The following is a 70,916-nucleotide window of genomic DNA, read 5'->3' on the forward strand; positions in this document are numbered from 1 at the left end:
TAGGAAGTTGTAGATTTAGAAACTTAGGGAACTGACGAGTTGGGAGCTGGAAAATTGGGAAACTATGGAATTCAAGAGTTGGGAATTGGAAATTTGGAAAACAGGGAATTGGGAAATTAGATAATTGAAGAGTTGGTAATTGGGAAATTAGGGAATAGAAGAGTTGGGAGTTGAGTGTTGGAAATTTAGAAAATTAGGGAAATCTGGTAATGAGGGAAATGGAAAATTAGAGAGTTGAAGAGGTGGGAGTTGGAAATTTGGGAAATTAGGGAAATTAAGGAACTGGGAAATTAGACAATTAGATTCAAGAGTTGGCAGTTGGGAACTTGGGGGTCTCAAGAACTGAGGAATTAGAGATTTGGAGAATTGAAGAGTTTAAAATTGGGAAATTTCTTAATTGATGCAAAAGTTAAAAAAATTCAAAATCCTTTATTTAATTCAAAAGAGAATCAATCACAGCTTATAGAAAATCTAAGGTGCAGCTTCCATATGCTGCAGTTTCCCATTAACTATCATAACGCATTCCACAAATTGCAATATTTTGCGTGTACACTGTTCGAGCATACGCTTGAAACTGCTATGTACCATAACATGTGACACCCTGAGTGGCACTTGTTAATCGTTGATCACAGACGCATCAGTTATTGAATATGTCTCGCACCGTACGCGTGGAATTGTGCAATCTGGCGTTAGGGTCACGTGAAAGTGGACATGCGCAACAATGCCACTTGTTAAAGCGTGCCATTTCACTTCAACCGCCCTACTTAGGGGGTGTCTTTTTTCCTGCGCTGTTTGACTCGATGGTTCTGTATAGCCATTGTCACAACTCGATGCCAGAATCCTGATTTTTTTTTTTAGCAATTCATTCGTATATAGATACAATCAATTCATCTCGAACAATTATAATATTTGAAGTCAAGACTTTCTAAAACTTTGAATTTTTTGGAACACTGAAGAAGCTTCATGAATTTGATTATCGTAATTAAAGGGCGGCAACACAGGTACAAAAAATCGATTTTTTTTAAATTGAAACTCTATCCTTTCCAGAATATGCTCCTAAAGTATTAAGGGGAATTCATTTAAATAACGCAGTTACAGCGTTTTTGTTTTAATCGCATCAAAGGACTTCGAAATTCCAAAAATCTTGATGCCTCTAAAATTCGTGAAGGTTTCAAAGAATTTGAAACTTTTGACGTCTCAAAAATCTAGAGGTTTTGATAATCTTGAACACTCGATGATCGTAAAATTCTCGAATCTTGAAGCTTCTGAGATTTTAAAAGATTTTGAACATTTTAAATATTTCTTTTAGCACCGAAGACCCTTCGAATATTTCATAAATCATAAATTACACGTATAAAAATATTGAAAATAAATTCGTGCACCTTCCATACACTGTATAAATTAAGAATCATAATTAAGTTAAATTTTTTTCATCTAACACTGTATGACTCACGTATACACAGCAGCTTTTAGGTTCTATATATAATATTACTACCCTTGTTATTTATCCTCAAAGGGAAAGGGGCCACTGACAATGTTCCAAGTTAAATTGCTGCCGGAACGGGGCAACTATTAAACCGAAAGCTTGCTCGTTATTTGTCTTTAACCGTCACGCACGCATTATGCAAAGTTCTCAAGTCGCAGATGGTTAATATTCACGAGGTAGCGATAATTCATTACAGGCAACGAGAATGGATCCGACGTCCTCGTCAATCTCGATTAAATTCATAAATAGGCTAGGAAATTAGTAGTCGCGATTGAGTTCCCTGCTTAGTTATTAATTAATGAGGCGTGTCACAATCGGCTGGGCCCTTTACGCTGCTGGTATTTTGTCACTGCGCTGTTAATGTCCCTTAATCCGTGGTGACAACCCTCGTGAAATATCACGAATGCAACGGAACAGTTATTAATGTTTTAAAAAGTGTAAAATAAACTTCTGAGGAATAGAATTTGCGGAGACACTGTAGTTTTAACATTCAATCACAGAATTCCCTCGTCGAGACTTATTAAATAAATCAATTAAAATCATTGCGTCAAATTATTCCTAATATCTCTATAAAGTCTCTTTCAAACTTTCCAAATCGACACAGTGACTCAAAAATCTACATTTTTAGAGTAATGATAATATTTTTTAACGGGTATTACGAATTATTCGAATCTCAAATTCGAATTTTCGGATGATTGTATCTAAAATTGGAATTCTCTGGTATTTGAATCTCAAATTCGAATTTTCTGGTATTTGAATCTCAAATTCTTATTCTCTGGTATTTGAACTATTCAAATTCTCTGGTATTTGAAATATTCGAATTCTCTGGTATTTGAATTAATCGAATTCTCTGGTATTTGAATCATTCGAATTCTCTGCTATTTGAATTATTTGAATTATTCGAATTCTCTGCTATTTGAATTATTCGAATTCTCTGGTATTTGAATTATTCGAATTCTCTGCTATTTGAATTATTCGAATTCTCTGGTATTTGAATTATTCGAATTCTCTGCTATTTGAATTATTCGAATTCTCTGGTATTTGAATTATTCGAATTTTCTGCTATTTGAATTATTCGAATTCTCTGGTATTTGAATTATTCGAATTCTCTACTATGTGAATTATTCGAATTCCCTGGTATTTGAATTATTCGAATTCTCTGCTATTTGAATTATTCGAATTCTCTGGTATTTGAATTATTCGAATTCTCTGGTATTTGAATTATTCGAATTCTCTGCTATTTGAATTATTCGAATTCTCTGCTATTTGAATTATTCGAATTCTCTGCTATTTGAATTATTCGAATTCTCTGGTATTTGAATTATTCGAATTCTCTGCTATTTGAATATTCTAAGTATTCAGCCCTAGTACTTACACTTTGAATACTTTCAATATCTCGGTACACTGAACGTAATTTTTTAAAACTTTATAAGTGAATATCATATCACACATAAATATGCGTTTCTCAGGAGCAGGTACTGATTCCACTACGCTTTAAAATGTGTATTTTAATAAACCAGCCTTCATTTTCAGAGAGGATACATATTTAAACACATGCCAACGATTCGTTTATAGTCCGTTCAATAGTTTTTAAGGGTGCACTTTACTCACTCCCATCCGATGTCCTCATACTCGCATTACCTACATACGCAAATATCTTCCAAAACGATACAAATCGCTAGTTGAGAGCTGCAAAGGACGCCATTGTTCTCCAGCCTCTAGTCGTCACACTCGAGGAATCGATAATCCAGTTTCCAGAAGTCACCATTGCAGGCGTCGACGGTACTGACAGGGTCTAACCGATGTTGATTAAGCTCCTCGCGAAATTAGTAGCCGTTAATCCCGCAGCCCACTTATTAATTAACAGAACGTTTCATCGACCATTCGCGCTGCGTCGGACCGAGCACGCGTTAATTTGAAGGCCCATAACTTCTCGAACAAAGATACAGCTCTCCGAACGCCCACTAGCTCGACTGATTTGCTTTTCCATCCAATGGGATGGAAATTCCAGCTAATGAGCAGTGTCCAAAATGCTTCTGCTTCTTTTCGCTTCTGAAGAAAAAATACTGAAATTTCTCAGAAGTTTTGTTTCGATATAAGACACTGTTCATCCCCTCCAAGTAGGAAGGTCCCCTTGGAACGAGCTGCAGCCTTCAAAGCGAGGAGCCCATAGCTGATGTTGATAATAAAAATCGAAACGCACGGTGACTGAGTCATCTACTATTTAAATAAAAATTAACATTTTTAACAAATTATTACTGTACCTAAATTTTCTGTCCCTACATTTTAGGATCGCTGGTTAATTCGACATTTATCATAAGTCTCGGGGCTCCTAAGAGTCTGGGTTAGGCCTGGGTTAGGTCTGCCTAAGGGCAATGGCGAACTGGTGGGGGTGTCAGCTTGCCCGTTGGCAAGTGGGCCTTGTGGGCCCCGGGTAGAGAGAATATATAATACGATAAAATTCACATAGATTTATTTCACAGAAATTTTAATTGTAGCTACATTTTCGCCACTTATGTATTTTTTCCAAATTCGTAGTTGTTGGTGGACACCCTTTCTCCTGGCAACCAATATTTTTAAACCCAGTTCGCTACTGCCTAAGGGAATGTTAATTCCGATCAACCAGCCACCTGAATCATTTCTCCTAGAGCTACCTGTTTATTGAAGACGGGCGTGCTTATTTTGCCCACAGCAAGTAGGCGCAACATCCTTCCCAGCTGGCTTAATTATTAAGTTTTCGCGATGGATTAACTTGTCTTCCCCAATAACGCAGACAATCCTTAAACGAGGAGCTGACTGAGAACCCTCATACCTTGCACCGTCCTGTAGCGTGAAAATTAGCCAATTCACGTTCCAGAAAATGGGGTGTTTATCACATAAACGTCGTTCATCCGACGACGTAGTAATGCAGTCCATTTCGCGTTCGGACGGAACGATTCACTCGTTTAAAGCAACAAGTGCCTGCCACCGTCGACGAAGGAGCCTCCTTCCGTCGAAGCGACGGCTCGCGTTTCACCGACATCGCAGCGAAAACTTGAGCGACATTTCGAAAGGGGACAAACAGGAGGTTCCCTGCAACTCGATCTCCAGGAGGAAAAAATCCCTCTTACCGGATAAAAATCCATCCCCCTTGCTTGCAAGCTCCGCCAATTAATCCCTCACAAATAGAGCCCACTTAGCGATCGCACCAAGTGCAAGTGCACCTGTTCCGTTTAAAAAAAAAAAAAAATTTGTAAACTTTAAATTCCTTTCTGTCTTCACTCTTTCCCGAAAAGACCTTTTCGTCATCGAGGAATCAACGTAATTGATGATCCAGCGCCGCTCCCCTCGGCCGCCTCGTTAGCTGCACGCTAATTGGCGAATTCGTGCGATCGATGATTAAAAATTCGAACGGTCGCGCCGCTCGACGCTGCGGCTTTTAATTAAATTTCGCGCGGGACTGTAGTTGCGGGTGGTTAATTAAGGCGCTTCGCGATGGAATACGCGCCACGGAGCGTGACGCTCACCTTCGGCTTCACCTTCTTTCTCCTTTCCCAGCGGCCTTGATGGCCAGCGTAAGGACGACGCTGCAGGGTGTAAAACGCCCACGCCGCGGTAATGACGCGATCGGGGACGATCGTCCAGGTGGCCGTTGTTGATATTAACGTTCGCTGCCCGTTGACGACAACAGGAAACGCTGTCCGGGGGGGGCTGGAATGCCGTAAGACGGCTCTGATGACGCTGTAGCCTCCTCGCGCGACACCGTTTTCGTGACCGCGTGGGATACTTTAGCGTAGTTGCTCATCATCAACGGCTGAAGTAATAGGGGGATGTGTACGTGACCTAATTTCGTTTATATTGGACGGAAGGTAAGCGACGCTCACGAAATTCCTGATTCTATACGCTTCGACGAGTGGAGATTTGTTTGAAAAATAAAGATAAAAGCTGGCGCGATGTTTGCGGCGATGTCGAAAATCGAGGTTGAACGGATTTATTTATTCGGAGATGCTCCGTTTCAACAATGTTCTTGATTGTTGATGAAGTAATTCAGTTTATTGTATTTATTTCAGTTTATTATACAACGGTTTTAGGATGGGTTAGGTCTGGGTTAGGTTGCTTTCTCAAGTAAGACTACGCTCTTTTGTTCTAGACGCTTCCTCTCACATACTCACATACGCATCTACTCCTTTCGCTTTCACGCCGGCAACACCAGGTACTAAAAACACTACTTCCATAGATTACTAACTCAACTATTATTAGAGGTTACAAATTGCAGTAGACGAACATAACCAAGCGAGTGTTTCGAGATTATCTATCTATTCCGCTCCATAACGCAAATTACTGTCGTGCTTCTTTCTCCTACGTCTTCCTCATTTTTATAATTCTCCTTCTCCTGAAACCCGCGCACTCCCTACTCTCCTCTCATTCAAACGTGCCTGTAAATCTTTCCATCTCCACCGTCAAGTTTAACGCGCCTCTCAGCCATATATAATCTCTGGCCCAGTTCAGTTCTCAGTTTTTTAGTTTCTCAGTTTTTCAGTCTCCGGTTTATCAGTATCACATATGTCTGCAGATTCGAGCGCTAGTGTTGGGTTAATTTTAGGCCTAGGTTAAGTCTTACTTACTAATGTAAGGTTAGGATGCAAAACAGTCTTACGACTGAACCTCGCCTTCGTACTATTTCTTTCTTTTCCTTCTTAATCCTATTTTTGTATTGTGCAATAAAGACACTTAACAATAATAATTTTGTTAACACTTCAGTGGTTATGTGACAGCAACATTCGACGACATCGACACTGGTGCAACACAGTATTATTATTATTATTATTATTCAAAGAAGTTCACTGTGCTAATAAAGTATTAATCATGCAGAAGTGATCATTTTAACACTTCAGCTGGCATCGACGTGTTTCCACGTCGAGGGACTTGCACCTTGTGCACAGATTTGGTGTGCTTCGATTTTTTTCTGGAAAGCATCGAAAGTAATGACTGAGAGTGCCCGAGTGTTTACCTGGAAAACAAACCAAGCAGTTCCCTTTCCACGCTCGCATTAGTACAAGACTCTTCCGGCAGAGGTGACTTAACCCTTTCGCTACGGCGTACATTTCCGCGAAAGTGCTTTTTCCTAATTTTTTTTTTTTTAAACTACTAGAGATGCTGACTAAAGTCGACGTTAGGATCGGCAGCTCGTTCCGTGATGCCGGATATATGCGGCGCTCGTACTCACAGGTCGTCGCGTGGATGCCGGATATATCCGACGCTCGGAGCGAAAGGGTTAAAGGGGCATTTCTAAAAATCTTGCGTCCCTCAAAGCGTTAACGCACCACGGATCATTTGTCCGCGCGTCCAAGAAAATAACGCCCATTTGCGTATAATTTTACTTAACGGGCAAACGTGTGCTTTTCATTCCAGTAGAGCAAGTCCGCGGAACATTCCACTCTGAGCTACCGTTTCTGATATTTCCTTTTTCGCCCTCGCATTGTTAATTCCCGGGGATTAACAAAAGGCGCTCGCCGCGCGTTCATAACGCTTCCCGCTGCGTGTTTTGCAAAGTAACAGACGCTGTTTAAATTCCCGTAGAAAAGCTCCGTGCACTTTTCGGTTTAACTCCCCGTTAAGGAAACTCGCTCCCCCGCCGCGTCTCATTAACGAAAAGCACCGCGACGTTCCATTATGAATTTATCGAGGGAAGTTAATTAACCTCCCATGGCGCGAATTAAAACAAACGGATATATGCTGCACCGCGATAATTCAACGGAGATTTTCGCTGGAACATGCAGCTTTCACGAGCCAGCGTGACGTGAATTACGAGGGCGGTTGGAATTTTTATGACACGGTGAATTTGGAATTTCAATGGAATTTACAACCCTCGGGGAACGATTTTCAGTCGGACATCCAAAGAAATGCCCTTTAACTGGGGATATTTTAAACGCGACACTGTGCGTCGCCCGGAATGTGAAAACATATAAAAATTGGAGAGAACATGAATTTCTGTGGCATAGCTCTGTGTGCACTCCCATAATATAGACTTTTCAGTTTACCCACTTTTACATATTTAGAGGTTAAGAAGAAGCTTTCGTTATTTTTCACCATTACGAAGTTGGCACTTACGATTTTAGCTCTATCTTGCGGTAGCCCTACCAGTTAAAATAAATTATTCCAGTACTTATAACTTTCACCACTGTATTCCGAATGGAACTCACACCCTTCCCCACTAAAAAGTTTTTCTATTTTTTTGCACTTTTTGGTACATCGTTTACCATTTCACTTCCTCAATTGTTCCATATAAAGGTTTTATACAGTGGATGATCAAATTATTAGAGCCACCTGCATAAATTGACGATTTTACTAATTTTTTTTTTATGAAGTATTGATGTCTGCAAATTACAAATATGCACTTAGCAACGATGATTTTATTTCTACAGAAACATAAACATATTTTTCGTACTGTGACTCTAACAATTTAATCACCCAGTATGCACAGTACTGGACATATTTATAGCATCACTCTTTCATGTAAGAGGCATACAGTGAATCGTCTCCAGTTAATTTTTGCCAAGCTACACAATTTTGCAATAATATTTTCCTAGTATTAGCAATAAGGGAGGTATAAGTGTCAATGTGTTTATTGGAGTGATGCAATCAATTTTTCCAATACTGTATAGGGGACAATGAAGGAAATCAAGAAGAAAATTGGAATCCACGAATTAGAACAAGTTCCATTACGTAAGAAGCATTAAGCTCTGGGCACACATATCACTTCCGTGACGGTTCAGTGGCGTCAGTGCCAGTGTTAGTAGCTGACAAATGAAAAGCGATGAAATATCCTGCCCCAAGATATTTTATTTAAAGTGACATATCACCATCGTAATTATAGTAACAGACAAAAAATATTTTTTAGTTTTTAGTGCATTTTTTATCAAATTAAATAAAATCGTTTAACTTAAAGTTGTTTAGGGTGTTTAAAGACGCCACTGAACCGTTGCGAAACTAATATGTGTGCGTAGACCTTTAAGGCTGCATCACTACGAATCACTGACAAGAAAACGCCCCTACCCAAAAATTCTGATTTCAATGAAACTTCGTGTAAATGTAGAGTGGTGTATGCGAGGGCATTGTTTTACCGCAGAAATATACACTGGAGGGATGAAATCAACCCGTGGTTAATATTTTCCTCGTTTTTTAAAGCAACTTTATTGTTCATTGTGTATTGTGGTAGAGCATAAAAACTCAACAATTCTCATATTTAAAGTTTTGTTCTATTTCGCACCGATAAAAAGTTGCAGTAAAAAAACAAAAAACCGCAATAACTTTAAGGGCTGAGTTCACCCCTCCAGTGTGTATTTCTCTACATTCAAACGCAGTTCCATTAAAATCAGTGCTTTCTGTCAACGTTTCCTTGTGAAGCCCTTTAATTGCCCAATACGTAAAAAAAGTTTATCATTAAACCTACTCTCCACAGAGTCCCTAAGAAGTACGCGCATAAGGACTTGATCCTAAGTTTCGTCATACACTTTCTCCCCCAATAGAAGCCGGGAGAGTAGCCTTCGGTATCCTACACGATCATCGTGACACCCACGTTCGTACATATCTCTTCCATCAAACCTACCCGCGGCTTGTTCATCGACCAGCCCCATGGAGACCCATTCCGCGCAGGCATCGCGATTGTATCGTCCGCAGAATTATTCAGAAATCCCGGCAGACATCCCAGGCGATGCAGCGCGTTCCTATATAGCTTTAAAAAAAAAGCATCGAAAGTTACAAGGCTCCGTGTGCGGGTGCGTGTGGGATTCGATGCGGAACGGAAGCGGGTGCGATGCAAGGGGTGAACGGGGCCAGGGTAGCCAGCGCGGGGCGAGGGGATGGTTCGGCGGTAGAAGGCAGGGGTGGAAAACGCCGGCTCGCCGGCGGTGGGATGGTGGATGCGCGGCTGGCGATACCGGGTGGCCGTCGCCGCGCAGCGTGGGAGGTAGTTCTGGTGAGGGCGCCAGCCAGCTCACTCGCTAAACTAACCCACCGTCCCAACCCTTCGATCCTCCAATCCCTCGACCTTCGGCCAGCAAAGCAACATCCTCGGCCGCCACCTCCTTTCACCGACGTTCCGTTCGTGGTCGCTGTTTTTCGAGAGCCTGTCGGCTCTCTCTGTCGCTCTCACTCGCTCTCTCTCGCCGAACCCCTTGGTCGTAACTCGCGTCAGCCGACGGAAGGCAGCCGTTCCCCCGTGCGAGCATGCGGCAGTACGCGGTGGTCGGAAGGGAACGCAGCTCGGTGTAAGTGCACGACGACCGGAGGCCCATCGAACGAAGACACCGAGACAGAGGCAGTTAAGCCGCCATCCCACTGACGCGGCGGCTCGAGCGCGGCAGGGACGTCGTCAGCTGGATGACAAGCTGAACAGCGGCGATGCTGAACGAGCGCCCGCACCGTCGTGCGTTCGCGTGATTCGGGGGAAGGCAGCCCCGCTTAACTGGCCCCACTGGTGGTGGGCCGAGCACTGACCGGCGAAGTGCACGTGAGGAAGAGCCAGCCCGTGGACCCGCGGTGCGAATGCAGCCGGCTTAGTTCGCGGACAGAGTAGCCTCGGCTGGATAACAGGAGGCAGACGAAGCAGGGGCATCCCGAGGAGGAAGAGCATGTGCGACGCGCCGCAGAGGGTTTGAGCGGCAAGGAAGAAGGTTAACTGGTGTCGTATCACATGAGAAAGGTCCCACGGTGGGAGTGAAGAGAAACGCAAAGGTTTCGCAGCACGCAGATCGCAGAAGCAAGTATTTCGCACACACTAGTATCCACCGACTATGCACACACCGCCACGCGCGCAATGCTCTGCAACCGCACTCCTCTTACGATTATTCTTCCTCTATGTACACGCATAAGGTAATTGCCCCAGTTGTCGATCAGTTAGTAGGAGGTCGAAATATTTGCAATGAAAAAATTGATGTAAATGGACAAAAATAACTTTATTTCTTTTAGCAGTTAATTTTTACATTAATATAGATAATAGCAAAGCAAAAAATTAGGTTCTATATATATTTAAATGTGGAATAATTTCCACATAATAATTATAATTAATTGAGAATAAAAATGTTGATGCCCCAGATGTCGATCACTAAATTACGGTCGGAACTAGTTGTCGATCAAGAAAAAAGAGGTTATGAAGAAAACTTAAAGTACGAAAACGGGTAAAAAATCCTTCCAAAAATATATAAATAATTTCTCATTAAATTATCTTATAAATTTTAATAATTCAGTATTTATTAATTACGTAAGTACAACAAAAATATAATTTTTTATAAAATACTTGTATGAACATACAAAACATGTTCAGCACATAAACTTATATTTAAATTTACTAATAAATACTAGTAATAACCTTAATGCTTAATTTCCTTCTTTTTGTTCATTCTTTTTTAAAGGTTGTTTAATATTATTTTGAACACCTTTAATGGCTTTTTTTCTGCAATAAAATTTTGTTTCTTTTGTCCCAAGTGTTCTTTCAGCTGTAAATCTTCCTGATTTTTTTGTTTTAAGTTTTTTATTTGTTCACCTAATATTTCTATTTCCTCAGGCGTTCCTTTTTTTTTTTATTGAATTACCAATAATTTTTCTTTGTCTTTATTTTCTTTCAGTCTTAATTCTAATTCTTTAAATTGTACTGTTATTTTATTTTTTTCGGATCTTATTTTCTTCAAATTCTCTTGACATTCCTGTTTCATTTTAGCATTGACCGTTCTTTGTTTCTGCAGTGCTACTTTTTTAATCTCCCTCTATTCTTTCTCGTCTAAATTTTTTGTGTGCCATGCTCTCTATTCAGCACCAGTTGCAACAAACGGAAGTCTTTCCTTACACTTTCTCTTTTTTTATCCTGTATTTTCTTTTTCGACATAAAAAGACAGTCATGGAAAAACTGAATGTGCGGAAAAAGCTGTTAATCAAATAATATTATTCAGTTACTGTAAATGTGCATTAACATTTTTAATAATTTTACACTTGAACAAGTTAACATACTGTTGGCATTAATATCAGAATGTGCCTATAGCTTAGTAAAGGAAGCTAGAAAATTGTAATTAATTAATTATTTACATTTCAACAACAAACAAAAGTAAAATTCGTTTCTTACTATTAACATTAGGTGCAATGTTTTCATCACCATAAGTTGCACAGTCTTTCTGTACAGTCCTTGGATACATGATAATATTATTATATTCTTCATATTCTAGTTTATAATATTCACCTACACTATTACTATTATTAATACTAGACTTATTTACTATACTTAAACCTATAGGTAGTTCGTTATTGAAATGTGTATCACTTTGAAAACGAAGATCCTGTACAGATTTAAGTATTCAAAATTAAATGTTTTAAAATATAGTATTTAATAGTATTTATATGTATAAAAATAACATTCACATTCAGCTTATGAATATTTTTTACAAGAAATTAACTTGATGTTTACTTGTTTCATATTTAATTTCTTAATTTCAAGAATGTTCATCACCTTTTCAGAACTGCTACTTTTTTCCCTCTTATTAACACTCAAATTGAGTTTAAAGTTATTGTTCCCAAGTAAATCATTATTATTAGATGTTTCTGATAATATTGCATTATCTTTGATACTAGTCTTATCAGATGGTATTCCAGTATTGCTATTTTCATTAATCAAACTTTCCGTATGCAAATCATCTTCAAGAATAACTGGGCTTGTAATTAAATTATTCTCAAGAAGTTTCTTACTAATTGCAATAGGTTCGGAAGACTTTATTAAATTATTTTCATCTACTGTGAATTGATTAATTAGCATACAATCATCTGTTGTTTTAGCAAAATTTTCATTATTTGAAATTGTAGCAATGTTTTGCAGTTCATTTATAAATTCACTGTCACTCACTGAAGCTTCATCAATTATTATGCTATTGTTATTCAGTTCATTGCTTGAGTTACATTTCATAACTTTGTCAGTGGTAAAATCTGTGTATAATTCTCTTTCAACAACACCTGTTTCTGATATACTTCCATCTGAAATTGACTGTCTATAAGAGGATTTTTATTTTTATTAATATTGCTTTGTTCCATTGGACTTGCAGCAAGGTTCATTTTACATTTTAACCAGAAATTAAAGAATTCTTTATACTCAATTGATCCAGTCCATGTATTGGTATCATAGCTTTTCTGAAACTCTTGTAAAATTGAAGATTCAATGTTTCACTCAATAAAATTTAGACATTCTTGGTGTGTGGCATCATAAGCTGTTTGATTAGTTACACTACTTTCTTCTGGAGCATTTAATGTCTCAACATTTTTAATTAATTCACTATAATTTATTAAATCTGCAGAAAGTGAATAAAGTCCACAGCTTTTAAAACAAGGTTGTAAATTTTTATTAGTATCCAAGGAATCTATAGCTGTTTTAAGTACACTTGCAAAACGAATCGTTGTTAATGCTTCTCCATTGTTTTCCAGTCACCAATTACGAACTGCTTCTCTGTACACTGTTTTAAGTGGATGGAAAAATGCGACATCCATGGGTTGCATTATATGTGTTGCATTAGGGAATAGAGCAATAAAAGCTCTATTTGATGGGCACAACAAAAATCACTTAACTCCGTGGTTAAATGAGAGCTGTGCCCATCTACACAAAGTATAATTGGAAACTCAATACCACTTTTCACACACCACTGATAAAAAGTGTTCACAATATACATATATAAAATGTCTCACTGTTCATCCAACCTGTTTCACTCTTCCCAATAACAAATTCATTTGGGAAATTCTTTGCTACCAAAGACGAAATTCTTTCATAGCTGTATACCTCCATAAAAGGAGGTAACTGTCCAGCAGCATTCCCAGCAATTAAGGCTGTATAACATTCTTTATCATTGTTGCAGACAGCATAAACTGCTTTTTCACCTTGGCGTACTAATACTTTCTTTGCTTTCGGCGATAATAAAGAACCAGATTCGTCCAAATTAAAAATTCTTTCTGGATTAATACCCATCAGATTTTTAGAAGCTAACTTTTTTACTTCTGTATACCAACTCCTTAAAGCTTTCTCTGTTACACTGGCTTTTCTATTAGTTAGGTTTTGCGACATTCTTTCTAACAATTCAGGATGTCTTTTTAAAAAAAGATTCATTCCAGCGTCTTCCCGGTCTTCCATTTGTGAATGGTGTGCTCCTCTTTGTTTTAACAACAATTCTCTGAACAGTGTCTATTAGATGCTCCTTGGTTATCGGTAACCCGCGTTTACTTAGTTTAAAAGTCCAATCCACTAATTGCTTTTCTTCTATATTACTAATAATGCTACTTGGTCCTGGCTTTACATGTAATGGATAAGCTCCTTTGACTCTAGACTGCAGAGTTGCATAAGGGACTTTATACGAGCAGCTTACAGACCGCATTGATTTGCCTTTTTTAACTTCCTGCACAGCTTTCTGCATGTCAGGAACATTATATTTTCTACTTCTTGAAATCTTGTTCTTAAAATAGCAATACTCCATGTTTTATTAATAGAAGTATTATTCGTTAAAAAATGTGCAAAAGTCAATGATCGAGAAATAGGTTACGTACGAAAAACGTGTACCAGTTTCCGATCACTTAATTAAAATGTTAAAACTTATTTAATTATATCTTACCTTCCTTTATTTAGCCATGGTAGATCCCCCCAAAAAAATTTATCTTCATCAGGCACACAAAAATGTACAAAACTCGTTCGAAACCCGTGTTTCATCAACCAGTGCTGTTAGCTCTATGGTTAAGAAAGTCTCTTGTTTGCACACGGAACAGAGTCTGACTACTACATTTATTTTTTTCATGGTTGGAATTATTACCACTTTTTAAAACTTATGATAATAATTCATATACAATTTTACATTTAAAAAACGTCATTTTTATTATAAAAATATTGTTAAAAATGCTATAAAATCGTAATATTTGTGAAAATGATCGAGAACTGGGACTTGATCGACAACTGGGGCAATTACCTTACTCTCTGTTCTCACGCTCTGCCTGTGTGTCGTGTCACACTCTCTGTCACCATTCTCTGTCTAACTCGCTCGCTACTGTCTCTGTCTCACCACTCCCCCCTCTCTCTCTCTCTCTCTTTCCCTATGTATATTATCGACGTTGTACACTGTCTCGTCGGCTCGTCCGACTAGACGACGGCTCGCACACCTATCCCGACCGCCGACCACGTCGGCAATCGGCTAATAATTAACTTGTTCCCTACCCCGCGGGAGCACGGTTTTGCACATTTTCGAGCACCTGTTGATCTCTCGTCCTACCGCAGCCACTTTTCCGCACTCTTAAAGTCGTTTGGGAAGCCTGTTGTCACCGTTGCACGCCGCGTCACCGCACGTAGAACCGCCTGAGCAGGCCACGCACCAGCTTCGCCTCTTGAACGCCACCGGAATCGGGGGGAAGACGAAGGCGGGCGTCGCTACGGCAGTAAGTCCCCTGGGCCTAGCGCCCTCAGCGACCGGAAGCGCCCCCTCGCGCCTGGAAACGCCAGCATCGGGAGGACTTGGCTGCACGGAGCGTGCCGAGAATGCTGCGAGGATCGGGAAGCATCGATGGACAGCCGTGGGCACGAGCGATCGTGGCGCGCGCGGGGAGAAGAGAAGGGCACGATGGTAAGCGAGGGACCAGTTGGCCGAGGAGAGAAGCGACTCGATCGCGAGCACGTAATCATGGCCGATCGATCCAGTTTCATTGTTGCACTGTCCAGCACCTTGAAAGCATCCACGATGCACCGGCACCGCCTCCGATCACATACCTCGGGACACACGTCCGCGCGCTGACCCGGGAACGCGCGCGCTATTCTTTACTAACGGCCTGATTTCAGGACAGATAGATCCCGTCGAATCCCCCCTCTCTATTGCTAAGAGGAAACGAGCGAGACGCGGTCGAAATGCGAGGCTAGGCCAGATTCCCGCGGGAGCCACCACTGTCTAACCGACGCGTGCCCCTTTCCCCCTCGCCGGCAGGAAGAAAGTCAGACGTTCCGCGGGCAAGAGGATGTAAAGCGGCTGGGCACGTCCGAGGAACGTTTCCCATGTGACGGAACCCCTACAGTATCGATTGATCGCCGGTCATCACTCATCGCCCGAGGTTTCTTCCCTTAGTCGCGCCATCCAACTCCTCCCGACGAACTCGTCCTCAGCTCCCTCGCCCCAGTTATCTAACGAAAAGTCGGCCTAAACCAAAGAGTTGTGCCTTTCGACTGGCAGCGGAAGACCCGCGAGCTGTACGTGTGCCATTAGAGGGAACGTAGAGAAGTGGAGAAGGATCTGAGGGGCTAGCCTTCTGGTTGCAGCTCGACTCGGTATACGATGGCGGTGTGCATGTTTTGGCTACTGACGTACGTGGGCCAGGGCCTGGACCTGGCCGTGGCCAATCGTCCCGTGATCACCATGCAGGGCGCACAGGAGCAGGACTATCGCCACGGGAGCGGCATCAGGAAGAAGAGCGAGCTGAGCTCGATAGGCAGTAACCTGTTGCACCTAAGGATATATCCTCCCGAGTCCTCTCACCGGGACGACCTGTCCAACTGGCTGTTGCTGAACGACGAGCCGCGTATCTCCTCGTGGACCTCCGCCGGCATATTGATCGACGACATGATCAGGGAGCCCAGGGAGCTGCAGACGGTCTTCTTTGCCCTGTCGCCGACGATGCTGAACCTCCTCTATTCGGATTACGCGGCGGCGCCGCCGCTCGGCGATCAGCTCCACCACGAGGACCAGCCCAGCCACGTCGGCCAGCGGGGCGGCAAGAAGCTCAGGCTGGACTGCCGGCACTCGAGGAGGAACACCCTCAGCCTGCCCATCAGGGTTTGCGACGACCAGGCCACCGGCAGGAAGACGATCCTACAGGAATCCCGACAATCCAGCTACGACGACCTGTTGGAGCAGAAGCTCAGCACTGCTGCGAACATGAAGACTGACCTGCCGCGGGAGTACCAGAGCCAGCCCGGCTTCGTGTCGAGGCCGTTCCTGCTGGAGGCGGGCAAGCTGCCCAGGAAGAGGAGCCAAGTGCCGGTCAGGCGACGCTCCATCGACCACTCCGGGGAGCCTACGCCGCATCAGGCTCAACCGCCGCTGTCCCACGGGGCCGGCATCAGCGTCGCTCCTCAACTCATGCTCAGATCTACCAGGGGCACCGTAGAGTACGACGTGCCGCAGATCGGTGAGTGAACTTGGGTGTTGTCGCTCACGGGCGGGTGGGATTCGCCGGACTGGGGCGGTGTCCGATTGATTGTCTCGGCAAAGAAGCGGAGTTGAGGGCGGGGACGACCGGAGTCCAAGAATTTTCCGGGGATAAGTTGGGGGATGTTTGGGGTGCGGGTAAATTGTAGGTAGGAAGTTTAGGGACTCGTGGAACTCGGCGTGGGGAACAGGGAAGTCTTAACTCTGACAAGGAGTCTCTATCTAGATTGGCGAGTGAAAGTTGAATGGAGTCTCGGTGGAAAGATGTTGGAGCTGTTTGATCGACCCGAGTTTGGGTTAATGCTTAGTGAGTGGGTAGACAGAGTGGGGCGAAAAATTTAGATAGATTATGGGATTATTAGGGCTTAATAGTTCGAAGGTAGCTGCTCTAGCGTGATTCTTCATCTTTTTGCTGAAAGATTCATCTCGTTGCTACGAGCTCGGTGGAAAACTGTGCTCGACAATATTCACCGAGCTCATCATTTCCCAATCTGATGTTCCACAAATAAATAAGTGGGAGTGGGCTGCCACTCGTTTAGAACAGTTGGGGAAGTGCTAAAATTGGGGTAGATTAATCGATGCTTCGCTAGAATATACACAAGTGCAATTACGTACGTTGGAAATGAAGGCCACAGGCGGTTTGGGCGTTTTCTAGTAAATTCATCTGGTTTCTAATCATTGGTGAATTCGAAGCCTTTACTTTACATTTATTAGCTGCATTCCATGTGCAAAATGGACCACAGGTAAAGGAGACCTGCGTCACTATTCGCAGAGTTACCCGAGGCGAAACGTAATTCCATCGCACCCCAGAACCCAAATCACCATTCCGTCTCACCTCGCGGACCCCCGTCTGCTAAATTACGAAAGCATTAGGAGCACCTCCCAAAAACTAATTCCTAAGCTCGCGTTTCATCTATTCAGCGAGTTATTCCGACTGTTTCGTCGTCCATGCCCGTCGTTGCAATCCTTCTCATTTCGAACCCTCTGCTGCGGGACAGCTTACTTCAAAGCCGCATACTCATCGCTGAAAGCAACTCGGCGAATTCGCTGAAATTTTCAAAGACTTCGGGAACCTTTGCCGCTCGACGAATGTCTTGCCGAAAGTTTGATAGCATTCCGCCGTAATCAGGGTTGTTACAAATGTATGAGGAGCCAGCTGACGCAACGCTGAATCACTTTCTGAGCGATAGAACCTCCTCTGTTCGAGAAACTCTCGAATACACTGGGGAGGGTAATAGAATGGACTTGCCACCTTGAACGCGAAACGCGAAATTTATCACTGGCATAAAAACTAGAAGAACTCGAAGGACAGTCGGACAAATGATGAGGAATTCTTCCATCAACACCTCGGAGGCCAATTTTCACCGACACCTTATCACCGCGAAAAAAAACTCCTAACAGACATTTTCAATAACTCGTCTCCAGAATTTAGGAACGTCATTTTGCACCCCCCATTCAAAAGGTACCCTTCTTAAAATATTATATTTAAAAAAAAAACACTCTCCCTCTCGCCATTATAATTTATATTCAATGAAATCGGAAATTTCCGCTAAATTGCCGCCGTTTCTCTCGTGAGCGATGGGAATACCCTCGGCTGCTGGCCTCCGAGGATCGTCACATGACAGCGGCTGTTGTTTATGAAGAGGCAAGCGTTGGTGGTAATTAGCGTCGAATTTTTTGCTCATTAGCAAGTATCGATCTTCGGGCGCCGCGATACTCGACCACCCTCCCCCGTACTTTTTTAATGACTTTTATCGCGATGGCACACCCCCCTGGGTCAGATGCCTGGGCGGATTACGGCGAGGCGACAATTTAAGAGCGGCTTCCGTTTCAACGTTGCACCACCGCGACACCCTTCTTCCGTGAACGCGGAGGGGGGGTCGGAGAGTTGCGCAGGGGGGCACGAGGGATGATAAACGTCGGCTATCGGGGTCGCGCCGGATGAACGTTGCTCGAGTGACCTTTCCAGGGGGTTGGTGTTGGCCGATGAGAATCGGTCCGCCGAGTTCCGCTTGGTTAATATTTAACCAGCGGAGGGCGAACCAAGTATCGTTAATTAAGTAATAATAGACTCGTCTCTTCCCATTCTTCTCTATTTCCCAATAATTTATTCTACTGCTCGATCTCCCCTTTACCCGTGCGACGACCGAAATATCGATACCGAGAACCACACGACGCGTGAGAACCCCTCGGCGCAGAGCGGCACGCGGTTAATTACAGTAATTAATCGCACGATAGAAAGGCGGTTGTTTCATTGCGAGCCCCGCGTCGTACTATTTGCTCCGGTATTTTATTCGTACTCGCTCGGGGGTGGTTTTTGGGGTAGTAGACTCTTGAGCGGTGGATCTTTTTTATTTTAATTTTGCAGTGGATCGTGATTATAAAATATGTTTGCCTTAATTTTATTGTAAAATAGTGATGCAGTAGCGTTAGTGTTCTGTGATAGGAAAATACTATTGTAGCACTGCAATATTGCTGCGTTATAGTCCTCCTATAATCGGATTAGCGTAAAGGTCATGCTGTATCACTGTACATAGGGTGTACTAAGGAGTTAGGCCACCTTTCACGAAGCAAAGTTATAGTCGTTTTCAGCCATTTTTTAAGGAAGATAGTGAAATAAATGGAAAATTCAATAATAGACGTTTTCCACAATATTCAATCTCACGGCTATACTGTTTAACCTGGGACAAAAAAAAACAAAAAGTTTTATTTTCTACTTGCCTAAGACTGAAGAAGTTCATATGGATAACCATGAACATTCATTTCTGTCGAAATGGTGAACATGCGGAGAAAAAGTGCCTTTTTTGTTTTTTTTTTAAATTGTCAATTGCAAAAAATATGTTCCAAATATCGCAAAATGGCAAATTACCGAAAATAACTACAACTTTGTTTCGCCCAAGGTGACCTAACCCCTTAAGGGGAGATTCTCGCGTAACAGCCCCCGAAATTTATGAATTTAAAAAAAAAAAACTATTGTTAATATTGCATTAAACTCTTTTAGGATATAAGGAGGCATCTTTAAACTTGTAGAATTTTTTTTATGTCGATCCTTCTCATTATTTATTAATTATTGTGGAATCGTGTTAACCTCTTCAACGATGTTGGCGTCAGGTGTACCATCCGTCACAATCATCTGATTGAAAAAAGAAGAAAATTTTCTTAAAGTTAAATAATTTACGCTGGGACTGGACTTAAAATTGTAATTTTTATTTATAATACTTTTTTCGTCGATTTAAAGAATAATATGAAAATTTTGTCTTTCAAACGCTATAGCTCTTGCAATTTTTCATTTTTTTTTTAAGAAACTTCTATTTTTTTTTTGCAATCAGATGACTGTGATAGGTGCTATACACCCCCCCCCCCCCCAACAGAAGTTACATCGTCGAAGAGGTGAGCAAGATTCCACAATAATTAATAAATAATAAGAAGTGCAAGTTTAAAGATGCCTATATCCCAAAGAAGTTTAATCCAATATGACCAACAATTTTAAAAAAAAATCTTAAATATCAGTTACTTTTGGGGCTGTTAGACGAGAACCCCCCCTGAATAGCCATTTTATATTAGCTGAGCCGACTGTCCTAGCCTTCACCTAATACAAATATCAGAATAGTTGTAAAACGTGTTACTACTGTATTAATATATTCCCTTAATTTCGATTTTCTGGGCACCTCAATTCCAAGAAGTGTATTAAACCGTATACTCCGCGAGAGTGTGCCACGTAAACGCTGGAATTCCTGCGGAGTAAATCGCCCAACCCCCAAGACGACAACCGCAGACGCCATAATCGCCTGGAGTAATCTAAGCAATGGCAATTATCCGGCTTATTGTTATCAACAGGTTATGTTCGCACCTGTTGCGGCTCACACATGATTGTGGTTCCTTGTATTACCTCGAGATACCAATGTCTGATCCGACTTCCCCCATTCAGAAATCGACACCGAGCAAAGTGGGAAACGTGCCGTTTCGCGTTCGGGGATGAACTTAAACGATTTCTGCGGCCTAGAGAAAGTTTGCGGACCTCCACGCTCAATTTTCCACATTGTTCTCCATTTCAATTTTCTCCCTGACTCCTCTCGCTTTGTCGCCCATCTATCGCGCCGAACGCGCAGCAATTACGCAATTATCGAGCTGAAAATCGAAACCGCCCCGCTCAATGGAACTTCAGAGTTGCCTTTTTCCTTAATGGGAATGTAAAGGGATTTGCGTGAACAAGAGGATCGTTATTCGTCCTCGAAGCAATGGAGCTTGTTCTCCCCCCGCTCGCGGGAATTTCAACCCTGTTGGTTGTGAAAGTTTGTCCATTGGAAAAGCTCCTGGCGGGGGAAAGGAAGCCCAGAGCTCTTGTCGGAAGTCCGTGCTTGGATTCGTAAAGGTCACAGGTTGAGAGCTGCTGGTATAAATTATTCCGCAAATATTCCATCGTCCTCGTTCCCCGTTAGACCGTATCCTGGTCGAATTACCGCTAATCTTTCCTAAGTTCCTTGCGCGGCACGTCTGTTGTTAGGAAATATCCCTAACGCGAGGAAGTTGCCCAGAAAGGAGGATGCGCTAGAATGGTTTGCTCCCCTTCCGCCGTTATCGCACTCGACACTATTGTGTTCCTATGGTTCGCTCCGAGGGCGAGAGGAACTCGCGTTACACGGCTTTAATCGCCATCAAGGATGCTTGACACCGACAATCCGCGGAGGACTTTATCCAGGACGGAGCGGGGAGGCAATGGGGCAGCAGTAATTTAAATAAAAAATCGCCTTCTCTCCTCGACCCATAAAGGATCGGTACTCCCCCTCCGGAACCTAATGAATGCTCCTCGTCCCCCGCCCTACTCTTTATCCATCTACCGTCCCCTGCTTCACCCAACCCCTTTCCACATACCTCCTTTCGGATAAGAGGATTAATAAATTCAATGGTGAAGTAATTCGACGGCCGTAGGAGAAGACGGAAATCCTCTGTCGATTCGTTACGAATGGACACGTATGTACATATAGGCGCGTGGACACAGAGGGAGGATGTGGCGAACTGATGCAACACGCTGGGGGTCGTTGGAAATAGTCGCGTATTGTCACTGCTGGGGAGATGACAAGGTTTGAAATTTTGTAGCTTCTGAATCCTGACGGTATGATCGCAGAATTCTACGACTACAGGAATTCTAGCATAACTGAATTCCATGGCTATCAAATTATATAGTCACTGAATTCCATGGCCGCTGAATTTTATGGGCACTGAATTCCATGGCCACAGAATTTGATGGTCACTGCATTCCATGGCCACAGAATTTTATTGCCACCGAATTCTATTACCGCTGAATCCTATGACCACAGAATTCTATGATCACTGAATTCCATGGCCACCAAATTATATGGTCACTGAATTCCATGGCCACAGAATTTGATGGCCACAGAATTTTATGATCAGTGAATTTTATGACCACCGAATTCTACGAGCAGAGAATTCCATGACCACAGAATTCTATAATCAGAGAATTCCATGGCTACCGAATTCTATGATCAGTGCATTCCATGGCCACAGAATTATATTAGCAGAGAATTCCATGGCCACCGAATTCTGTGATCAATGAATTCCATGACCACAGGATTCTATGATCACTGAATTCCATGGCCACTGAATTTTATGGTCACTGAATTCCATGGCCACAGAATTCTCTGATCACTGCATTCCATGACCACAGAATTCTATGATCAGCGAATTGTATGACCACCGAATTCTACGATCAGTGAATTCCATGGCCACAGAATTCTATAATCAGTGTATTCCATGACCACCGAATTCTATAATCAGTGAATTCCATGACCACCGAATTATATGGTCACCGAATTCTGTGATCAATGAATTCCATGGCCAGAATTCTCTGATTACTGAATTCCATGACCACCAAATTCTACGATCAATGAATTACATGACCACAGGATCCTGTGATCACTGAATTCCATGACCACTGAATTCTATAATCAGTGAATTCCATGACCACTGAATTCTATAATCAGTGAATTCCATGACCACCGAATTATATGATCAGTGAATTCCATGGCCAAAATTCTATAATCAGTGAATTCCATGACCACCGAATTATATGGTCACCGAATTCTATGATCAATGAATTCCATGGCCAGAATTCTCTGATTACTGAATTCCATGACCACCAAATTCTACGATCAATGAATTACATGACCACAGGATCCTGTGATCACTGAATTCCATGACCACTGAATTCTATAATCAGTGAATTCCATGACCACCGAATTATATGATCAGTGAATTCCATGGCCAAAATTCTATGGCCACCGAATTTCATGACCACAGAAATCGACAAGTGCCGTAATCTGCACAGAATAATTTTTATACATAATTCTAAAGTAACATAGTATCTCTCCACGTTGTACGATATAAATGTGGAATATTTCTCGATACTGGATACACCAAAAGCGATATGTAGCGACTTTCCACAGAATAATTTTTATACATAATTCTAAAGTATAATCTCTCTAGATACTGGATACTGATATTGGATAGCATTTCATTCACTTTCAATGGATTCATTAACCAGCTTGTTTACTATTAACACCCTGTCGTTACCGCACAGGCACAGGTGTGTACTGCAAAGCACATACCACAAATCGATGAAAAGGAAACATTAACGCGAGCCTTGAATACTTTTCCGACACCGTTGAATTTCATACGATGCGCCCTTTAAAACTGCAACCTTACAGGGAATTTCGCGGAAGGAGACGTTAGTAATCCTTTGGGGTTGCGTCGATGTTGCATAAAAATAGTAGCGATCAATAGTGCGGGCAATGTAATAGGAAAATTATATGGAAAGGGGCAGAAGTAATATTAAAATAAAAAAAAAATGGAAACCCAGATATCCATTGAATAACACAAAATGAAACAATGATGCAATCCAAAAACCAAATGAAATATCAAAATAATAATAAAGGGAGAATAACAAAAAAATAGCAAAAGGTGATAGAATAGCCAGAAACCAAAAGAAATTAATAAAAATATCCAAATAAATAAATTATATTGCATTCGAACACTAGAAAACTAGGGTACCATCGAAGTAACTTAACAAAATGAAGAAGAATAATTGCGACAAAGAATTTATAGAAATTGTAAAAAAAACAACCCCCTAATTTGTCCATTTCCCTTTCCTTTTCAGAATGCCCGATATCAGAGGACGGTATGGAGAGGTTTGCATGTCCCACTGCAGATAGACTCGGTAGACACCACTGCATCGATGATCACGCCTTGTGCGATGGTTTCATAGACTGCCCTACAGGCGAGGACGAGGACAGGCAAGCCTGCATGTTTTACAAAACTGTAAGTCTTTAATCAATCGCCCCGTCACAATCTCTATCACAAACAAGTCAATCAGCAGCATCCTAGAATCAGCTGCAATTTTTATGCGACAGCCCCTCCTTATTCCGTGGGCTTGAAAAGTGAACCGCGGATCTGATTTCAAAGACACGCGCACGTCAACACATTACCGGGTCATTATTTCCTTTTATGCCTTCTGATAGGGCAGACTCGGGAGAAACGTAAAGCGGAACGAATGTAACGACTGTTATAATACAAATGCCGATCCATAGAATATGATATGAGGCATTGAGAGGAATAATTGAGTTATTAGGAATAATGTATTCCAATAGGCTGTACTAATCATATAAAATAGGAAATTTTTTTTTTTTCAATGTCGGTTAGGCCGTTTTTATCGAAAATAGTATTTAAAAGCATCTTATCTAGTAATTGGTATTTTTTAAATTAAATTAGATGCGTTGATACAAAGGGGTGCAGGGTCCAAAGTAACAAATTACTTATTTTAAAGGAACTTAAATGAATTTTATTATTATTTTTTGTAATTATTATTTTAAAAAATTTGTGTAATATGCATTTCAAGTTTTTCGCTTTGATTATGTTGTCCAGTAATCAATGTTTGACGTCGAGTAGGAAAGTTCTGAAAATTTTACAAAATTTAAAAGTTACAAACTCAAAAAGAGAAAAATTGTTACGCTTGCCCCTGGTCTCCCCTGCACTTGGTTCTGAAACTTTTCTGCTTTCAGAAAGTAGAGCATCTCTTCTTACAAATTATTTTCACGGTATCTCTTTGTTTTTACTGCTTTTAATAAACAGATTTTAATTAACTTCACACAGGAACTTTGTCCCTTCCACTTATCACTTTTGCTCAGTAATTTACATTTTAATTCCTCTTCAAATTTCTCGCTGAATTACAAAGCGAAGCCTGCTTCTATAGTTCTTTACTTTTCCTGCCTATTAATTACACAGTTAATTACAGTCTCCTTTTTTTTCCCACGCTTAACTACTTAATATTTAATCGCCTTTACTTTGCGCCCTTCGTTTTACGTTAGAATCCTTGGTGCACTTAAAAACTTAGGTCGGGCCTGTGTTAAGGCACTGTGTTTTACGTTACATCGGCCGTGCATTCTTTCGATTTCATACTAGAATTTCTAGCATGCTTGTAATCCTGTGCTGTCTTACAAGGGATGTTCGGCAACCAAAATTCCGGAAAAAAATTGAAACTTTGCGGGAATGTAGTTCAAGCGGTGCTGATAACGTAGCCCCTTTTCGTTTCGGCAATGAAACGGCCCTAGGGGTGAAAACACCCCCTCGAAGATATTCTGAGGCTTCATATTATCGAGAAAATGTTTAGTTAAAAGTTTTATTATTTTTGATATCTTATAATATGGTGATAAAGAATTTATTTGTTTATGTATATGTATATATATTGAAAAATCGGCATATATATATATACATATACACACACATATGTATAACTATCGAAATAAATTAGATTTTTTCAAATTTATTTCCACTATATATATATATATATATATATATATATATATATATATATATATACACATAAACAAATAAATTCTTTATCACCATATTATAAGATATCAAAAATAATAAAACTTTTAACAAAACATTTTCTCGATAATATGAAGCCTCAGAATATCTTCGAGGGGGTGTTTTCACCCCTATATATATATATATGCCGATTTTTCAAAACCTTCGAAACTTTCAAAATAAATTAGATTTTTTCAAAATTTATTTCCACTACCCTTTCTTCGACAACTGTACGGTACCTTTGAATTTCAAGTTTTTTTGAATTTTCGCGTTGCCGAGCATCCCTAGTTAGATTAATTACCCGCGGTATGCATTATATTTCCCAGCTGATTAGAGACTCTCCTCTTTCTCCATCTAATTACACTTCCCACCCGGCATTGATCAATCGCCCTCCATTACTCTTCTCATCTTCTTCTCATCGTCCCTTTCAGACCTCTTGGTCTGGAAGGCAGGCATTGTCGCGGGTTACATTAAAAACCGAGCAACATTCAGTTCCCGTCGCGCCGGCTTGCCAAATAATCGCTACTCTTCAGCCACCCCGCCAGCAGACGCCCAATCCCACCCCGAGAAAGGCTCGATTCACGCGCTGGCGTCACGCGGAACTCTGAAAAAGCCTCGTCTCCTTAATTCCCCCCCCCCTGGAAGAGGGCTATCCTCTGCACGAAAATAGCGCAACGGAGACGCGAGCCACGGGGGCGAAGCAGGGAGGGGGGGGGAGGGGGTGAAAAAACAATTCTTCTTGCGGTTTCCACGAGAAACTCTCGTGAACGCCAGGCGGGGGAGGAGAAGGAGGAAAAGGTAGACGAGTGGATGAAAGAGAGATTACAGCTTCCTCGCGTCTCGAGGAGACAGATACGCCTCGCTTTTCGGAGGCTCTGCTTGGAGGGGGGAGGATCGAGGAAGGGGGATGAGACGTTGTTCAGAGGCTACGAAAAACTAGAGAAAGAATCGACCAGAGGGAAATCCGAACCCACCCCCTCTTCCCCTGGCACGCGCATTTATCATCCTTCGTATCCGTGCGAAGAGTTGACCTTTCTCTCCTGCCCCCCTTTTTGAAATCGATAGCCGCTTCTTTTCCTTTTCCACCTGGGCGATCAGCCACTCGAACCACCTACCTATACTGTTGCTCGCGCTCGGAATCGTCCGCCATTCCCCCTCATGCATCTGCTCTTTGTACAACACGCTGCGCACGTCAAACGAAACACGCTTGCGAACAGTGTAGTGGCATTCTGTGTTTTTTCTTGTTACACCGCGTACCGCAACGGTACCTGCTGAATTCTGCGCAACGATAGCAGAAAGGTAGAGTATCCATTGGTAAAATCGGGGAGGAACTGTGAATTGCATATTCCGTAAAAGTGGATCATTTTCGCGAAGCGTCTGAGAAGCGATGGGTTAAGCCACGCCCCCACGTGCAACTTACGTCGGCTGAAAAAACTGTGTGCACTGCGGTCCGTGGGTACCCGGCCTAAATTCAAAGTCAACCTTTATTCTATATTTCTAGATATTTCTTTCGTGAAGAATAAATTAACGTACTTCCGTTTGTACCGCCAGAAATGAAACACCTTGTGCAGTAGGAGCAGTGCTTGTAACCACAATGGCGCTTAGTATCTGCACAGATTTTTAAGGCGAAAGGAAAGGGGCGCGTAGTGTAGATGGGAGAGGGAGGCAAACAGAAATTACGGCGTCAGGGCCTTAAGCCGGCGCCACATTTGCGTTTTGTCCGCGCGGACAAATGTGGCGCCGGCTTAAGGCTAATTGAAGGCCCCAGTTCCTATGCCACACCGTTCACAAGTGGGAACGTGGCTTAAGACTATACTTTGCCGCCTAATGCGCTCGGAAATTGATCCTTTAGTAATAGCTTCGAGCGCCATCTGCATTGGACGTTGCACGCGTGGGGCCGCGGCTTTAATCTGTGCAGCGCGCAGAAGGAAATGGATGTTCTCTCTGTTTCAGACGAAAGCTCACCTTGACGTTTTGGCAGATGCCATTTTGCGATGGGCAAGAGGACGCTAATTCCTTTGTTGACGATGAACCTCTGACCTATGCATAAAATCATAAGTCTGACGAGTTTACTTCTTTATACATTCACCTATACATATATATATATATATATATATAACATACTCCCACGTATGTGTACATGTACTATTACCCGGCCGAAAGAAGATCCCCAAGAGGCGGGCTCGGGCAATACAGTCCGTCGCTATGACGATTGGTCGAATCACCTATTTGGGCACATTTTTAAAGACGCGGCACACGTATTTTGGTTATTGGCTGAAGTAGGCACATACATTGTCGCACCGCGCGACGAAGAGAGCGAACAAAACACATCGAGATCGGGTGGAATAGAGCGATCTGACCGACGAGCGCCAAAGCAATAGCGTAGACATCTCAGACGGTTAACCATTAATATATAATAACATAAAAATTTCCTTATTTTTCACAATATATTCAGGAAAGTATTATCATTGGTTTGGTTAGATTTTTCTGATTAAAATAAGCCCAAACGCAATGTTGCACAGATTGTTTGAAAAATAAGGAAATTTTTATGTTATTATATATTAATGGTTAACCGTCTGAGATGCCTACGCTATTGCTTTGACGCTTGTCGGTCAGATCGCTCTATTCCACTCGATCTCGATGGGTTTTGTTCGCTCTCTTCGTCGCGCGGTGCGACAATGTATGTGCCTACTTCAGCCAATAAGCAAAATACGTGTGCCGCGTCATTAAAAGTGTGCTCAAATAGGTGATTCGACAAATCGTCATAGCGACGGACTGTATCGCCCGAGCCCGCCTCTTGGGGATCTTCTTTCGGCCGGGTAATAGTACACACACTATCGTGTACCAGCACACATACAGAGGGTTTTCGTTTCATCGCTAGCGAGCAGTTTTCTCGCACGCCACCGATTGCGCGAGAGGGGCGCAGGGGGAGGGGCGGACTCCTGGATTTTTGCGAGGAATGTGGTCGAGTTTCGGGATTTTTTAATAGACTTTGAGGTGCATCAGAGTTAATAAAATTGGAGTTTTATTGGAAGAAATTGAGAATTTAAACTCAAGGTCTGAATGGGTTTACGAGCTTGCGATCCTTTTTGAATTTTTTCAAATTTCGTGCTCGAGACCTCCTTTAGATATGCTCAAAATCCTTTGGATTCCTAGAATCCTAAACTCATGATGTCCTCGGATCTTCGGAAGCGTACGATAAGGTTTGCGCGCTGAGAAAGTTTAAATTTAAAATATCCTACTTTTTCTGAGGAATTTTAAGTTCGATATCTCGTATAAATTTCGCAGACTTTCAATTTCGAGCTGAGAATAAACCCGCATGTTCTGCGCATGTCAGCCAGCAGTGCTGTTCAGAATTCGCGAACACTGCAGAACTGAGTAATTGCTGATAATTTCCGGGCCAAGTGCTCTAAACGGCCCTGATAGTCCGCGACTCCCTAGTAGCGCCTAAAATCACCTCGAATCGCCGGATTCCTCGCCAAGGAGGAGCCGCGACTTCTTCCTCTTCAGCCTAACCCTCGAGCAACGGCGGCTCGCAAGGAGAAGACTCGCTGGCGAAAAGACGGACACCCTGCTCGTATTCTTCCCGTTCTCCCGCATCGTCTATTTTGCAAAGAGTTGTCCCTTTCTCCCGCGTAACCGTATACACATAGAAAGACGAGAAGATGATAGCGGATTATAGAGAGATGTTCACGTTGAAATCAAACTCAGGGGAATGTAATGATGAATCGTCTCTCGAGCAGCATTCAGCCCAAAAAGCGACCGATCCGCGCGCGATTTTCCAAAGGGCGCGGATCGATCCTGACGCGAGCTGAGTCCAACGCGCTCCCTGCTGGCCACCCACACTGTTTAAAGAGCAAAAACCACTAAATGGCCTCGCGCTTAAAGGGGAAACGAGAAGCAATCGCGAGGATGCGCATCATTCGGTTGAGCCAAGTGTGCCGCTTGAGCTGTGACATTAAACTGAAGTTCAGAAAGCTCACTCCCAAGATCCCTAGTAGCATTTATTGTTGGCATTTTGATGGCCAACTGATTCCCAACTTGGGGATACTGTGGGCCAACCAGAAATGCTACTGGGGATCGAGTCTCCTCTCGAAGGTAACAAAAGACCCGGCACGGGAAAGAGGAAGGGGAATAATTAAGCGGAAATTAAAATTAACTGACAATCAGTCGAACGCCTGTGGATTGAATGCACTTAGGGTCTACCTAGGGAGTATGATCGATTCTTTGGCTCTAGATTAAGCTGAGAGATGGACGATCGGTATCGCTGCTACCTGGCACTGATCTCCTACGTTAGATTCGCGTTTAACCCCAATAGAGGAAGGTTCACTCGCGAGGTACCCGGTCAATCAAGAAGAAGGGGATCCGTGAAGAATCTGAATCCCAGCATTCCCCTAACCCAGCCAGAATCGATCTCAGTATCTATGTCCACCCAGCACGGAGCGCGTTGGACGAGCGTCCCCGTCACGGTAACCAGGTATCCTCATGTTAAAGTACAAATTAAGGGTGTCCGAGGTTTCAAAACAGGGAAGCGTTTAGCGGTTAACGTTCGTAAGGAGGCGGTGCTCGAAGCCAGAGAAATGGCGGCGATCTCGATCCCCGGCATCAGTTCTGCGGACGTCACCGGCGCCGTCATCGCGGCGGCGAACTCTGCAAGCAAAGAGGAGAAGATGGAAACAATCGAGCGATTCCCGCGAGAATTAACTCACCTTCGACGACTTTATTTTCGTACGACACAAGAGAGCGATACTACCGCAGACTTCGAAGACTGAGAAAACGATAAAAACCCCCCCTCGTTTTCGGTTGGCCCGGGAGCCGGCCCGACCGTTCCCGGTGGATCGAGGGCCGGCCCTGCTTTCCCCCTTCGCTCAACTCCGGCCGATCGTGCCCGAGTTTAAGTCACGAAGGTGGACGGCGAAACGTCCCCGGGCTCGACGAGCCAACGAACGGAAAACGAGCGATCCAAGACGGAAATTGGCTGAATACCCCATCCCACTCCCCCTAATCTTCTTGGTCATCGTACCAAGGTTTTTCTCCTGCTGGATCGTCGCGTTCCTGGATCCCTGTTCTTCTCTGTTCCCGTTTCTCCGCCCTCGTTAAAGTCAATATTAGCTTAGCGGTAAATATTTGACAGTGACTCTCTCAAGCGATACCTCCCTCTTCTGCAAATTGCTCGGAACGAAGCGGAAAGGCGAACCGCGCGCGTCCGTGTGTGCGTGTATGCTTGCACTGTGGCCGAGGGGAGGAGAGCTTCCTTTCGGAGCTGTTACGTCTCTCGTTCTTTCGCGCGAGATTTCCGAGCCGCGAGTTTCTTGGGACGGCCGACCTTGCAGTGGGCTCGAGCTAGGGATATTTGGACTACATGAATTTTCGGCTCTCGAAGTTGTTTCCTCTTTTGTTCTGATCGATCGATGTTCCGCGGCTCTTCTGTCCTCTTATTTGCTTCGTTGTAACGAAGCACTTGTGCGATCCCTGTCTTTAAGCCTCGTTCTCATTAGTCAAGCTACTTGACTTCGAGTTTGTCTTTAGTAGTCATCTAAAATGTTCACATATCTCCGTCAAAGGACGTGGTCTTCTTCGTTATTTCATAAAATGTCAAGCTTCTCATATACTTCTAAGAATTTAGAAATCTTGTCACTACGCCACCTATTCTTAGTCTTTGTTTTATGATTATAACCTCACTTTTCCAAAACAATTGGCAGTCAAGTTACTTCAAGTGACTTAAATAGTTCACACTATTCAAGCTGTATTTCGAAGCAAGTAAAAGTTGAAAGACTCTTTACCTCGCTTGAAGCTTTAAAGAAACTTTAAAGGATATGTCAAGTCAAGAGAATCACATTGGTAATGTAGTTTCAAGCGACTTGAAACGAGTAACTTGACTAATGAGAACGAGGCTTTAAGTATTGTCAGAGACCTTTTACTTCTTGCAAAGGAACATCGCATTTCCGTGTGAACTTCCAAGCACTTACTTGTCCCTAAAACAAAGCGACATGTATAGTGGCACACGCCCACAAAATTCGGAGCCCACGAGCGTTGAAAGAGCGCCCATCGAGCCCCATTACACGGTCACGGAAAAGCTCGGGAATCGAAGGAACTCGGTATCGAACGGTGTCGAACGATCGACCAAGGTGCAAGCACGGACAATCAATCGATCGGAATGCTCTGTCGACGATCGATACGTCTCCGAGCGTGAGACAGCCGCGTTTGCCTGTAAAGGTCCGTTTTCACGTGACAGTAAATCGTGACTTTTAGGCCGGTTACGCACTGTCGACAGACCTTTCTCGTTCGCCGCCAACTCTGTGCGTAAGAAATCATATATTTCCGTGTAACTCGTGGTCGTCTGTGACTTGACAGTGCGTAACGGTGCTTATGCGGTCATAACACTAAAGGCGGTATACTCAGTCGCTACTTATTAAGCAAATGCTTAAGCATGCGGCATCCTCCACTAACCTAGTAGCTAGTAAAGGATGCCGAATGCTTAAGCATTTGCTTAAGAATAAGTAGCGACCGAGAATACCGTCCCATATGTCAAGACTCTTGTTACCGTGAAAACTAGATGTCGCTATGTCGTAACATTGATTCAGGCTGTCACACAGTGCCGCGACAGCGAAAGCCCCGAGTTTCCATGTGACGTGAAAACGGACCTTAAGTCCCGAAAACGCGCAGCCTTCAAACTCTTGCTGGAGTACTCGTTTACGTCGAGATAGACTGTAAGGCTCTACGATTAAAACTACAAAGCTCTAAGATTAACGAGAACCGTCGCTAGATATACATAATAAATCTTTCCTAGCGATGGAACGGAGAGGAGAACCACTTGGCGCAGAGACACCGACGAGGCTCAACTACGCAATACACGTGTACATTGTATGTGTGTGTGTGCGCGCGCGTGTGTTAAGGCGTGCATGCCAGCGTGTATGTGTGTGCATGTATGTAATGAGAGACGAGGAAGGAAGAGATACACTTGCGAACACGTCAAGCGAGACTAATCTCCTCCCCCCCCCACCCCCTTTTTTGCAAAGGTACATAAATTCAGTATTACAGCGTCCCCACTTAGATGGAACGCATTGTAAGTGTTTCGTTTTTCTTTCGAGAGACTTGTGCTGCCTGGGATCCGATGCCCGCGCACCTCTCTTCCCCCTCCAACTCCCCCCTCTCTCCCTCTGAAGCCTTCGAAAGAATGTGACTATATAGTTCGAGGACTCGCGAACTACTATCGTTTCCAGCGACTCAAGTGCCAGATCCGTTCGTAGACGCTTTTCCGTTGGTAGTTTGACGTAATTCGACGAAGAGGAGCCATGGTAGTGGACGAGTTTGTTTAATCGAATCATCTGAAAACAGGGTTGTAGCTTTCACCCTCCGCGACCCATTCAAGTGCACGTTTAACCTGTTTCTTTTAGTAGCCTCGAGTGTCCTCGCGTTCAAATCCCTTTCCCTTAGCCCCGTTCGATCCCCAGCCTGCCCGTGGTGCTTTGATACTCTGGATATTATTTATTGATACGTATCCCTTTACCTTTTCTTTCCGCCCTCATTTCCAAGTCTCCTCTTCTTCGGCGTCCCTCGAGGAACTGGGTCACGGAGGGCTGGGGCGAACTGAACATATCAGAATCTACATATTTTTCATCAGAACAGAATATTTTTAATATTCAGATCGGAAACACTTCCTGTCGCTCAGCGGTTGTTGCCCCTGGCAAGTCTCAATCGGCACGCATGCGATAATTGTTGCTTCACCGTGCGACGCTTTCAACCAATTGCGATTGTTAACGCTTCACCGGCCCGCGCGGCCGATTCTGTTCTATGTGATTTCTCGAACTCGGGGCTCGCCGGCCCAGCTCGGCACGGCGACTACTTTCACATTAACGTTTCTTTCCTCGGTCATCCCTGCCGGTGAGTCGTAGTGAAATTGTAATCCGAGACCGCGCATGGGAGCATTCCATCGATTTCTATTCGCTGAACGGCACCTTTCTGTTGGGCGATCGAATATGTTGGCTGGCAACTATGAGTTTGTAAATATATGACAGTTATGTTCTATCGGCGCAATGTGGTATTAAGCAAGATGTAACCGTTTATTGGAAGTAAAACACTTTTTCTGAAAGAGCCACGATGTCTTTCCATTCAACGTCCACGAACATCGGTGCCACCAATCGTTTCACCCTAATGCGGAGTTTGTAAAGTTACACGGACAAGGAATTTCGGGTCAGATTCACCCAACAACATATATGTGCAAGAAATGAGAACACAAAAATAAAACCCAGTTTATTTAATTATTACGGTTTAATATTTTAAGAACTCGTTAAATTTCTAAAATAATAACAATTAAAGAAATAATTTAAAAAATTATGACATGAGTTTTTTTTTTAAAAGATAGAAGGATTAGTTTGCTAAGTAACGTGTTTCGTAGTTTTGAAAATAAAATGGAATTGGTCGGAATAGCTAAAAAATAGTAAAGGTAACTTTTTAAACTTTTTTTTGTGAGCCCGAAATGAAAATTCAAAAAACCCGTTTGTGGATTTCGGTAATTTCGTAATTTTCGATCTTATTCTGCAATCTTTAAGCGTTTATAGCTCAGAATAGCGTTAACCGATTTTGATGAAATTTTAGGCATGTGTACCGACAACTTACTTCAACCTACAAACGGATTTTTTGAATTGTCATTACAGGCTTACAAAAAAAAATTAACAAAACGACCTTTATTATTTTTGCTATTCCGACCAATTGCATTGTTTTTAAAAACGACGAAACACGTCACTTAGCAAACTAATCCTGCTAGCTTCTAAAAAAAAACTCATGTCGTTAGGACCAATTCTAAAAAAAGTATGCGATTTTAAAAAGTGTGCAAATACTTTTTTTATCCACTGTAAATTATAATTTATAAATGTATAACCTTAAAAACGTGCTCAGCAGGCCCAGCAAGCTTCCCAGCCAATTACTGGTTGTAATGAATTTCTAACCTGCTAACATTTGACCAGTCGGTCATTTACTAGCAGAACGCTTCTGTTTTCAATACCAAAGAATGACCCACAGAAAGTTTAAAACAATGAATATTTATAATTATTTTTACTATACATAAAATTAATTTTAATAATTAATGAGATTTTCTTCTCGTTGTCGTTTAGTTTATAAATAAAAGCAATAAATATTTCTAGCACAATACATAATTTTCGAGTTCACGTATTTACTGCCTTCTTATTAAAAATTTGGCGATTCTTGTTTGAGTGGCTACAGGACAAATTGTTGAAATACTTTTAATAAGAATTGTACTTATTAATGTTTGCTTAATACGCGCAACTAAAAATATGGGATATTAAAAGTGCAACCACACTCCATTTATAAACATACAATAGTTTTTAAATTTATAATTTACATTTCTTTGCCTGACGGTCATTCACTGGTATGCGGTCAGTTACTGGTTGGTTTACCCTATTAGTTATTTACAGATATCACGTTGGACTCTTAGAGCAGCTCTAAGGTTTCGCAAGACAACAACAGTGGTTATGTTCTGAACACAGCCATTAATGACGAGCCGACACAAGCCGAATGCATCCGAAGCTAACCACCGATTTGCCCTCGCCTTTTCCCCTCAATTGTACGGTCCCACTAAAGCCGAGAATCCGCCGGGAAGCTAAGCTGTGCTGTGCAATGCTATGCCATGCCATGCTACGTTTTAAAAAAATTAGCTTCAATACATTCTTGTGGAACCGTTTCCACCAAAAGCTACGTTAACACGTAGCGTCGCGTAGCATAGCTTGGCTTAGCTTCCCGGTGGATTCCCGGCTTTACGCTCCGGTATATGTATAGGTATGTTTATGAAGCAGACGGAGAATACACACAAACGTTCGCGTCCCCAACAGCTTCTCTTTTAATACGATAGTCGATAGAGAATGAGAAGCTCCTTTCTGTATTCCTCGCGCAAAACGGCCGTGCGTGAGCACGTCTTTATCGTTGCCAGCTTCGAGGATATATTTTTAGACAAACGTTATCTGTACTGTACACACGCGCGCGCTCGATTCTTCGATGGCCACTTCGCCTTTTTGCGGGACACAGGAACTAGTCGAACGCTGCGACGGAACGCGGCTGTTTAATTTTCTCTTCGTGCTTTTTCAATAAATGCGAGACCGTTGTTTCCTCGAATGGAACACAGAGGTCTCTCAGTTTTGTGATCGGAACAACGTGTATCGTCGCTGATTGGTGGCCGCGATTTGGAGCAAAAGTGGAAGTAGACAGAGAGAGAGAGACACTGTAAGAAAGAAAGAGACAGAAATACTGATAGAAAGGCACAGAAGTGCTGACAGAAAGAGAGAGAGAAATACTGATAGAAAGAGATAGGTAAACGTTTAGGTTATGTTGTTTCCGGATTTGCTCCAAAATGGCTGCGGTTATACCGATCACTCCCTAGAGGATCACCAGTCGTCCTGTGTTATGCTTCTCCTTCATCCAACACTGGACCGTGAGTTTTAGGAAAACAAGACGCACGCTACGTCTACACAACGGCGAGAAATAAGTGTTTCTTTTTATTTGTAAATCTTCTGATATGTTAGTTGTTTTATTGTAAATCTTCTGAAATGTTAATTCTTTTATTGTAAATCTTCTGAAATATTAGTTCGTTTATTATAAATCTTCTGAAATGTTAGTTCTTTTGTTATAAATCTTCTGAAATGTTAATTCTTTTATTGTAAATCTTCTGAAATGTTAGTTCTTTTATTGTAAATTTTCTGAAATGTTTTGTTCTTTTATTGCGAATCTTCTGAAATATTAGTTCGTTTATTATAAATCTTCTGAAATGTTAGTTCTTTTGTTATAAATCTTCTGAAATGTTAGTTCTTTTGTTGTAAATCTTCTGAAATGTTAATTCTTTTATTGTAAATCTTCTGAAATATTATTTCTTTCATTATAAATTGTCTGAAATGTTAGTTCTTTTATTGTAAATCTTCTGAAATGTTAATTCTTTTATTGTAAATCTTCTGAAATATTAGTTCGTTTATTATAAATCTCACGAAATGTTTTGCTCTTTTATTGCGAATCTTCTGAAATATTAATTCTTTTATTGTAAATCTTCTGAAATGTTAATACTTTGATTGTAGATCTTCTGAAATATTAGCTCGTTTATTATAAATCACACGAAATGTTTAGTTCTTTTATTGCGAATCTTCTGAAATATTAAGTCCTTTGTTGCAAAGTATCGAGAATATTAAAGTGGAAGTTCGTTCGCTCGCGGAAGCATTCATTTTCAACGTTTGCCGTGCCGTTCTGTTGCGGTTTCACAGTCTTCCTCGTTAAAGTTAAATGTAATTCTTCTGCGGGGAGTAAAAAGTGAAGTGAGCCGCGTTTACACCGAAGGGGAGTGAACAATTGGACTAGCCACATTTTAACATCCCCTTCCCCGTGCTCTCTGCGAATACATTCAACAGGTGATTAAAACATCAACTCCCTCGGCCGCGAATTGGGCGTTATCGTAACTTATAATACCGAGTGTCATAAAATAAGCGATACCCTTTCTCCTATCGAGGTTCTGTCAATTATCAGTTAATAGCCGCATAGTGTGGATCATGCAATTTTATCGTGGAACAATAAAAACTTATTATCAAAGTCACTCTCCGTTTTGCAAGCACAAAGAAGATTACAAAATTGCCCCCTCGTTCCCCTGACTTAACGCCACCAGATCTTTTTCTTTGAGGATACTAGGTAGAGGGAAGGTCTATGCAAAGAAGCCGCCCACGATTCAGAAGCCGAAGGACAACGCTCGTCATTAAATTAAAAAAAATAACACAGGAAACATGTGAAAAAATGAACATGTTATTAAAAATGTTGAAAGTCATTTCACAATATTCCAACACAAGTAAATAGCCCACGCATAATTGGAAAGATTGAATAAACTATTGATAAAAAATATATCTACTTATTTCATTTAAAAGTTATTTAAAAGCAAAATAAAAATAATAATATTGCACCAGTAGACATTAAGAAGAAACGCAAGAAGATATAAAAAGCATAAATACATATAAGAAAGTAAGAAGGAGAAAAATGGTAGGGTTAAAAATCTCTTCCAAAATTATATCTCTTTACGAAGATTTCTCGTTTGCCCCTCCCCCTCCCCTCCCTAGTTTCGACCCTGGGGTAATTATACAGTATCTATCCAAAGTTCCCGAGCTTTGAGTTTAATAATTTATTATGGCTCGATGGGTAAATTTATGTATTTAAATACGGCGAAGACTTACAGGATCTACTGTGAAGAAGCCATTCTCAGGAATACTAATGGTAGGTATCATGCTTTCCTTTTTACTGCCTTTCATTCCACCGCAGTGAATTAAACTCAGAGCCCTGGAACTTTTGAGATGTACTGTTAAATAAATTCATTGGCGACCAGACTACGCTGACCTCACCGGCGCGTCACAATGCTTGACTTGTACTACTGATTTCAGACTCCACTTGCTCTAAACATTGTGCGGCGGCACGTTGGACCTAACTGCCGGTGTCCGTTAGTGTTTGAAAACTATATATTTCCAACCGAAAGATTTATTTATAGATAACGGTATATTTTCTACTTATTAGTACAAGTATTTACTTCCTATTTTACTTGTACATTTTTGTGAGAATTCGAAAACCGGTTTAACCGGATTTTGTGGAACAATGGGATTCGAAAACCGGTTTAACCGGATTCTGTGGAACAATGGGATTCGAAAACCGGTTTAACCGGATTCTGTGGAACAATGGGATTCGAAAACCGGTTTAACCGGATTTTGTGGAACGATGGGATTCGAAAACCGGTTTAACCGGATTCTGTGGAACAATGGGATTCGAAAACCGGTTTAACCGGATTTTGTGGAGCAATGGGATCCGAAAACCGGTTTCCTCGAAACTTGTTTTCGCATAAACCCTAGTCACTGTGAACTCTCGGAACGCCTGACCAAAACCGTGAACCGAGGCAAGCTGAGAACTTCGGGCAGAGTGAAACCTGGGCGAGGCGGGTTTACGTGTGAATGAGAAAAAGCTGACGCCGAGGCTAGGCGTAGGGAGAAGAGGCGTAGGGGCGAGGCTTTAGAAAATGGGTTCAGGGGCCAGGAAACCTCGACTATGAAAAGTCGTGGCTTGGCTTAGAATGCCGACGCCTTAAAACAAATATTTTTCTCCAGACGCCAGACAAAAAATTCTGACTTTTGAAAATGGCCCGGGTACTTGCGGGTGGCATTACTCTACGGCTACTGAGCTTATTTATTACTATCGATTGTTGGTTTCCGTGTTCGGTGCCTCTCCAGACGACGTGCCCGTGGATTCTTCGGCGTCGAGCGGCTGGCTGGCGCGAACGGGGGGTGGGAAAGGGGTTGAAGAAGGGGGTGGAAGGCGAGGAACGCGTGCCCAGGCAGGACGATCGATTGCGTCTGCGCAGCGTGACGTGTGATAACGATAGCCGGAACGTGTATGATAAATTGGCGTGGGAGGGGGAGGGGCGCCGAGGGGGTTGTACAGTGTAGCCGACGCTTTCTAAACGTTGCGGCTGATCGTTCTAATCGTTTCGACAAGCAAGTACACTATACCTTCCACTGATCCGAGATTACACCCGCCCGAACAGCTGTCTTCGTTCTATTCCCCCGAGTAGTAAAGATCCGTATCCAACCAGACGCTGTCCAATTCTCCTGGGGGTGAAACGTATCGCAGCAAGCTTTCTATGTAGTTTCGCATCTTTCAGTGACGTCTGCAGTCTTCAATGAAGTCTGGAGAAAATTGATATATCAGCTTTTACATTTGTTCAAAACGCCTTCAAGGCAAATTGTATTTATTTTGCTCGTCGAAAATTTATAATTTCCAAGAACTTTAAGGATGTGTGTGTAACGACGTTTCTACTTCAACGATTTGAATTGACAAAAAATTGGAATACAGTTGCTCAGAAAAGTGCACACTCCACCCTATGTGTAAGATATTTTACGTGTTAAATATACTTTAAAGTAAGAATTCCAAATTCTAATTCACATTAATATAAATCTTGATTAATACACATTTTTCGGGGCGAATTCAATTGAAAAATTATTGACACACATTTTATTTAACACTAGATGATTTAACACAAAATGACTAGTTTTTTTTTTAGAAAATACGTTATGCAACGAAAATCAGTATTTTGTTAATTTTTGTATTGTTGAAAAATATATGCATATTTATATTTTTTAGAAATACCCTTTTTCGTACTTAAAAATGGTAAATTTATTACCAAATTTAAAAATGGTAAATTTATTACCAAATTTAAAAATGGTAAATTTATTACCAAATTTAAAAATGGTAAATTTATTACCAAATTTAAAAATGGTAAATTTATTACCAAATTTAAAAATGGTGAATTTATTACCAAATTTAAAAACGGTAAATTTATTACCAAATTTAAAAATGGTAAATTTATTACCAAATTTAAAAATGGTAAATTTATTACCAAATTTAAAAATGGTAAATTTATTATCAAATTTGAAAATGGTAAATTTATTACCAAATTTAAAAATGGTAAATTTATTACCAAATTTAAAAATCGTAAATTTATTACCAAATTTAAAAATCATTTTGACTGATTTTCTAGTTCTAGTGTAAAAAAAGTAGACATTATTAACCGTGGAAGTAGCGAAGATCGAGAAAAGAATATTTCTCCAAATTCGATATTTAATTTACACAAATATAATTACAAAAACCCAATATTCTTCTAATATTCCCGCGATTTTATTTAGAGCCCAAAAGAGAACTAATTTCCTGCGAAATTCTGTTTTATGTTGTTCCATCCTTGTAGCAAAATTTCTTTCAGCATCCCTTTCGAAGATGTGTACTGACTAAAAATATATTTATCAAGATTTACCCCAATGGATAATTCCGAATTTAATATTACTTGAATAAGTGACATACATATATCATTAATAGCCATAATTACCTTATCATATTCCGCGCCGCAGTCAACGAATTATATCGGAAATTTTTAATCGAATCACGCCCGAAGCGATTCAATCTCCCCTACTGTTTTCGTGTTTTTTTCCCTGAACTTTCCTGACGGAAAGTGGGACGAAGAGCTTGAGCGTCTCGCGAGCCCCCACCGTTCCGAACTTCTTCGGGGCGTTTTCGCCATTACGTGATCCAGCTACGTGGAATTGTTGATAAGTCTCCGCGTCCCGTAGTTTCTCCGCCGCGGCGAAGTTCTTCAAGTTATCGCGAGCCACTTCAGCGGCTCTCGACAAGCTGCGATTTCCCGACTGCGATCTAACCCCCCCGTGAAAAAATATCAATCTAATACGGAAGAATTATTAATTATAACGAAGATATAAGAAGCATTACTACGAACAGTTATTAATTTAATTTCAATTACGAGGTGATTTTTTAATGGTCGACTTAACACGCCGTTGTTAGCCTCTAACTAGAAATAATCGACGGGGAGGAAGGGGTGGTTTCAGCGTCGGCGTTATCAAGTGAGTTAGGCGAGATACGACCCCACAAGCACGGAGATGCAAACTGTTAAAAAAGTTTTCCTTGGCTACCGCGGTATGTTGATTCCGCGAAAGTTAACACACTCGTTAAGGGGGTGGTTTTAGAGAAAAAAACGAAGCATCCAGGTTGGTAAAAGTTGCGACGGACAAATTGGTAAGAAATTTTAAAGCCGCTGAGAGTCTTGTTTATAATACTGAACTCTTGGTCCAAGGGAAGCTCGCTTGAATCCTGCTTGCCACTGAAAGAGGAATTGCTAATTGAGCGATTAAGGGGTGAGGCCACCTTAGAGGCCCGAAAATCATATGTAAGTTGCAGAATTTTTTTGGGGCGAAATTTTTAAATAAATGAAAACACTCTTTTAAGGGCTTTGTTCTACATGCATCGTGGTATATAAAAAAAAATTGTGAATATTTTTTTTTAAACGAAATGGCGATGTTGCTGCTCTTCCATTCTTGCAATTTTTGAAAAAAAAACGCTTCATGGCTAGCGGTAGAAGTCCTGTATAATTTGACGTAGGATAAAAAACCGAAAATTTTCATTATTTACATGACATTTACTATAGAAGTACGTAGCGATTTGTCAAAATATTGATTTTTGTGAAAATGGGGGACATGTGAAGAGAATATTAGTTTTAGCCGAAAAAATTGTTTAAAACTGCCTGCAGCAATAAAATATTTAATGAATCGTAAAACCCTTATGTACTTCTGTAGACAATCTACTATAGAAAATACTATTAAAATTTCAAGTGAATCGAACGAAAGTTGTTCAAATTATTCTGCTAGCCAATTTGACAGAAAGTGATTCTGAAGAGTTTCACGAGGCGACACGTAACTAGGCCATTTTTTAATATTTCCGTACAATATTTGCACAAAATATTCATTAATACATGCCCTAAACATAAGAAGCATAGCAATAATTTTCGACCTAATAGTATCGTAGAAAAAAATTCGCCCTTAAATAAAGCACAGTTCAACCAATATCAATTTCACACTAACAACAGAACAGTGAAAAATATTTGACACCTATTTTTTATTATCAACAATCGTCAATTTTGAAGGGGTGGAAACAGCCCCCAAAGTTAAGGGTTGAAAACATATTTCCTGGAACTATTTCCAAGAACTATTAGAGCAACTATTTTTTAAAATATGAATATAAAATCTATTTTCCACCCCCAACTGTGGGGGCTGTTTTCACCCCTTCAACGTGGGCCACTGCCGGTAACAAAAAGTACGTGTCAAATATTTTTCACTACTCTGCAGAGTCTCTCGTCAAGATCGGTGTGTGCGTGTTGGATATGTTAAAATTTAAAAAAAAAGGGAGAAGAAAGGAATCTGTGGCATGTTCGAGGAAAAACAAAAATAGGGTTATGCTGAATGCAGAGTCACATTTCATGGAGGAGGGAGGTGTTGGATTCCCAGAAGGGAGACTTATTACTAATTAAAGGCACTGTCGGTCCGCACTGATGCATCACGCGTCCAGAGTTAATCCGAGATCACGATTAAGATTGGAGGAACAAGGTAGCCGTAATAAAGGCGCGTGTTTATTGGGTCGACATGCTCGGTGGCCGTCCAGGGTTATCCGTTTCGAACGCAACCCTATATTTAGAGGGCTAGAACGGTGCGAATTTCAATTTTAATATCACGCCCGCTATTTTCAGCTGCTTATCGATCAACCCTCGAGGAAGTGCCAGTCGGCCGAGCATCGACCGCAGAATTTCATCCCTTTTTCGCTGATTCCTTGGTGCCTTTGGTGACATTTTTATAGAGAAATGCAAAACTGGGGGTAAACCGAGATCCTTCTGTCGAGGAAGCTTTAATTAGGGGAGGTTTTGTAACTGGAGGATGCTTGTACGAAAATATTTTTTATAAAAGTGGACTCTGCAGAGATATTTAATTTGCAATGCATTTTAAATTGGGGAATTGATTGTTAGGAAGGATTGTAGAGTTTTTAGCAGAGAACTGTGACGTTTCCAAAAGAAATATTCCATTGTAATGTTTGCAATATTTATAAATTGATAATTGAAGAAATTATAATGTTTTCCATGAAAACTCTTTAAATAGGATAATCTAGTTTCTTTTTTTTAACGCTGAGTAGGGGTACGTCTACTATGAGAACTATTTTTAATGATTCTATATTAAGGGGAGGTTCCGGTCTAAAAGTCGATTTTTTTTTTATTTTATTTTTCGAGTGGTCAACCTTTTAGGAATACTTGTTTAAAAGGATTTGTTGAAATTCGTAATATTCCCGAAGTTATAGGCATTTGAGTAGCGGCAAATGCAGCGGGGAACCCCCGGCCATTCGGCAGTCACGTAAAACTTTAAACGCGTTTTTCTCGAAACAGTGTTCTCAAAACTGTGGGACCTGTATCTCCCAAAGTTATTATCCGATTCGACTGAAACTTTTTTTACTTTGAAGAATATACTTCTGGCTAGTAGGGAAACCAGAAAAAAATACAAAAATTGAAAATTTATAATTTTCAAAGGCGTTGAAAGGACGAAAAATATAGGGGGAAAGTGAGTTCAAACTTGAAGTGTCGTTATTTTCTTAAAAATGTCATTTTTGGATTTTTTTCTGGTATCTCCTCTAGCCAGAAGTATATTCTTCAAAATAAAAAAAGTTTCAGTCGAATCGGATAATAACTTTTGGGGATACAGGTCTCACCAATACAGATCAATTTTCTGACGCCTTGACTTTAACGACTCCCCAGTGCCGTCTGCAATGACTAATTAAAAAACAAAAAATACATTGCTGTAGCTTAAGACATCCTTAATTCAACACAAAAACTCCCATCAAATTATATATAGTAGTTTTCCTTTAATTAATTCCTAAAGATCACCTATTTTTGGGGGCTCTAGACCGAAACCTCCCCTTAAACAGAAATATTTTTCTCGAAGAGTTCCTACGTTCTAATTAAACCGCCTTGGAAGGAAGAATAATTACTTTCGCAGAAAATAAACAGACACTATTTCCTCATCTTTTAAGGGAATTACTCATTGTTGGAAACTGATCTGCTAGCAAGCTTTGCTAGAATGCTTCCGGCGGGGTTTAGGAGAAAGTTCCCTCATCAGCGCGAATTTCACCGTGGCTATTTCACGAGTGAAGTCGTCCCGGACGATAAACGCTTCGGGGAAAGCGCAATGTAAATTTTGCTAGTCGGTGAATGTACCTATGTACATATAGGTATACATAACACTGTTACTTGGAAATTCACTTACTGGCGTCGCAATTCTCGCCAACAGTGTGTTCGATTTAATATTTACCGGGGTGTTACGCGTACCTACTCTTCCGAATCGGGATTTAATCTCGCAGGAGGGTACATCGAACCGGCTCGATACAGCAAACGAGAATACTTTTCGAAAATAAATCGGCGCTTCCATAAACATGGAAATCCCCCAGGTCCCTTCTGTCAAACTTCCACGAAGCCCTGGTTTGAAGTGCTTCACGCGAGCGATAGGGAAAATGTGAAAGTAATTAGAAACGTAAACAGCTCCGAAGTACTGTGCAAGACACTGTGCAAGGCTTTGTTCAATTGCTTGTTCCATGTGGTTGCAATAAATATTTTTGGAGCCCCGAACAAATTCGCAACGACAAAAAAGCATAACACTTTTTCACGAAAAGAGGATAATAATACCAATAACAAATAAAATAAAATAAATAAATGAAATTAGCATATTTTGTAACGATAATTTAATTAAAAAATTCGAATTAAAAAATATTCACTTTTTTAGTATAAACTTATTGAAGATTAGTTTTTATATCTGACTTTTTCATTGCCATGTCATTAATAATATTAGAAATTATATTCTAATTTCTTTCTTACTGTCTTTATTACTCTCTTTGGCGTGTCCGTAGTATTGCCAGTTCCGTGTTTTGAGAGTAAAATTCAAGTCGGTTTATAAAATAAAATCAATTAAAAATTAAATACAAAATTTTCTTTACACCTTTCCCTCCCTTCAACGAGCAGAATATATTGATACAACAAAAATTAACATTAATATAAGCAGCTTTAGAAACTCGGTTCGTAATAACTTGCAGAACTTGTGATTTGTCCGTGAGAACTGTAACACCAGCTATGTAAACTAATGGGGACCTACCCCCGTTTACCAATAAAAAATAAAAATAAAATAAAGCATTCAATGTCACAAAGAATTTCGCGGTAACTTTACTTCACAAATCTCCACCGATCCAGCGTTGTAGATTCGCCCGTGAAAGCAGTGCCCATCCCTTTTTCAACCCCCTGTAAATGGAAGAAAAATCTGGTGCGCCCTGAGAAAAGTAGAGGAAATTCGAATGGAGTCATCATTTACAAGTCGTTCGTTTGCATGAACGTCGAGGTTAAAAGGATTCGGTGGAGCCTTATCACGAACCCTCCCTCCGGAATGGTTTCCGAGAATGGGGGGGCGGCTGAAGTAAGGCAGTTGCTCGCGATTTATCGGCGTCCGCGGTTCCTGTTCCCGGCCGTGGGTGTAGCCGTCGCCGGGACACTTTCGTTTCTGGTCCAGGGTCCTGCGGGACGGGGTTGCGTAACGGTTTAGAGGAATCGATACGGTTACCGAATAAACTGGGGTGGTTGGTGCGGATCGTGGACGCAAGCTGCACGAGCAAACCGTCGCGTATAGTTTTGCTATCTGACGCGTAATTACGATACTGGCAACTGTTATTCCACCCCCTCGAACCGCGCCGCATTCACCGCGCCCCGTATTTCCGCCCGGCGGAGACAAAGACACCACCACCGCGAGTGGTGTCTCTGGATAACAGTGAGAGGAAGTTGGGGGATGTTTGGCAGAATCTGATTACGGAATGTAATCGAGGGCTACCTACCAATTTCTACTGCAGGTGCTTTTACCTAATGGTCTAATAATGGTCTTCTAATATTATTTTATTAAAATGTCACGTAACACTGTATGTTGCGTATTTTACTGGTGCTCAAGGGTGTCCGCAGATTTTTTTCCAGGGGGAGGGGGCAAGTTTTAGAAACAGTCAAGTTGACAGGAGACGGTTGCTTGTTCCAACCCATTTTGTAACGATAATTTAATTAAAAAATTAGCATTCAAATTCAAAAATATTCACTTTTTTAGTATAAACTTATTGGAGATTAGTTTTTAAAAACAAGGGTTTTTTTCTTGAGTCAGGGAGGGTAACTCTCCCCCACCTGCAACCGCAAATGTTAGTGATTATTCTGTTTGTAATAATTATTAGTTGAGAACCTCTGCCCGGCCAAAAATATCTCAAATATCGTAAGGCATAGGAAGCTGAATTTTGGTGGCAGTCAGTTCCCACCCCAGAAGGGTGCATGAGTGCCTTAGCCACCGAAGGTTTTCCCGAAAGGGTGTGCTACCCCAATTTTACTTCTTTTTAATATAAAAATTGTCAGTTGGGAACCTCTGCCCGACCAAAACTATCTCAAATATCGTAAGGCATAGGAAGCTGAAATTTGGTGGCGGTCAGTTCCACCCCAGAAGGGTGCACGAGTGCCTTAGCCACCGGAGGTTTTCCCGAAAGGGTGTGCTACCCCAATTTTCCTTTTTTTAATATAAAAATTGTCAGTTGGGAAACTCAGTCCGGCCAAAAATATCTCAAATACCATAAGGCAGTGGTTCCCAACTGGCGGGTCACGAAGTGTTTTCGGGGGGGGGGGGGGCACGGTTTTTTTAAAAATATTATTAAGTTAGAATTATATTCTGAAATACCTATTTTTAATGTGTTTCCTTTACCTTATTAAATTTACCTTACCTTATATGGAGGGAGGGGTCGCAAATTATTTAAATATTATAAAAGGAGACTGCGACTCAAAAAAGGTTGAGAAACACTGGCATAAGGCTTTGGAAGCTGAAATTTAGTAAGCAGTCAGTTATTGCTCTAAAGGGTGCGCGAGTAATTTGTGAGCTAATTTTATTCTACTTGAACTTACTGCATTACCATATTCAACTTTGTTGTTAAATGCTTGTTAAATAACAGGGCACGTATTTGCTACCGAGGCTGCGTAGTTGAGCTGTACATATAGCATTGCCTCGCAGCCTCTCGACTTGCATTTTCTTGGCGCGTTGCTTTCACTAGAATGATTTGGTTCAATTATTAATTCTGAATTTTGCGCCGTGGATTTTTTAACGTATATATAAAAATGGAGTATTATTAAGGGTGAAAACAGTCATTGGATTAAATAAAGTAGGTAAATTTTATTTCAGGCACTTCTCTTCGCGCAAGTTTCCAGGCAGAGAAGTATTACTATTACTATATACAATAAGGAAATCTTAAAATTATTCTTATCATAATTATCAATAATTCGCGTAAACTAAACTTTACCTCGATTAGGTAGATCCTCATTGAGACAAGTTGTCAACGGAACGTGAACTAAAATTACCAAAGAAGGACAAATGATTTAACAAGTACGTTACACGAATCAATTTTGACGATTAACTGAGTTCGGTAAATCAGTAACGTTACTAATTTTCATTAAAAAAAATGACCAATTGTTTCCTTTACCAAAGAAAAGCGCTTTCTTGCAAGAATGTACGTAGCTGCAGCGTTACGAAATTCATCTAATCAACAAGTCACCGCTGAAATTTGTAAACGGATCAAGCTTTAAAAATTGTTCACTTCACACATCTCCCCCGCAAACGTTTCTAATTCTAATTAATCACCGCGGAGCATCGCCAGAGTCTGTCCCCGGCTCTCGAGAGTCTTGAAAGTTTCCAGAACCCCGCGCGAATAAGACACCCATACAGTCCCCCATTTCCAGAGCGTATCCTTGAAACCTTTCAAGACTTCCGACGACCTGCATTGGCGACGACCCGCCGCCGACGAGTTTTCTCCCCGCGGAGAATGAAATATTCACCGCTTACGTCTCGTCGTTGTCGCTGGGCCTGGCCAGAGTGAAGTCCAGGATCTCGTCGGACGTCAGAAATCGAACATCGCTGTCCTCGGAAAGCGCCGATCCATTCGCGCCTCTTTTGTAAGTGTTCCTTTTTTTCAATATGATAACAGCGACCATCAGCGTGATCGACACCCCTGTCAGGATCCCGACGACGATGCCAATGATCCCCGGCATGCTGAATCCCGTCGATCCACGATGCAGCTTCTCCGGATCCTGCCTCCTCACGTTTGGATCTAGAAACAACAACATTCTCAGCTGTAAGCGCCACGCGTGTCACTATCTGCTCCTGCGTCTGTGGACCCCGGATCCACGGACGCAGATTCCAGGCTTGAATTGAGTCTAAAAAAAATTTTGAACGACGCAAACGTGCCCAATTGCGATCTCGCATTCCCACCTTTACTGACGTCGATTTGGCACGACGATTTAGGAGGTTAGCAACACCAGAATAACTATATTTCACGATTGACGCGGGCACGGGGTTCTCCCGGCTTACGCCAGGGACTGCGAACGCTTGGAACTTTAAAATCGCTTCCGAGCTTTGAGTTTTGCGATTTAGGAATCGCGCGCTTGGTTTCAGATATGTTCAGAGCCCCTTTATCAGATGCGCGGTTCAACTTCGGAAATGGAGGCACTCAAACGGTTTTGTGCTCGATCAAAGTTGCGAGGTGGAGAGGCTCAGTTTTAAAGTATCCCAGGAGGAAGCTGATACGGTGGAACTTCGGTATCAGAATGGAATTCGTGTTACCAGGTTGCTCGTCAGCTTGCACATATCTCCTGGTGACAGTGGTTGTCTGCATAAATGGCGTCTCCTTTGTTTGAATGGTCCTCGTGGTCGCGAGGGACGTAGTTGTGCGGCGAGTAGTTCTGGCCGGCTTCTCGGTCTTCGGCCTAGTTACGTTGGCGACGGGCTTGGTCGTGGTCGGCTTCAACGTCACCGGGTCGATGTCGTCTTTCGGATTTATGGAGATCCCTTTGCCATCGTAGAAATCTGGCCGAACGGTGGCGACGTCAGTGGCAGTGTTGTTCTTCGCTGGTGGCAACGAGGTTGTTGCGTCGTGGTTCACGACGGCCTCCGTGACGTCGGTGGCTGCTTCTTCTGTGAAAGCTGAGAGACATTAGGATAAAAATTATTCATCTAAAAAAATATTAAAAATTTATAAAAAGTCAATTTCCCACGACTCGTCAACTCGAAAATTCAAACAAATCTGAAACTTTGCAGAAATGTAGCTCAAGTGGTCTTAACAACGTAACTATTTCTGATTCGACAATAAAACGGTCCTAAGGGTGAAAAACACCCCCTCAAAGAAATTGTGAGTTTTCATATTATCGTGAATATCTGCGAAACCGTAAAAGATATAAAAAAAATAGTCCAATTCAAAATTTCATGGCTTTCGATATCCTACAACATGGTGATAAAGAATTGTCGAAAAAAAATTGTGATGGGGATAAACTTTGAAATTTTTTTTTGAAAATTCTTTATCGCCGCTTTATGGGACATAAAAACCATAGAAGTTTGAGTTTAACTACTTTTTGATATCCTTTACAGTCTCGTGGATATTCACAATAAAACTGACCACTTTTTCGAGGGGGTGTTTCTACCCTTAGAACCGTTTTATTTCGGAATAAAAAAAATAGTCACGTTATTAGCGTCACTTGAGCTGCATTTCCGCAAAGTTCCAGATGTTTTTTAATTGTGGAGTTCTCGAACTTCCCTCGTGAGCTCGCTAAAAGGTAATAGTACGATTTTTTAAGGTTAACGCGATTGCGATTGGCCTTTAGCTCACTTGAGACGCGTACGAGTAGAAGAACCTAAAATTCGCGAGACCACTTCAGTCCCCATCGAACCTAGGAGGATTGGAGACAAAAGAATACTCACCCAGCACGCAATATTCCGCATAGTCCGGGCAACAGATGGAGTGTTCAGCGCAGTCGAGGGTGCAAAGACAAGTGTCGGATGGCGTGGGTGGCATTGCCGTTGTAAAATTGTACGTCACGCTATTCTTGCATCTTCCACGGCAGGTCAGCTGAGCGTTCACTTGTTCGATTTGGTCTGCGATAAAAGCAACATCAACGTTCGCTTAACGAGTAAAGGAACAGAGGCGCACGATTATCACGGGCGCTCGGACATTAATTATAACAATTACCGTTCACCGATTTCGCGGCGTCGCCCCGCGTACGCAAATGCCGCGCGCGCGAATCGAAGTTCGCGTGTCGCGACGGAGTCCGTAACGCGATATTTAATTAAATTTATATCCCCGCTTTCGCGGAACCTCCGCTCCGTGCGCCGTTCCCTACGGTGGTCAGAGTTTTTAATTAAGAGATAACGAACCGGGCGACGCATTCACGGAACCGTTGCGCATTTCTGTTAGAAAATCATCCCCCTCGCGGTGGTAGTTCCTCGAGTTACCTTCGTCACCCTCCGTCACACCCTCGCCTTCAGTTTTGTTCACGTTCTGGCACTTGTCCCCCTGCAGAATCGCTACGTCGTCGATCGCGATGTCGCTTACGTAACTGCTGCCACGCACACCCTCGATTATGATCTGGAAGAAACAGGGAAGTTGAGTCTGTGACGTGGCTTTTAGGGAAATGTGACGTGTCGTGCTGGATGGTCGGGAGCTTAGAATTGGGGAAAGGGATGCTAATTAAGCTGTATGTGTATGGAATTTCCTTCCGTGGTCTCTTTGATCGAGAAATATTTTTCGGGGTATTTTGACTAACGGGAGGGCCAAAAAGGGAGAAGGTACTATTTGGCATTTTTTTTTTTTAACGGAGTGAAATATCAATAGGGGGATTTTTGCATCATGTTTACTAACATTTGTAATTTCAAATTATATTTTTGTTTATAAATTCCAGATGCTTTTTCATAAATAAAAATATTTTTTTGAAATTACAAATGTTAATGAATGTGACACAAAAACTCCTATAATCTTCATGAGCTCATGTTTCCCAAAGAAAAATACTGAATGAAATAGAAATTTATATTTTGTATGGATTTTAGTTGAGTTTTCTTTTTATTTATTTGATTTTGTATAGAGTATATTTCTTAAATATTAAATAAATGGAAAAATTTAAAAATAAGTATAAATACTTCTTTACTGTTTTAAATTTTTTTGTAAAACTTCGAAAATCGGTTTTTTTTCAAAAGTTGGGTTTTGTATAAAACCCTAATTTTGAACATTGAAAGCTGCTATCTAGTATTGTGGAACTTTCTTTTACGTTTCGCCACAGGTCAGTATCGCGAAGTGCTTTAGATCACCTAGTACGTGTCCTTTAATGAGTTTCGTGTCGCTGCAAGCGCAACGAATCGCAGACAAATGAAATGTGGAAAATGGGTCATGATTGTTATATCGAATCCCATCACCTGGAAACCCTTTTCTGCTTTTGGGAGATTAAAAATACCATGCAACCATTGATTCCCTTGATTACCCTCCTTGTTGAACAACATTCGCGGCGAACTCTCTGCCTCTGGCTTGAAGTACACGTTCAGAGCTCCCACTGTGGCCCCGAACATGTGGTACCTGAAATTTCACAGGAATCTGACAAAAGCTCTTCCAGAAAAAGATTACAAAAATTCACTAATCCCGACAACAGAATAAATTCTCGAATAACAACGCGGGGAATAAAATTCTGCGATACTTAATTTGACTGTATGCGCCAAAAGTAGCTTGGATTCCAGCTTTTATTAATAACAGTGCTTCTCAAATAAGTAATGATTTTAGGTGTCCGCCTCCGATCATTTTGATTTTTGGATATGTCATAGAGGACCGAAAAATAAGAAATACGTGTTTTTTTATTTTTCCCAGTTTTCATATTTGGGCGGAGAAAACCGCGTTTGAACTTTGAAGTTAGGGTTGAAAAATCATTTTTGTGGATTTTTGAAAATCTGGTGAGTCAGTCATATTTCGCATTCAAAGGCACAAAATTCGTCCATTGAAACTTTTCCCCTATCTCTAATAGTTCGCGAGATATTTCACAAAAATGATTTTTCAACCCTAACTTTGAACGCGGTTTTCTCTCCCCAAATATGAAAACGGGGGAAAATAAAAAAACACGTATTTCTTATTTTTCGGTCCTCTATAACATATCCAAAAATCAAAACGATCGGAGGCGGACACCTAAAATACTCTCCTTGTGAGTCACGCGATCGGTCGCAGCACTTTCCCGACAGGTCGCAGCACTGTCCCCGCCGGCTTACTACCAATCAACAGTGTATCCCTGCGCGAAACGAGTACGCTCTAATGTGGAACGCAGCGCAGTAACGTCGCTTTTCTAGCGTAAACTTACAGGTGTACAAAAACAATGATTATCGAGGCAGGTCTCCAACGAACACCCACTAATCAACCAGTGATTATGTGACCTGCGATTCTAACGCAGAAATCGACCGAGTGCGCAGCGAACCGCGATGCATTTTTCTTAGACAATTAACCTGCCATTTATAGACGCTTATTTCTCTACATGCGCGCGTTTCGAGAATCAGGACAGCAATTAATATTTCTACGTCCGCTACGTAGAAATTCTCGGGGATACTTTTGATTACAATGAAAGGTCCCTAGCGCGATATATCGGTCCATTTTATGCAGCAAATATTCGCGACGTTGTATCCTAAATAAAATCGAGAGGCTCCGAGGCAATTGGCTCGTAATGAAACGTGCGCCCTTTGTTTGAGGAATGAGATTGAATTGAAAATTTAATTACCAGAAGGAGAAGCAGCCCGATTCCGTGTATGACACGTTGTACAGAGGAGATATGATCCTCGCTGTGTCGTTCACCAGACGACCAGAGGCCTCGATGTACAAATAATGCCCTGGAAGAATTACATTTTCATAATGCTGCGGGTCGCAAAGCTTTCAAACATATTTTAATAAAAATCGTCGCGCATGGTACCGCGAGGATTTAAAATATTCATTAGTAGCACGGTGGGAAGCTCTATTAACACTGTTCGGAGCTCATGGGTCACCGGTGACCCATGGAGGATTTTTAGGTTACATTATAAAATGGATTTGCTATAATTCTTCATAAATTACCCATGGGTCATTAGTGACCCATGGACGAGTTTTGTTTTTTTTTGCTAATAAATGGCACTGCAAATATAGAAGTATGTGTAATGAAAGTGGTTCTCTGTTAAATATAGAGGCTCGAGACGATTTTAAAAACAGCTCACTTTTTTCACTTTGTTGACATATTGAATTAATTTTAAAATTAAATTTTACAACTATTTTAAATTAAAATATTTCATGGTAGTTCGCGGAAAGGGTGGCAGAGGCTTTTTAGCCTAGGGGCGCCAAATCTCAAAACAGCTTCATCGAGAAAATTAAGTTTCAATACTTCAGTCCATCAGTAAAGAAACAATGTTTAATGAATTTAATTTTCTCATATAATTTTCTTCTTAAATAATTTCTTTGTTTCCCCAAACATTGCATAAAACCCATGTGAAGGGTAAGGGGAAGAAACTGGGAGTGTCCATTTTTCGCGATTTTGCGATTTATAGCATATTTTGTTGCTGGCAACTGGGACTACAGAACTGTCGAGTCACAAAGGGTTATAAAGTTCAAGTGCCCCTGTAATATAACGTTAAGGATTTTGTATACTGATTAAAAACGGGAAACGTCCACTCTGAATTGGAACAAAATACGGAATGTCAAGGTAAAACAAGAAATTATTTAAGAAGAAAATTATATGAGAAAATTAAATTCATTAAACTTTGTTTCTTTACTGATGAACTGTAGTATTAAAACTTAATTTTCTCGATGAAGCTGTTTTGAGATTTGGCACCCCTATGCTAAAAAGCCTCTGCCACCCTTTCCGTGAAGTACCATGAAATATTTTAATTTAAAATAGTTGTAAAATTTAATTTTAAAATTAATTCAAAATGTCAACAAAGTGAAAAAAGTGAGCTGTTTTAAAAAAAAATTGAGCCTCTATATTTAAAGCTCACCCTTCACTTTCGGTGTTAGGGGAACATTTAGGGGACATTTTATTTTAGAAGAAGGAAATCTTTGCCATTATTGTCGATGAAAATTAAAAAGTCACAGGCAAAAGCATTTTGCTTCCTTTTTCAATTTCATTCGCCAAAAATACGAACCGTCGTTTCCTGGCCCAAACGTGTGATCGTGCGTGGGCCCAGTGCCTATATGCGAGCTCGGTGTCTCGAAATTGTGCCGCCGCCAATCGAAATCATGCTGCGGATCCTGCTCCCACCAGCAGAGGTCTGCTTTCTCGAAATCGCATTGCGTTGGAGCTGAAGCCTTTGTGTCTAATTAACAATTAAAAGGGTGGGTACATTCTGGTACAACACCACTGCGTTCTCCACGTAAATTACACCCCAGGGGTCCTCGGAATATTATAAAAATAAATCAGAAAATTTTGAGGCCTCAGAGCTTTAACGAGGGAATTCTATTTTTGGGGGTAGAAACACAGCAAGATTTTGAATTTCTTTACGAAATTAGCGATTCGATTCATCTGAAATTTGGACCATGTTTTCGTGCATCTTTGAAGAAGTCGCAGTTCTTTTTATAAATTTTTAATTTCATTCAATTTTTAATAAAACAAAAAACTGCAGCTTCTTCAAATATGCGTGAAAGTTAGTTAGCTGGTTTCTTAAGGATGAATTTCAGTGACAATCTTAGCCAAAAGTTAATCAACTTCCAAGATATTAATCAAATATCCGAAATTCTTGTGACAATATAGTTCGGTGCTTGATATTTCTATACACAAAATTTCAAAAATTTTGGCTCAATATTTCACTCTTAATTATGCAGTTATATTTCTCAATATTGCCTTTTCCCACAAGAACACACGTTAAATTAAAAGTTAAATAATGCAAAGTCTACCGAATCAATTGTTCTAAAAATTTGCGAGGGGTTCTGCTATTGCAGAAAAATTCATTTCCCCAATTTTCAAATATTTTCGCTTATTTTGAATGTTACTGAAGTTCGTGCTTAAGAAATCCTAAGCTTTGCTATGTTTTCAGCCCCAAAAATAGGATTCTCCCTTAACTTAAGGTTATCGAAAATATTACACTGCTCTGTGAATCTTCTCCACCCCCAATTCTCCATTCGACTTTCCTGAATTTTACCGTCACGGGGACACGATATTTTTGCAGTTAAATTGAAGGTCAGGGGGTGGAGAGCCGTGCTATTGTTCCCGAGGGGTGGGCGTAAATAAAAGGGAAAAGGGATCACCTCGACAATGGGGCGCTGTACCGTTCCACTGCCTGCCGTCGCAATAGATTTCTGCGGGGCCAATCACTGCGTAACCAGGCTCGCAAAAATATATTAATATCGCGCCGTTGTACTTGGACGCCATTAGCGCGTGCTCCGGCATCGGGGGTGCAGGGCACTCAGCGTCTATCCGGGATAAGAAGCTGTATTATTTAACGTTTCTGGCGTTTCCATTCCCGCGAATAAACGCAAGGGAGTAAATTTTACAGTCATTGCAATCTCCCATTTCAAGACTGTCACGGAAAATATTTAACCACTGACATGACTCTCTGCTGCACAGTGCTGGAAATATTTATTGCATCACTCTGAAACAGTAGGGCACTCAGGATTTAATCTCGGGGATTTAAAGAATAAAATCCAGTTTCCTTCTCTTTTTACAAAGCTCTTGAATTAATTCTGACGCGTTTACATTAATCCCCTTTTTCCGTTTTCTTTGGGGGGTGCCAGAGCCTCTTGCCGCTCCACCCCTTTGGGTGCGCCACTGTTCTAAAATTTTTCAAAGCAACGTGATTGATGAAATAACTTATTCTGACTAAAATAGGTGAGCTGCACATTTTTGCAATAATATTTCCCTAATCAATAATAAGGGAGGTATAAATGGCAAAGTGTTTGTTCCACTGAGGCAATAAATATTTCCAGCACTTACTGTATCTACTATACAAAAGATTTCTCCAGTATAATTAAATTATTAATCGTTAGACTTGGTAGTTACATTTTCCTACTTAAATTTTTCACCCTTATATTAATCTGAATGAAATTGTAATTTTAGGTCCCTGGTTGAGCATTGGAATCTCCGCGTTAAAAAGAGTACAGTTTCTTCTCTTTTCCACAAACGAAATATAGTTTCTCTTATTGTTTATACGAGAGTCGCGAGGCTCCCCTTCCGTGACACGTTGGAAATAAGGAAACCGCAAGCTCCGCCAGAAACTGTGGCCTGCCATTATCGGGGAGCGTTCTAATTGGCATCCACTGTCATAGCTTTATCGCGGTTGATTAGAAAGTTGTGCTTACTGATGCATACGGGCGTAGGTGTATCCCACTGGCCTCGAATACAAGTGGAATACTTGTTACCCACGAGAGTGAAACCCTCGTAACAGCTGAACCTGATGATCCTTCCCCTAGCCCTCGCTCGAACCCTTCCATTCGTCAGCCTCACCACAGGACACCTGCCTTCGAATAAAGAATACAGAATACCCATCGAAGAAAGTAATTTGCAGGTAAGGAATAAAGTCCCGCGACAGTGGTTCCCAACCGGTGGGTCGGACCACTACAAGCAAATGAGAAATAATTTTTTTCTTCATATCTTTGAATAACGTATAAATAAAGGCCACAGAGTTTCTTTTACTGCGCGTTGCGTACTATTTTTTTAAAAAAAATCCCAAAGACCAGGTACTTTTTGAGCGATTTGATGAGAAACTCACCTTAAGGGGAGGTTCTGGTCTAGGGCCCCCAAAATAGGTGATATTTAGGAATTAATTAAAGGAAAACTACTGTATATAATTTGATGGGACTTTTTGCATTGAATTAAGGATGTCTTAAGCTACAGCAATGTATTTTTGGTTTTTTAATTAGTCATTGCAGACGGCACTGGGAAGTCGTTAAAGTCAAGGCGTCAAAAAATTGATCTGTATTGGTGGGACCTGTATCCCCAAAAGTTATTGTCCGATTCGACTGAAACTTTTTTTATTTTGAAGAATATACTTCTGGCTAGGGGGGATACCAGAAAAAAAATGCAAAAATGACGTTTTTTAGGAAAATAACGGCACTTGAAGTTTGAAATCACTTTCCCCCTATATTTTTCGTCCTTTCAACGCCTTTGAAAATTATAAATTTTTAATTTTTGTATTTTTTTCTGGTTTCCCCCCTAGCTAGAAGTATATTCTTCAAAATAAAAAAAGTTTCAGTTGAATCGGATAATAACTTTTGGAGATACAGCGCCCACCGTTTTGAGAACACTGTTTCGAGAAAAACCGGGTGTTATCCATGCATTTGCCGCTACTCAAATGCCTATAACTTCGAGAATATTACGAATTTCAACAAATCCTTTTGAACAAGTATTCCTAAAAGGTTGACCACTCGAAAAAAAAAATAAAAAAAAAATCGACTTTTAGACCGGAACCTCCCCTTCAGGGTGGATGGAAACAGAAATAAGAAAATGATTGTTATCGGAGGAACCGAGGTAAAGGAATAAGAATGTAAATAGCAGAAGCATTACAGAATTAAAGAAAAACGAAGAAGAGAAAGATATCGATACGTGCCATTTAATTGCAAAGAAACACGTGGAAAATGTTATTTGCCAGGGGTAGGTGGATAGAACATTTCTCTGTATAAAAACCGAGGAACAATAGCGGATCTATTCTCCACTGAAATGTCAAATGGATTGTAATCCGCTTAAAAAAAATGAGACCTCGTTATGCAGGGCCGGCGCGAGGGTGGCTGGCGCCCTTATTGAAGAAAATTTTTGGCGCCCCTAAATTTTTGCACCTGTTTTCTATTTAATGCGTTTTGTCTTTACGTGGTGCAATAGAAAAGATAATTACATTTACATTTTATTTATGTGGGAGTTGGATTCCTTTATTATTAAGTGTGCGATATAGTTTTTTAGCTAGCCCCTTCGGCTGGCGCCCTTATGCGGCGCATAACTTGCATAATGGGTTCCCCCGTCTGTATTCACCACAACACAAACCTACATGCTGAAGTGATGTTTAACGATAACGATATCCATCTTCTACTATTTCCTTTCCATTAAATTGCCCCAGAATAAATGTCACCTTTACATTTCAACATCCACTTGCAAGGGTTGTTCGGCAATCCGAAAACTCAGAAAAGTCTGAAGCTTCGCAGAAAAATCCGGTTCAATTGATGCTAATAACGTGGCAATTTTGTTTCGGTCCTAGGGGTGGAAACACCCCCTCAAAGAAATGGTCCTTTTTCATATTATCGAGGATATCCGCGAAACCGTAAGAGATATAAAAAAAAAGTTTAATTCAAAGTTTTGTGGATTTTCCTATCCTACAATATGGTGGTAAAGAATTTTCTCAAAAAAAAATTGGAAGAAATTAATTTAAAAAAAAAAACATTTTTGCAGTGATTCAAATGTTTTAGAATTTACGTGTTACCGATCATCCCTTGTCGGAAAGTAACTACTCAACAATTGAAGAGTTCTTGTAGAAAACACTACAAATGCCAGAATTAAAAAAAATTCTACCGGAAAACGTTCCACGTGCCAATGGTAATACTACAGTGCAGAATTTGATTTTTGGCACTTGCAGTGTTTTCTACAAGGACTCTTCAATTATCGTGTCCATCCGCACCGAAGAAAAGGTAATAATTAACAAACTCTGCGTCTGATCTTCCACCAGAAGAATCAATTACTCATCAGCGATTAAGAGTAGATCTCCTTCTAACATAAAATCTTATGCATTTAACGCTCGTTTCCCCCTCGAACTATATCTGCGCAGAGCGAAGAAACCCGGATATCTCTTCGTTTTCAGAAGCGCAGGCACAGCCACGATTTCTTCTCGAGTTCTGAACGTAGCATCACTTACTCGGTACCGACAACGAGCAAACGATGAACTGGGCCAGCGTTGCCAGCAGGAGAAGCGGCGCCAAAGAAGGTATCTTCATCTTGAGAACGTTTGCACCACGAAGAAACTATGCACCGTGAACATAACTTATGAACCCAAGTCCAAGCAGCAATACTCTTCCCCCAAAGTGTCTTCTTCGGTTAGACACCGGTGGCCATTTTAGCAGGAGCACATCCAGGAGAAGAAGAGACGATGGACCAGGCGAGTGGACCGCGGAGGATCAAGGAAGAGACGGATGGCGCGGGAGCGTAACCGACTGTGCGAAGAATAAAAACTAAAATCGGCTGTCGGATCGTTCTGCATCTATGAATGGGACGGGGAGGCCGTGTTTCGGGGTTATTCCGCTCCGAACGAAGGGGGGGGGGAAGATCACTTCCGCCGGCTCGCTGCCGCGATAGCTCTATCTGCTTCCGGCCGTCTCGTTATCGTCGCCGAACATTTCCAGGCCTTGAGGAGAATTCCTACAAATTGCATTTTGCGCCGGAGATAAATGAATTCCGATAGATAAAGCTCGCCCAGGCGCCAGGATTCTTTTGTCCCCTTCGCCGCGGACGTGCCTCTGCCCATTGGAGAGATCTTCAGCCACCTCTGAGCAAGCATTGCCGGGTTTAAGGCACGGGGACTTGAAGACGTGTGACTTCTAACTGAAGGGGTTGGTTCAGGTCGACCGTAAAATCTCCACGTTGATTTAGCGAAGTTCTCTTGAAGAACTCGTTGTGGTGTTGGAAGGATTCTTGAGACCTTGGAAGAAGTAATTTTTAATTTAGAAATAAGGCCTGAAGGTGGCAAGTTGAATGAAATGTTTCGAGGTACTTTATTCGTATTATAAAATGGTATGTATTTAGTAACAATTCTTGATTGAGTTACAATTATATGTACAAGGCATGGTAACTTCGAACACTGGATACTTGCATTTCCTAGTATCAGAATAATTTATTTTACAAGTGACATTAAATAACAAATATTTTCTTCTTGATTGTTTGCGCAAGCCTTTCTCGCGAGGACTCTTAATAATTAGAGAAATCCATTCTGTTGCTGTACAGCGATTTGATCGTGGTTAAGAACCTGTGGTGCTCGTTCTTCTTGGCGACTGCGGGCGCAGCTCGAATGGGCCTCTTTTCGAAACTTGCCAGTAGGTCCAATTGCCTCGTGCTCCTGGATCTTTCGAACGACTCCATCTGAGACTGCTGCGTTTTATCAAAAATGAACGTTTGCTTTATCCGATTCATAGCTTCCTCTGTAACAAGATTAAAAAATTTCTTTAACCCCTTAAGACCCATGTTTGTAATATTACCTTTCTTGCGAACAGACTCAAAATTCCAGCTTCTTAATATTACGCTTGATAGAATAGTAACAGCTTTGCGCTTTTTTTGAAAAAGAAAGGGTTTCGTCCGAGTTTATAAATATTTATATAGTAAAATAGAAACGTGAAAAAGGGTTGTAATCTTTTAACTTTTTTTTTAATTTTGTGTCGTTAAGGGTTCAAGATTTCGGACGTCCTTTCTCCTTTGCAGGGGTGGGTTTGAAGATTTAGCGTCCCTAGGCTAACCAGCGTCTGCCGCCCTTTCCGCGAAATATCATCAAATATTTTAATTTAAAAGAGCCGAGACAATTTCAAAATTAATTCAATATGGCAACTCATGTTTGAGTAATTCCTACTTTGCTAGATGAAAGGAAAGTGAATTGTTTTTAAAGTTGTCTCAAGCCTCTGGATTTAAACTTTTCCCAATTTCCATCGCTCAAAATTTGTCACTCTCCAAAATTTTCCGCTCCTCAAAATTTGTCGCTCCCTAAAATATGCCACTCTCAAAAATTTGTCGCTCCCCAAAATTTATTGCCCCAAATATTTTCCGCCCCCCAAAATTTGCCGCTTCCCAAAATTTATCGCTCTCTAAAATATGCCGCTCCACAAAATTTAACACTCCCCAAATTCACCGCTCCTCAAAATCTGCCGTTTCCCAAAATTTATTGCTCCCCAAAATTTGCCACTGCCCAAAATTTATCGCTCCACAAAATTTGCCGCCCTAGGCTGCACCAATATAAATAGCTCCCCATAAAATTATTTGCAGCGAACTGGTATGTCATCGACAGCGCCTCGGACCGATGACGAAATCGAGCAGCGGACCAGGCGGAAATATAAAAATGCCCGCGGCCTGATAAATCGAAACAAAATTAAATCAGCTCCTATCAGGGAACAAGAATGAAAAAAAAAAAACATCAAGTGTATCAACGAGGAGGAAGTTTTAAAAATAGCACGCTTCGCACAGAAAGGGACGTAAATATATACTCACGTTCGTTTTCACGAAGGGCAAAGTTATCGAAGCTGCTTATGTTCCTCATGAACAAATGAAACGAGTCTTCGATGTCTGATAATCGAATGACAAAGTCGGGATCGCATATCGCCAGGTGAGACAAGAATCTTATTCCGTCCCTCAGTATCTTCGATTGCTTCCTCTTCACGATTGCCCAAGCGTTCTCGTCCGAAAGTTCATGCAGATATATCTCGCGTATGCACTTGGTACTCGTCGGCGCGCGAGGCGACGAATGTTTGGGGCAGATGCTCTTGAAGTTGCAGGTGCCTTTCTGCTCCAGTGGGAAGTCCTCCAGATCGAAGACCCTGATGGCGGTCAGGTTCGCGTTGGTGCACCTAGACAGCGTCTTAATCGTAAATCGCAGTAGCTTCACGCAGCAGTTGCAGGACTCCGCGGTCTCAGATCTCAGAGGGATGGCGTCTGTGTGCAGTATGTATTGCGCGAACTGCAGCAACGCATCCGCGATGTCTACCGCGGCTATCATATCGAAATGATGGTTCTCCACCTGCGCCAGGAAGATTTGCAACGGGCAGGCGTCTGGAACGAAGATCCGTGGGTCAGGAAATTTGTGGGAAATATAAAATACATTCTTTTTAATTGAAGCTTCCCTCGTGGAATGTAACAGCTCGTCAAAATGAAACTTATTTGTACCTGGAGTAAAGTGTAGGGAGCCCTTCCAATTGTTTACCGCCATGGATTCTGTAAAAATATCAAAGTTACATTTATATTATCGGATATTGAAAACTAATACGCGAACTATTTATTATTAGCGCAGAGACTGCTTACGTGAAATGACGCAGAGTTTTCGCAGATATGTTGGCGACTTCGCAAAAATCATCATCACGTTACTCAGCAGTACGTAGCTGTATGGTAGAGGCCTGGAGAACACTATTTCTTTAAATATCTGATAAACGTACTCCAGTCTGAAACAAAGAATGGCAGATGAGAAAGTGGATTTTCGGACGTGTGGTTGGTAAGAGAGAGACCTCGTTAACATACCCCTGCGAACAATATTCAACCTTTTTGTGCACGTTGCAAAGAAGCATCATGATGGCACACATGAGGCCACTGAATTGATGGGATCTTCTCTACAAGCAATAAAATTCAAATGTTAGTGTAGACACTGAAAATCTGTAGAAATTTTTATACACTGCGCGAAATAATTAGGGAAATAAGTTGGAGATCTTCCAGCCCTCATGTTTAATACATGGGACCGCCGTGAACTTTTGCGGGGTCGGGTTCCAAAATTGTGCGAGGCCAAAAAGAAACGTATTTATATTGTACTTCTAAATTTTATGATTATAAATATCTATGCATAGGGCCCCGCAAAATTTACGATGAGCATTTCGTAGACCGCGGGGCCTTTTAAAGAAGTTTTATAATAAATACCTATGCATAGGGCCCCGCAAAATTTGCGATAGGCTTCCCTAGACCGCAGGCCTTTTAAAGAAATTTTATAATAATAAGTAGCTATACATAGGGCCCAGCAAAATTTACGCTGAGCATTTCGTAGACCGCGGGGCCTTTTAAAGAAATTTTATAATAGATACCTGTGCATAGGGCCCCGCAAAATTTGCGATAGGCTTCCCTAGACCGCAGGCCTTTTAAAGAAATTTTATAATAATAAGTAGCTATGCATAGGGCCCCGCAAAATTTACGCTAAGCATTTCGTAGATCGCGGGGCCTTTTAAAGCAATTTTATAGTAGATACCTATGCATAGGGCCCCGCAAAATTTGCGATAGGCTTCCCGAGACCGCAGGCCTTTTAAAGAAATTTTATAATAATAAATAGCTATGCATGGGGCCACGCAAAATTAACGCTGAACTTTTCGCAGACTGCAGGGCCTTTTAAAAAAATTTTATAGTAAATATCTATGCGTAGGGCCCCGCAAGATTTACGCTGAGCTTTTCGTGGACCGCGGGGCCTGTTAATACATTCTCCTTAACATCCAACAACTTTATCCTCTACTCAGTGTGAACAGTGTATCGTCTACAAGAAAACTGTATTTACAGCTGTATTAAAGTTACCGTAGATCCAACTAAAACGACGAACTGCAGGATCATCTTAAGCATCTCGAAGTCTTGATTCTTTTCAGGCCACACGTCGTAGCGAGACATTTGCCGCGAGTAGCATTTGTAAGATTCATCCTTCTCAGTGAGTAACCGAGTCTTTCCGGCGACATATTTGCTCAGGTACGTCGACTCCAGCGACACGTACGACGCCACGCCGAACACTCTTCTGGTCTCGATGCCCCTTTCGCAATCGTGCCACGCGTTGGCGTCGCACACAGCCTTCCCATTGAAATCGGGATTCGAGTACAGCTCGGAGAAGTAAATGTCGTTCATGTCGCGAATATCGTCGTTCCTCACAGTTTGGAGAATCGTCTGCAGAACAATTATAACGTTCAGGAGCAGCTCCCTCGCGGTAGAAACTAACTGAAACACAATCGTCCATCGATTACGTATTCGCTCGATACAAATGGTCCGGTGGAAGGCGAAACAATCCGCTCACTTTGTTCATTATCGCTATAGAGTTTTCTGACTGCAGCTCAGAGTTCGTCTTTCGCTGAAGAGCAGCTATTTCTGGCAATATGAATTCCACCGTCAGCCTCTTACCATCTATCGTCACAGGTTTTACCAATTCTGGATTCTCTGTAATAAGGCTCGAGTAAGCTTGGTCGACTATCTTTTTATTCGACGCGCTGTTCGCGTGTGATCTTACCGAATATTCTGAACGTGTCTTCCTCCTGCAAAATAGGCAAGTTTCGTCGCCCTGTTTTTTCTGTTGCTTGAATGTCAACTACAGACTTCTCTGGCTGCGGTGTGTTGTATATTACTCTGGGAAGATTTGCGAGAGGGTAATCTGCAATAGGTTTGTTGATAAGAATATTTTTGAAAATATTCCACAAGTTAATATTGTTTAAGGGGACTAGGCAGCCAAATCGCTCGAAAATCAAGTATTTTTTGCGAATTAATTACGAGGAGATGAATACAAATTGTGACTAGTACTTTTGGGTAATGTTTATTAACACTATAAACTGTAAAAAAAAATGTTTATAACAGTCGTGTGATGTGGTTTCTGTGGTTTTGCAGTGATCGCAAGAAAACGGAGGTTCGGATCGACTTGAAATTTTTATAGCATGTTCAAAATATATTCCATTCTAAAGTGAACCTCCAATGTAAAAGCTCTAGTTTCCAAGATAAAAAAGAAGCAGCCATCTGTGCACTCAAAAAATCGCCATTTATCTTACAAATCGCCTTTTCCTAGTCGCTATTTTAATAATTTTAGTTCAATTCTTTTTTCCGAGGTTCAGGCCGAAATTACAGATTCCAGGAGAAACATGTTTCAAGGAAATCGTTGTATCATCAGTTTTAGGCTCAATATCAGGGCAAAATTAAAGACGCTTTATCTAAAACACTGTATAATCAACCTCGTGCGGCGTCATTTGTAAAATAGATACGTAAGAAAAAAGGTCTGTGCTTGCTTTCATCTCCTTGTAATTAATTCGGGAAAAATACTTGATTCTCGAGCGATTGGACTACCTAATCCCCTTAAGAGACATTCTACAGTCTCGGTCGAAGGTTCAGCGACTTTTCGGTGATAGTTTTTATAATGAAATAAACACTTAACGTTTTCCAATTTTAGGGGGTATGTTCTACCACTCTTGAAATACAAGAAAAAATCTTTGTTGTTTATTTATTTAGATAAATACTTCGCAGTAAATTTAGCGCCTCCAGAATTTGACGGTTGCAATTTCGGAGGACTGGATCATGAGAAATAAAAAAACCAAACATATTTTTAATTCGCAGAAGTATGGCTATCTCGCTTACCGCGAAATAACAATTCTGGACAAAAATTATTAAAATGCCGGTCGATTAACGTTAAAAATCTCGAAAATGGCGTTTCTTTTCCATTTAATCGATGTAGAAAAAAATTAGGAAAATATTAAAAAAGTTAACAAATTCGCGGTAAGCGAATCCTGCAAATTAAAAATACGTCTGGTTTTTATTTTCGGTAATCCAATCGTCCGAAATTTCAACCGCCCGCAAAGGGTGAACTTCCGAAGACGCCAACTTCACTGCGAAATATTTATGTAAACAAATGAAATAAACAAACAGCAAAGATTTTTTCTTGTAATTTCATTATAAAAACCATCATCGAAAAGCGGCCGAATTTTGGGCCGAGACTGTAGAGAATGTCCCCTCAAGATGCAATTCACTTACATGGACTCCAAGTTTTAAGAAAGTAGTTACTCTTACTATGAATATTCGTTTGAACACACGTCTCCTTCACTTTCACTGGTTTCACGTTCGAAATTGACGATCTACGAGTAACAGATTACATATACGAATGAAAATTTCTCTGACAAAAGTAACGTTTAAAAGATTTACCTGCGCATCGGTGAACCGAGTTTAGTTTTATTCACAGGACTGTTCAAGTTTACGCTACGTGGCTCTGTCAATTTAACACTTCCGCTTTCCAATAGCTTACAACGTTCCATTAAGTTCCCCACTTCGAACGCCTGCAGAACAAAGCAGAAATAAATAGTAGAGCACCGAAAAAAAAAGGTTCGTTATTACATCGTCCAAAAGTTACCAACTTGCAATTCAAGCTGAGTTTTCAAATGCTCCTTTTCTTTACAAATCACAGTAATTTCTGTTCTGTGGCGACTTTCTTGCTCCTCGATAAATCGGGTCTTCTCCGCTCGATCGCTCTCCGCGCGCATCTGAGTCTGCTGCAGTTGATTGCGCAGGAACACAGCTTCTCCCTCCTTAGTTATAAAATTATTCAACAGCTGTTTATTCTCAGACTTCAGCTTCTCCAATTCCTTCGCGACCTCCGATCCTGAAACCGTAAAATGCATTAGTGCTTAAAATCCTTAAGGGGGTATACCCGTTTCAACCCTCGGAGAATGCGTACATTTTGTGGATTTTTTTACAAGTCAACGGCTTGATGAAGATTTCCCGTTTTTTTACTATCTTTACATAGTATTATGAAGTACTTAAAAAAAAAGTTTCAGTTAAAAAACTGTTGTTTTTCGGAAGTTGTGCATACATATCCGAAAGTCTCTCGATTTTAGGCGGCTAAACGGTGGGCCTAAAAACTCGCGCTACGTTCAACCAATTCACTTCCAATTTTGCATGCAGGATCGTAATAAGATTCCACATCGTCCAACGAGGGCTTTTTTAATTCCCATTCCCCGTTTATTATTTATAAAGAAAAAAGGTGGCCTTTTCTCTTAGAAAAATATAACTTTACCTTCGATCTCTCACCATTTCTTTATTTTTCAAAATTTTCAAAATCGGCCCCGTTGGACGATAGCTATTGACATACTTTATAAGTAAATTTTATTGTTTTTGATTTCAGACGCGACATACAGCTGCTTTCAGGCCCACCGTTTAGCCGTCTAAAATCGAGAGACTTTCGGATATGTATGCATAACTTCCGAAAACCAATAGTTTTCTAACTGAAACTATTTTCTTAAGTAGTTCATAATACTATGTAAAGATAGCAAAAAACCGGGAAATCTTCATCAAGCCGTTGACTTGTAAAAAATTCATGAAATGTACCCATTCTCCGAGGGTTCAAACGGGTATACCCCCTTAACGAAGCTGCGTACTTAGCGTGCTATTACCTCCGGTAACAACATTATCTTCCAACTTAAACGTCGAGTTGTAGACCTTTTGATCCATTAATTTCCCTTTGAAATCCTTGTAGTCGATAGAAAATATATTACTCGTGTCCTTCGAGTTGTCGACCTGCCTCCTTTGAGTACTGCATTCTGAAGAATATACCGAAGGCCTTGGCACTATATTATTAATATTATTTATATTAGATACAGTTCTACTTGTCGATGGCATGCTATTAAATCTCCGTATAAATGATACTTTTTGCTCTCCGTTCGTTTGTGTCAAGACACTGTCGTCCTGAAAAGAGAACATACAGATCATGAGCACGTAAGGCTGGGTAAATAGATCTGAAGGTAGAACGCATCAGACATATATAGACGGAGCAGAAGCTGGGACTATCGGCGAAGGGAACGGTAGGCTTGGAGGGGAAAAGGCAGAGGTCGGATACAGGCACGTCGGGTTGGCTTTGGAAGCACTCGGCATGCATATCCACTGAGTTACCCGATTTGCATGTATCGCTCCCGTTACCGCGAAACTTACGCCCCCCTCAGCTTACGCTCCGTCTATATATGTCTATGGTAAGCGTGAACGGAGCGTAGCTCCGCGTGTAGAGCGAATATGAATGAAACCTGTAAGCACGCTTGAGTCGCGACGAAATCCATTTCTTCGATATCCTCCTCGGCGAAATCATCGCCCCATATATCGTCCGACTTGCCGGACCTTTTATGCGTCGACTCTCTATTGGTTCTGCCGACCCCTACCAAAGTTCCGCGGATTGTGTCGTACTTTGGTCGCTTGGCCGGTATAGGATATTCGTTCGCCGTGCTATTTTCTGCTCGTTTGAACATGTTGGCTAATTCCGATTCCTCTATACTGCGCAATATAGGTTATGTTAGGTTAACGTTTGACGAGGTAGCTTTACGATCCCCAGTATTTACGTGTTTTGCATGATTCATATCAGTGTTCACTGCTCGAGGTTTTAAGCAGGCATCTGCGCTGACGATTCTTACGAACATTCGGGTGTCATTGTATATAGTAGTGGCAGATTATTTTTCGCAGCACAAATTCATTCTGATGCGGCGACTTTCTCCGAGTTTCCGATTTCAGTGGATGGTGTAAGGATAATGGAAAAGTTTGACAAGACAGTGATAACGTTTCTCTTCATGTTAAGTGCTGGTTTGCCATGAGAATTTGTCAGCAGTGTGATTGACGCGTGAGAAATTCATGTGCCGTGAACTGCATGACAGAAAGTTGTTTTCAACACGTGCGGAGCAAGCGTGATATACGTAGACACGGCTTGAACGTAGTGATCAGGGGGGCCAAGCTTCCCTCTTACGAAAGTTGAAGCAGAGTTTGTAGCGCCTCCTACCAATGAGGTGCGTACTAAACTGTGAATGTGTGAATTGGTGTGAATCGGGACGTATGTGTATGTGTATACGTGTAATGTACCGTTTACTTTAAAACCTGTCCACGGATCGTCGCGCCAGCGACACGTATGCAGCAGATAGAAGGATAAACATTGAAATTGAATATTTCTTCTTTTCTTAGGAAAAGAAAACTCTGCTTCAACTTTCGTAAGAGGGAAGCTTGGCCCCCCTGGTTCCAAGTGCAGATAGAACAAAATCGTAGAGGAAAATTTTGCACTGTTTAATAAACACTATCATCCTGCGCAGTTACTTTTTTCGTAGGTGCGGCGGTACACTTGAAAACTGCATTTGAACTCATTTTTTAAATGGAACCATACAATTTTGTTTACATGAATTTATTCCTTGCGTTATTCTGCGTATAAAAAGTATAAGGTAAGATAGTCGAAAACTCAATAGCTTACGAGATATTTAATTTTATTACGAAATATGATGTATTTTTTTATGATGTACATGTGTATATGAGGCCGAAAGTAATTTAATAGAAACGATGCAAAGTATTGTTATTGTAAGGTAACTGTTCCTAATTTTACTTTATTTTTACACTGATTGTTTATTAGGGTCTGTAATTTATTGAATAAAATGAACGTTTACTAAAGACCGCGATGGATTTGACCTGTTAGCAATTAATTAAATATAACGAAGGTGGGAGGAGGTTTGTGTTTTAAGATACAACTGCAAAATTATGCAAATTAATTCATTTCCTGCGGTAGTTCGATTCGCTGAAAGAAAGGTTATGTTCTCGAACACGCAAAAGGTTGGTACATTTATTTATTTACGATCTGAGGGCGTGGGCATCTTTTGGGGGCTTTATAGATTATTATGCAATTAATTTGCAAAATAAAATTGTTTATTTATTGCTCGAAGAAGTTTTTTGAAAATTTAACAGTAGGGTAAAACAGAACACCCAATCCGAGAAAATGGCGCTGCGCGCCATCTATCGGAACGTGACCAAAAGTGGCGCCCCCAATTGAAAAAAAATCTAATTTCTTCCCATGTAATAAAAAGCAACTTTGCCAGGCTGTATCTTTGTTCCAAGTGCAGATAGAACAAAATCGTAGAGGAAAATTTTGCACTGTTTAATAAACTCTATCATCCTACGCATTTACTTTTTTCGTAAGTGCGGCGGTACACTTGAAAACTGCATTTGAACTCATTTTTTAAATGGAACCATACAATTTTGTTTACACGAATTTAATCCTTGCGTTATTCTGCGTATAAAAGGTATAAGGTAAGATAGTCGAAAACTCAATAGCTTACGAGATATTTAATTTTATATAGGAAAAAATATTAGTACGAAGTTTCATCGTTTGGGGGCGCCACTTTTGGCATATTTCGTAATAAAATTAAATATCTCGTAAGCTATTGAGTTTTCGACTATCTTACCTTATACTTTTTATACGCAGAATAACGCAAGGAATAAATTCATGTAAACAAAATTGTATGGTTCCATTTAAAAAATGAGTTCAAATGCAGTTTTCAAGTGTACCGCCGCACCTACGAAAAAAGTAACTGCGCAGGATGATAGAGTTTATTAAACAGTGCAAAATTTTCCTCTACGATTTTGTTCTATCTGCACTTGGAACAGAGATACAGCCTGGCAAAGTTGCTTTTTATTACATGGGAAGAAATTAGATTTTTTTTCAATTGGGGGCGCCACTTTTGGTCACGTTCCGATAGATGGCGCGCAGCGCCATTTTCTCGGATTGAGTGTTCTGTTTTACCCTACTGTTAAATCTTCAAAAAACTTTTTCGAGCAATAAATAAACAATTTTATTTTGCAAATTAATTGCATAATAATCTATAAAGCCCCCAAAAGATGCCCACTTACGAATTCTTACCCCCTCCCTCCCCCAGTATAAGAATTCGTAAGATTTGATATTTCAACCCCCTTTTTACGTAATATTTTTTACACTTAATTTTTTATTAAAATTCTTTTACAGGTTTATATAATTCATTTAACTCGGTTTCCGGAAATTTAAACCAAAACTACTTTTCTGGAACATTAATGATAGAATTTGTGTTTATTTAAAATTAAGAATTTGTATTTATTTAAGAATATTACGTAAGACGCTACCTGACTCCCCCCCCCAAATGCCTTATGTAATTTAAGGATGACCCCATATGTGTAACAAGAGCTGTGAAAATAAAATAGATGCACGCTATTTTCATGTTCCTTTATTCTACTGTACAATATTATAGTATCTTGTTTTATGGATTGTATATATACAAACAATTATGTTGTATGATGGTTGCTTTGTAAAAGATCCTATACGTTACATCAAGCTTTGTAATTTCTCATTTATATACAGACTTGGTAGGGCGATGATCCTTCTTAAAACGAGGAACGTACGAGGCGTAGATGGAGATCACATGGCGACAAACATGACTCTGAATTTTCAATTAAAACTCACACATACAGGTTATCCAAATTATCCGATCAAATATCGTAAATGTGGTGCATGTCGTGATCACGTATATAGAAGTTGATGCTATTTCGTAAAAAATTATTACAGCTTACTTTTTACAATTTTATACCATTCGCTAATAGCGCACACTTGTATGACACATTCTGATAAAGACTTTGAGTGTCTTCAATCCTTCTCAAGCTAGACTTTTTGAACGCAAAGTGCTACTAAATTAGGCTTCGTAATTCTATGGTTGGTTATGTAATAAACAACATTTTTACTGAAACAAATTTATCTTGTATTCTACCTACATCTGCCTTGTGTATCATTTGAAACGCTGGAAGTAAAAGATTTCCTCTGCATAATGAGAAGCTAATGAAATCCAGAAGTAAATGAGCGTCTTTGGTATTTTTGCTTCAAGATATTATTTCATTAATTGCGAATGAAACATCGTTTATTTTGAAT

At 41.0% G+C, this 70,916-nt stretch overlaps 5 protein-coding genes and 1 long non-coding RNA gene across 18 annotated transcripts in view; 1 reads left to right on the forward strand and 5 right to left on the reverse strand.

Moving 5' to 3' along the window:
• Positions 1-482: 482 nt before the first annotated feature.
• Positions 483-6,266, reverse strand: LOC143376063 (uncharacterized). 2 transcript variants are annotated; one of them, XR_013087025.1, is made up of 2 exons: positions 5,638-6,266; positions 483-841 (listed from the first exon to the last, which is right to left on the reverse strand). It is a non-coding gene; the product is annotated as an uncharacterized LOC143376063 (long non-coding RNA). The 2 variants fall into 2 exon arrangements; XR_013087024.1 differs by lacking the exon at positions 483-841 and adding an exon at positions 5,127-5,279.
• Positions 6,267-10,344: 4,078 nt separating this feature from the next.
• On the reverse strand, positions 10,345-14,248 carry LOC143376062 (uncharacterized). 6 transcript variants are annotated; one of them, XM_076825894.1, is made up of 4 exons: positions 11,964-14,247; positions 11,583-11,793; positions 11,471-11,515; positions 10,345-11,387 (listed from the first exon to the last, which is right to left on the reverse strand). In XM_076825894.1, exons 1-3 carry the CDS (start codon positions 12,411-12,413, stop codon positions 11,496-11,498), a joined length of 681 nt encoding a protein of 226 aa, XP_076682009.1. In that variant the 5' UTR covers positions 12,414-14,247; the 3' UTR covers positions 10,345-11,387; positions 11,471-11,495. The 6 variants fall into 6 exon arrangements, 5 of the variants coding, with proteins under 5 accessions (XP_076682009.1, XP_076682007.1, XP_076682008.1 ...); XR_013087023.1 differs by having other exon boundaries at positions 11,471-11,793; positions 11,964-14,244; XM_076825892.1 differs by lacking the exon at positions 11,471-11,515 and having other exon boundaries at positions 11,964-14,248.
• A 28-nt stretch (positions 14,249-14,276) lies between these two features.
• On the forward strand, positions 14,277-33,644 carry Jeb (low-density lipoprotein receptor domain-containing jelly belly protein). Its single transcript, XM_076825890.1, has 3 exons — positions 14,277-16,645; positions 23,840-24,000; positions 27,502-33,644. Exons 1-3 carry the CDS (start codon positions 15,793-15,795, stop codon positions 27,559-27,561), a joined length of 1,074 nt encoding a protein of 357 aa, XP_076682005.1. The 5' UTR covers positions 14,277-15,792; the 3' UTR covers positions 27,562-33,644.
• Positions 33,645-47,151: 13,507 nt separating this feature from the next.
• LOC143375735 (uncharacterized) lies at positions 47,152-58,974 on the reverse strand. 2 transcript variants are annotated; one of them, XM_076825140.1, is made up of 11 exons: positions 58,638-58,974; positions 56,101-56,259; positions 55,051-55,215; positions 53,952-54,122; positions 52,565-52,673; positions 51,231-51,387; positions 50,277-50,409; positions 49,746-49,919; positions 48,615-48,974; positions 47,838-48,102; positions 47,152-47,552 (listed from the first exon to the last, which is right to left on the reverse strand). In XM_076825140.1, exons 1-11 carry the CDS (start codon positions 58,714-58,716, stop codon positions 47,531-47,533), a joined length of 1,794 nt encoding a protein of 597 aa, XP_076681255.1. In that variant the 5' UTR covers positions 58,717-58,974; the 3' UTR covers positions 47,152-47,530. The 2 variants fall into 2 exon arrangements, with proteins under 2 accessions (XP_076681255.1, XP_076681256.1); XM_076825141.1 differs by having other exon boundaries at positions 47,831-48,102; positions 58,638-58,973.
• A 497-nt stretch (positions 58,975-59,471) lies between these two features.
• On the reverse strand, positions 59,472-67,878 carry Mus304 (mutagen-sensitive 304). The gene is made up of 13 exons (XM_076825887.1): positions 67,249-67,878; positions 66,625-66,916; positions 65,590-65,834; positions 65,381-65,511; positions 65,213-65,313; positions 63,711-63,851; positions 63,501-63,640; positions 63,017-63,424; positions 61,988-62,076; positions 61,775-61,911; positions 61,640-61,687; positions 60,968-61,525; positions 59,472-59,913 (listed from the first exon to the last, which is right to left on the reverse strand). The coding sequence occupies exons 1-13, from the start codon at positions 67,465-67,467 to the stop codon at positions 59,684-59,686; spliced, it is 2,739 nt and encodes a 912-aa protein (XP_076682002.1). The 5' UTR covers positions 67,468-67,878; the 3' UTR covers positions 59,472-59,683.
• Positions 67,879-70,205: 2,327 nt separating this feature from the next.
• The window catches only part of Pns (DENN domain containing pinstripe), a 42,786-nt gene continuing 42,075 nt past the window's right edge, over positions 70,206-70,916 (reverse strand). For all 6 annotated transcript variants that reach the window (XM_076825553.1, XM_076825550.1, XM_076825552.1 and 3 more), the window contains one exon: positions 70,206-70,916. This exon is cut by the window's right edge. The gene's annotated coding sequence lies outside the window, so the exon portion shown is untranslated.

Source organism: Andrena cerasifolii, chromosome 13 (assembly GCF_050908995.1).
Source record: "Andrena cerasifolii isolate SP2316 chromosome 13, iyAndCera1_principal, whole genome shotgun sequence".
Classification (NCBI taxonomy): domain Eukaryota; kingdom Metazoa; phylum Arthropoda; class Insecta; order Hymenoptera; family Andrenidae; genus Andrena; species Andrena cerasifolii.

Coding starts and splice junctions, on each gene's coding strand:
- Jeb (XM_076825890.1), top strand. CDS start 15,793: ATGGCGGTGTGCATGTTTTGGCTACTGACGTACGTGGGCCAGGGCCTG. Junction 16,646..23,839: donor GTACGACGTGCCGCAGATCG/GTGAGTGAACTT, acceptor TTTCCTTTTCAG/AATGCCCGATATCAGAGGAC. Junction 24,001..27,501: donor CCTGCATGTTTTACAAAACT/GTAAGTCTTTAA, acceptor TCTCTGTTTCAG/ACGAAAGCTCACCTTGACGT.
- LOC143376062 (XM_076825891.1), bottom strand. CDS start 12,413: ATGAAATGTAACTCAAGCAATGAACTGAATAACAATAGCATAATAATT. Junction 11,794..11,963: donor AAAGTAGCAGTTCTGAAAAG/GTGATGAACATT, acceptor AAATCTGTACAG/GATCTTCGTTTTCAAAGTGA.
- LOC143375735 (XM_076825140.1), bottom strand. CDS start 58,716: ATGAAGATACCTTCTTTGGCGCCGCTTCTCCTGCTGGCAACGCTGGCC. Junction 56,260..58,637: donor TTGCTCGTTGTCGGTACCGA/GTAAGTGATGCT, acceptor CTTTATTCGAAG/GCAGGTGTCCTGTGGTGAGG. Junction 49,920..50,276: donor TGTGACGGAGGGTGACGAAG/GTAACTCGAGGA, acceptor CTTTTATCGCAG/ACCAAATCGAACAAGTGAAC.
- Mus304 (XM_076825887.1), bottom strand. CDS start 67,467: ATGTTCAAACGAGCAGAAAATAGCACGGCGAACGAATATCCTATACCG. Junction 66,917..67,248: donor CGACTCAAGCGTGCTTACAG/GTTTCATTCATA, acceptor TTCTCTTTTCAG/GACGACAGTGTCTTGACACA. Junction 61,912..61,987: donor GTTGAATATTGTTCGCAGGG/GTATGTTAACGA, acceptor TCTTTGTTTCAG/ACTGGAGTACGTTTATCAGA.